At 43.7% G+C, this 71,842-nt stretch overlaps 4 protein-coding genes across 6 annotated transcripts in view; 2 read left to right on the forward strand and 2 right to left on the reverse strand.

Annotated features, from left to right (window-relative positions):
• Window positions 1-549, forward strand: part of copg2 (COPI coat complex subunit gamma 2) — a 14,629-nt gene extending 14,080 nt beyond the window's left edge. The window contains exon 24 of the mRNA XM_080021994.1: window positions 291-549. Within this exon, the coding sequence (XP_079878120.1) occupies window positions 291-421 (131 nt within the window). The 3' untranslated portion in view covers window positions 422-549. The remainder of the gene's footprint in view (window positions 1-290) is intronic.
• Window positions 550-622: 73 nt separating this feature from the next.
• Window positions 623-7,910, reverse strand: mest (mesoderm specific transcript). Of its 2 annotated transcripts, XM_080022259.1 has the most exons (12): window positions 7,795-7,910; window positions 6,774-6,945; window positions 6,552-6,631; window positions 4,137-4,214; window positions 3,360-3,496; window positions 3,196-3,254; window positions 2,942-2,982; window positions 2,774-2,844; window positions 2,547-2,648; window positions 2,378-2,454; window positions 1,826-1,889; window positions 624-1,090 (listed from the first exon to the last, which is right to left on the reverse strand). In XM_080022259.1, the coding sequence occupies exons 2-12, from the start codon at window positions 6,925-6,927 to the stop codon at window positions 973-975; spliced, it is 981 nt and encodes a 326-aa protein (XP_079878385.1). In that variant the 5' UTR covers window positions 6,928-6,945; window positions 7,795-7,910; the 3' UTR covers window positions 624-972. The 2 variants fall into 2 exon arrangements, with proteins under 2 accessions (XP_079878386.1, XP_079878385.1); XM_080022260.1 differs by lacking the exon at window positions 4,137-4,214 and having other exon boundaries at window positions 623-1,090.
• Window positions 7,911-9,908: 1,998 nt separating this feature from the next.
• On the forward strand, window positions 9,909-13,447 carry LOC307246770 (uncharacterized protein). Of its 2 annotated transcripts, XM_080022784.1 has the most exons (9): window positions 9,909-10,314; window positions 10,590-10,780; window positions 11,076-11,218; window positions 12,129-12,199; window positions 12,315-12,488; window positions 12,593-12,654; window positions 12,750-12,806; window positions 13,201-13,326; window positions 13,399-13,447. In XM_080022784.1, the coding sequence occupies exons 1-9, from the start codon at window positions 10,182-10,184 to the stop codon at window positions 13,438-13,440; spliced, it is 999 nt and encodes a 332-aa protein (XP_079878910.1). In that variant the 5' UTR covers window positions 9,909-10,181; the 3' UTR covers window positions 13,441-13,447. The 2 variants fall into 2 exon arrangements, 1 of the variants encoding a protein (XP_079878910.1); XR_013844714.1 differs by lacking the exon at window positions 13,399-13,447 and having other exon boundaries at window positions 12,750-13,110; window positions 13,201-13,305.
• Window positions 13,448-20,746: 7,299 nt separating this feature from the next.
• Window positions 20,747-54,052, reverse strand: atp2b1a (ATPase plasma membrane Ca2+ transporting 1a). Its single transcript, XM_080022440.1, has 22 exons — window positions 53,987-54,052; window positions 48,820-49,299; window positions 40,539-40,736; window positions 39,819-40,076; window positions 39,159-39,284; window positions 37,945-38,106; window positions 37,271-37,309; window positions 35,094-35,249; window positions 34,685-34,899; window positions 33,649-33,891; window positions 32,747-32,988; window positions 31,475-31,712; window positions 30,814-30,993; window positions 29,934-30,021; window positions 29,743-29,849; window positions 29,397-29,588; window positions 27,705-27,918; window positions 26,085-26,296; window positions 25,540-25,647; window positions 24,684-24,872; window positions 24,025-24,114; window positions 20,747-21,284 (listed from the first exon to the last, which is right to left on the reverse strand). The coding sequence occupies exons 2-22, from the start codon at window positions 49,010-49,012 to the stop codon at window positions 20,871-20,873; spliced, it is 3,864 nt and encodes a 1,287-aa protein (XP_079878566.1). The 5' UTR covers window positions 49,013-49,299; window positions 53,987-54,052; the 3' UTR covers window positions 20,747-20,870.
• Between the last annotated feature and the right edge of the window lie 17,790 nt (window positions 54,053-71,842).

Here is a 71,842-nt window from a genome sequence, read left to right on the forward strand (position 1 = left end):
ACGCCACGCTGCTTCTACTCGTGTGTCGGGTCGTTGATGAACAGCTCAACTTTTGGTCTCCTACTGTTTTGTTGCATCATAACAATTCCCTTTTCTGACGTGTAATACCAGCATTTCTCCTCGCAATAGGAAAGGTGTCAGGCAACTTTCTTTAGCGGGTTAAGAACAAAACAGATTAACCTATCAATTATAACAGTGACTGGAAACCTTCACTATCTAGATGTTTTCCTCAACTTGCCTCGTTTGTACCAGTTTGGTCTTGGGCGCTCTAACCGCAGCTTCCTCCTCAGGTGTGTTTCGAGGAGGGCACGACTTGCTGGTTCGCGCTCGTCTGGCTCTGGCCGATGGCGTCACCATGCAGGTGACTGTGCGCAGCGGGGACGAGACGGCCGTCGACGTCATCCTGGCCTCCGTAGGCTGACCGACCAAACCCTCCATATTGTTTGTTAAATGTCCACAAATAACATTTTTGTGAGCTACTCTAATGCACGTAATGAACATTCTACTCCTACCTTTGTAAAACTGTCAAATCTATCAATAAAAACAGACTTCTGGAAAACAAGGTTTGGATAAAAAAAAATGTTTTTTGTAGAAAACTAGTTTTATTTGCACACAATCACATTTTTAATGTTTAGAAATTAGAGCACCTATCAAAATGAATACTGTCCCACATCATTCTATAAAGGACCATACTGGTGTATGCTATTACAAACTAAAGAAAAATGACCAATTTTAAGAAATAGACCTTTTAAAAAAAATGTGAGCACTAACTAGTAAATGAACAAAACCAATTTACACCAGTATGGTCCTTTGACAAAAGCACATTTGAGATTAAAAACAAATTCATGTATCTACCTTTGGTAACTTGCCATCATTCAGAGAATTAAATGCAACTCGCATTAGGAAATGAAAAGCCCAAATGGGTGTGAAGTCCAGGTTTTACCCCACGGTACTGTAGCTGATGCTCTATCCTCAGAAGGAGTTGATGAAGTTGAAATAGGCGTTGAGGAAGCCGGTGGGGTCCTCCAGCTGCGGGTAGTGGCTGATGTGTTCATCCAAAACGGCCACCGTCGACCTCTGCACCAGTTTCCTGGTGCGGTGAGACACAGCTGTTAACTTGCTTGTACAAAAACTGCTTCCCCACTTGGGGAATCTTTCATATCCAGCCTCTAAATGTTATGTTGAATCTGGGTCGGACCACATTATGTCAAGTCAAACTATTCTTGCTGTATAATTTGATTACAGACATTACCTGATCTTGGTCGCTCGACACAATCTGCATTACTTGAAACTAGGCTTGGGCTGATTTGCCATTAAATAGTCTTATTGGCATTGAAACGGTCTAAGTGGAGTTCACCGTGTTCTGAAACTCGGGAGGGAGGGGGCGGGAGGCTCTTCCCCACTCTACAGTCAGACTTGGTGGGGGACAGGTGATCAAAAACAAGAAAAGGTACATGAACCTGACTAAAAGGTTTGTACATATGGTGCACCTGCAGCTCTAGATGCGTCTTGTGATTATAATATGATCTCATGGAGAGTGATTAATTGTATTTCCTTAGTTTCTGGAAAATGAAAAACATAACCTGAACTAAGGAACCAGAGAGTAGTTCTCTCCTCCAGACATGTATGTACATGTATGAAACATTTTTAAACACAACTGAGTTAGGGGACTGTCCCGCTCTGTACTGTTTATAAAAAAAAATAAAAAATGCATCCCACTGTTGGGACACGTCTCCCTGTCGCCTTGGGACTTAATTCAGTAAAAACTGGATGTTTTTGTGCATATACTTTTACTTGCAAATAATACTTAATAAACTGCACTCACTGGTAGAGACGGATGAACTGGGGGTGAGGGTTGACTGGGTCCAGGGGCCCGTAGATCATGTGCACTGAAACACAAGGAGGGAGGGGAAGGGTCAGACTACTGTGTGACTTGCTGTCTTCCAAATGCACTCCCCGTTTTTAATTTTCCCCGAATCCGATATTTTTTATTGATAACGTTAAGATGGCCAGGGAAAAGTACCACCTTCCAGGAGGAAACACACACCCAACCTGACTGCGTGTTTTTATTTATTCCGTGCAAAATTAGAGCTAAAATACATACTTAACATTATGTCGCGAAAGCATTTGTTAGGAGATTGGACGCTTACTTTTCACCCCGATAGGTCTCAGCCATCTCAATTTATAATAATAATTAAATTATTTACAGTTAAATTCATAAAAAATTTAATCTGACCTATATGGGTTCAGCGACAGAATATTCATTGACCTGTTTAGACACACACGACCAGGGAGGACGGCAGACGGGCTGAGCTCAGTTGAAACGCCGACGCAACACGAGAGCCACGGAGAGAGAACCGACAGACAGCGCACTCACGTGGAACGAAGGTGGAGGTGAGGGTGCCCACCCATCTCTCTCTGTGTTGCAGTCTCTGGTTGATGTACTGCAGTATGCTGTCGACAAGAGACACCACACCGTTCATAAACAAAGCACCTCAGATCCGATAATTGCTGACACACACACACACACACACACACACACACACCTGTCCAAGACCAGGTTCCCGTCATTGAAGCGCAAGCCCGTCCACATGTCCCAGAACTCGGCCTCTGTGGGCTGGGTGTACGGGCCGAACACCTCCCCAATCCTGAAACACACAAGACATGAACGCGACGGCTCCGGGCCTTTCCACGTCACTTTCAACTCTCGCGTGAGGGGAAGCACGCCAAGCGACAGTTTGTCCCAATTCCACAAGAGTACACATCCTCGCACCCTTTTGAGAAGACCATGTAGTTGGTGAGTCGGGTGAGGAGCGGGGCCAGAAAACTGGAATCCTTGAGGAGCTGTCGGAGAGAAGAAGACAACGACAACGACATTGAGGGGGGGGGGATTAAAATAAAATAAATGAAGAGAAACATGGCGTGAAGATGGAAGAGGTACCTTCTGCAGCAGCCTGGGGTGGTGAGTTTCTGGGAACAATCCTAATGAGCAAAAATAAAAATTAAAAAAAGAGGACCAAGTGTGAGAAGTGGCTTCTAACCTTATGAAGAGAGGCGTCAGGCCACGGCACTGATAGCCAAGCCGACAATTTTGCGTTGAAAAGACGAAAAGTAGTAGACACCTGGTGCTCACGAAAACAGACTAACACATAATGTGACCGACGGTAAGACGCGGTGGGAGCCGTGGGACGGTACCTCCGTTGGACAGACAGAGGCTGCTGATGGTCAGATGACCCGTCCGGTTCTGGTCACTCCTGTTGGGTGGGAGTAAAAAGAACCCAGAATTAATTTGGGATCTCACACACACACACACACACACACACACACACACACACACACACCCACACACACCCACACACCTGTAGAGCAGCTCCAGGGCGACGGTGTCTCCGTAGTCGTGGGACAGCAGGTTGAGCCTCTGCTCCTGGAGCCCCAGGTGGGACACCAGCGCCTCCACGATGGACGCCTGCTCAAAGATGGAGTACCTGTGGGGACGCTGGGACACGGGGGACAGAGCCGCTAGACACACAAACCGAAGGTAGATTGAAGCAAAAAAAAAAAAAAAAAAAGTGGATTTATTTACCAAAAAAAAAAAAAATGGAATCGACTTAGGAGGGTTGCAAAAACCATAAACCTACGTGTCACTATTATGGGTTTAAACCGTGTATATGAATTATGAATGTAGTGCGTAAAAAGATAATTATCAAAATAAGGAAACTATGATGAGGGTTAAAACTAAATTTGTGTGGTTGCGTTGGCGTCAGAGGCATTTCAGTATGTATTCATGTTTTATTTATTTATTTATTTATTTATTTATTTCCATCAGAAACAAACTAATATCTGGAAAAAAAATAACTTGAATAATATAAATTCAGGCCTCTAAAGAACACTAAGAATCTGTAGTGAGTAAACAACCATAAATTGCAAGTTTTCCGTACGCAGAGGTAAAACGATACTTCAAATGAATAGTGATAAATAAGGAAAATTGTCCAACTACATTTTGGACCCAAGCTGTTGTAATTGTTGTAATTTGAGCCGAGTAAAGAGACTCCCTGGACGCGGAGCGGAGCACCGCAGCAACGTGACTTTTCTGCTCCGACTCCGCTCAAGAAACACTCTCGCACTGGGACACTCACGGGTTTGTCGCTGAAGCCGAATCCCAGGAAATCCAGAGCAATGACTCTGTGGAAGCGTCGCGTGAGTGGTTCCCAGATCTGTCAAAACCGCACAGTCAAAGGAGAGAGAAAAAAAAAAAAAAAAAAAAAAAAGAAGAAAATCCTGGATGGATTAGGGCTGAGCGATATGATGTGAGGCTGGACATCATCTGAGATTTTGCTTATCGTAATTTTGTGATATAGTTAATTGTCCTTAATAATAATACATTTGATTTGTATCGCGCTTTTCAAGGTACTCAAAGACACAGACACGTACTGTGTATATTTCTTCGGTGTAAATATCTCACGTGCCCCATACTGTGCAAACATTTCCTTTATTGTTTAACAGCTGTCTCTCTCATCCGGGCATCTAAATGTTCTTGTGTTTGACGTACATGGGCCAGACGTGACCGTCAAACAGCCCGGGCGGGTCTGGCGCAGTGTAGTTCCTTGAGCACCTCCTCTTTTTGCATTCTTCATATGGGATGGAAATAAAATAGCGTTGGTTCAGTACGTCGATCAAAGGTCCGTAGGTGTAAAGCAGAAAGCCCTCCACGATGAGGATGTGGGCGTCTTCCAGCTTGAGGTCGGACGGAGGGAGAATCTCAGTGTCCAAAAACAAAAACACTCATGTAGTCCAGCAATTCAGGATCCAATAATTAAATCACAACGCTGCATAGAAACGGGCAGAAGTTTAACTTGACGACTTAAGAAATAACAATGGACAAATCTAAATCCGATCCAGCTTCTCGCTTAGGAACTCCTCTACGCTGTCCGTGTTCCACTTGAGGATGCTGAGCTCTTCAGTGATGTTCCCACCGTCACTCTGTTTGGAGAGACCAGTTAAGGATAAGAACGGCTCCTTTCTCCCAAGCACCCTGGACACAGAGTTTTTCTCCCTGATTATGGACATTACAAACAGACTCTAGTGAAAAAGGCGAGACACTCGTGGCCGGGTGGGGCATCTGGCCGGTTGCGGTACGGCGGGCCCGCCTTTGCGCGAGGCATTGGTGGGCATTGGGTTCCGACGGGGAGGGTGTCGGTCTGTCGACCTGGGACCAGGCTCCAGGCCTGTGGTTCGCGTTTGGCGCCCGCACGTGGGGCTAAGGGGGTGCATGGTCTCCTTGCGCTCTCTGGGACTGGGTTACGCTCCTCGGGGCTGTGCGTGGGTGCTGCTTCTGTAGGCTCCCACCTTCTCTGTGGGCTGGGGGGGGGGGGTCTTCTGTGGCTGCAGGGCGGGGCGCTCGGGCCGTTCCTGCGGTGTCTGTACGGCTGTGGGACTCAGGGGTGGCTTCGGGGCCCTTTCCTCTGCTTGGAGGCGCCACTATATAATACTGACCTCATGCACAAGAACTAATTCGGACAAGACACACACACACACACACACACACACACACACACACACACACACACACACACACACACACACACACACACACACACACACACACACACACACACACACACACACACACACACACACCTCCCTCATTTACTGCCATAACTATGACAGGAAGAGGCCATGTGCCAAATTGCTGTTCCAGTTTTCCTGGACTTAATTAACTCTGTTTTGTCGACACATGTCATCTGATGTTTCTATGTTTGTTTTTTCCATGCACATGTCCCTCTTGGAGTATTTATTATTTGTTTAAAGACCAAAACACAGTAAAATAGTTCTCCAAAGCGGGCGGTTGGGGGTGGTTCTGTGTAACAAAAATCTGTGCTCTTGTCATTCTACAGGTCGTCCACAGGACAGAGTTACTGCAGCGGCAGTTCTTGACGGTTTAAGAATGAATAAAGAGTTGCATTGCAGGTTGAGAACTTGAACTCCACTTGCAGACTAACTCTGTCCTACATCTAATGGAACAAATACTGCTGCATGCATGCTGAGAGCACAGGTTCAAAATAAATTCGTAAATAAATAAATAATAAATAAATACTTTGTCCACGTCATTGCTGTCATACTTGTACACATTTTATTTTATATTCCTCTATATTATATGATATTATTCTTGGTTTGTAAACATTGCACAATGTGCATAGTTTCTGTTTTATCTTGGAAATCTGTACAGTATTCCATGGTATTCCTTGATATTCACTTTCTCAGTTCTCAAACATTGCACATCAAACATTGCACAATGTACACAAACAAACACATATACATACTTTATGTGGTTGATTATTAGTATATTTTAAATGCTGTAAATAGATTTTTTAATTGTATGTTACTGCTACTTTTTATTTTTTATTCCCATTTTTATTTACATTTTTTCCCTATTTTGTAATACTCTGCCCTGCACAGTCTCTGGAGTTCGCCTAAAAACATCTCACTAGATGCTGTACACTGTCTATGTGACAAATACAACCTTTTGAACTAAAAACCCTGTTTGCACGAACCTTGTTCCAGTCGTAGCTGGAGGTGGGGAAGCCGTGGAGCAGGATGACCACATCAGAGCTGCCCAAGGCACCGTGGGAATCTGGCGATTGACAACGAAAGGAGCCATGCGTTGAAGAAGGTCGCGGAGAACCCCTCCCACCACCACCACCCCGAAACGACAGCAGGTCATTAATAAAAAAATAAAATAAATAAATACAAATTTTAAAAACTCGGCCTCTTGCCTCTGTAAAATATCCGGCTCCCTCTGAAGTTGAAGTGGCCGCCAGCGCCATGCCACTTCTGCAGGGCGGGGGCTGGCTGCGGGGGAGGGATGTGCAGGTAGACGGCCACCAGCGGAATGCAGATCAGACCCACGTGGACCCACCATTCCCTCATTTTGACGCACGGCTGGTCCTGATAACAACACAGATAACAACACAGGATCAAAGTCTGCTGCGTTTCGTAACTGGAGCGATACACACACACACACACACACACACACACACACACACACAGGGTGTCGGCATGTATGAGGGAGTTAAGGGAGGGAGTTTAACACTTTTGAAGATGCACTGTAGTGTTCTTGGGACAAGTCTTCTCCTCCCTGTCGAGAATTGCAGGAAGGCATTCGGGAGAAAGGGGGAGAAAAACTAGTTGATCGCATAAATACATCAAATCCTCCAACCAGAGGATCTAAGCAAGACGGACACATAAAATAACAATGTTTGTGTTGAAATTACGACCTATCCAATGTCTTTTATGGCCCTTGTGTTTGTAAAAATGGATTTTTAGGACATTTTTTAGGAACCTGCACACACACACACACACCCCGGTCACGCCGACACCAGCACAGAACCACGCGGGTTGTCTTTTTAAATTGTAGTTCGACCCGAAAAGTTTATTTTACAGCTTTCACAACGCGGGGGCTCCGGCAGCAAAACGGTGCAGGCGGTGGTTTTTACTCTGCTAGCGTTTCAGTTTGGTAACAGTACATCTGAAAGCAACAGGGAAAATATGTGAAGAAGAAATGTCAAAAATACAATATACACCTGGGAAAAAGTACCTAAAAAACCCCCAACAACAAACAAGTGAGCTCTGTATCAGCTCCTCCCTGTGACATACGCACAGATAATGAAACCTGTGCATCTGGCGCCCAACAAATGGTCCCGTCAATACAATAAACACAGCACTCCATCCGCTGCGTGTTTCGACGCGCCCCGCTCTTGGGTTGAGTCGCGCCACGAACTGTAGTGAGCGACTCACGGACTCCTCATTCCTCTGCGTCGGGTCGCGCCCGTCACTCGGCGGCCCGCAGCGCTCCGCGTCCCGGAGCCATCGAGCAGCTTCCCCCTCGAAGCACTAAAGCTGGGGGAGACGGGGGGGTGGGGGGTTGCCAGGTTTGAGAGGCGGAAGTCCGCCGAGCCGCGCAGAGACGCGCTGCCATCCGGTGGCGTGAGGGCGGAATTACACCCCAGTGGCGGCTGAAGTACTCAAGAGATTTTACTTCATTAAAGTACAAATACCACAAACGCACTTTATGCAGTAAAAGTGAAGGTATTTGTCATTGTCAGTGCCCTGATATAACTGAGGCTACAATACTGTATTTTTCCCAGTGCTTATGCCTTCTCGATCATGAACAATTTTGAAAAAAATGGCATCGATGGAAGCTCGGTCATTTAAAAACATAAATCCAGATTTTGATAAAATAATAATAATAATAATAATAATAATAATAATAATAATGATAATGTGACTGTTAGAAAGGGTCAAGATATTTGCTTTGAAATAAAATTCTAAAATCCTCTGGGACTGAAAGCTTTCTAAAACGGAGGTTCCCAAACTATTTCACGGTAATCTGTCACATTTTACAGATTACCCGTAGCCGTGTTGTTGCGAAGCAGAGGGTTTTTTTTTCTCTCATAACCAACTACTGATATAAAACCTTTGTTATTTCATCACTGAAGAAGAAAAAAAAAAATAATCACGTATGTAAATCAGTATACTGCAGGTTTATCCATCGAGGGCGCATCATAAATATTCAAATGGTTACACAGTATTTTGGTACAATAATAATACTGCAGGTTTTGCTGACTTATGGTGATATTTACTTGACTCCTACAACAATATCGAATCCCAAATATGAGCCAGTACAGTTTACATGGACACGAGGCAGCACATGTTGTGGCGCTTTGTGAACAGGCCTCTGTGAATATGTTTCAAATTCTCTAAACAAGGCACCAAACCTTTTCAGGGCTTTTACTCGGAGCTGAGATACTGAGCCACATTGATGCGAAAAGCTCAAAAATGTGGTTTTTACAGCTACGACCCAGATGTACATTTATTTAGCTGCACAGACAACAACAACAACAAAAAAAAAAAACCCGGCCCCGGCCTCTTGGGTGGTGGAACGAGCAGGTGTCGCGCCGAACTCTGCCCCGCGATGCCAACGACGACATCCGCTGACGAAAGCGCCTCGGCGCAGACAAAATGGCGGACCTCCGCAAGCGGCACCTCCGCGGGTTGACAGGAAACCACGTGACCGCAGAAGGTGGTCTTCTTTATGTCGCCCCCCCCCCCCCCCGTGAAGCAGCGCACAAATAACAAATAAAAAAAAAACAATACATCCATCACAAATCGACTTTAAAAGTCAGTTGACGCTCTTAAAGGCTTTATACGATATTTAAAAAGTGAGAAGTTTTCAATTAGCACCCGAGTTAAAAAAAAAAAAAAAAAACGTGGCAATATAAAGTTTTGTGCAATGTTTAAATCAAACGCACAGTATTGGTGAAACGATGTATTATAGACAAACATGGCGAAAGGAGAGAGGGGCGCTGCTGTTGTCTGCTGCGGGTCAGGTGGAACGAGGACACCGGAGAAAAGGTTCGGGGGCGGGGAGCGTGGGGACCCGCGGGGGGCGACGAGCGCCTACGTGTCGGTGTGTAATCTCACTCCCGAATGGGAGGAGGAAGCTGGCGACGTCGAAAGAGACGTTGTGATACGGACCCTCTGCTGATCAGAAAGGTTCTCTTGACAGTGTTAACATCCCCCCACAACCCTACGCGCGGAGGTGGTCTCCCACGTACGACTGTTCCCAAACGAACTCAATTCATTCGAATATTTAATTATGAATAAATTAACTCAATTGAATGATGATAATAATAATGGCAAAGCCTTTGAGAGAGTCCGTTGACTTTGAAGTGTATTTCTAATAAGTCTTTGTATTATTATTATTATTATTATTATTATTATTATTATTTTTATTTTTTAATAACGTTTGTGTTTTCCGGTCGGGAACAACCCTCCGCTGCTTTAGGGCACGTCATTTCCTGTCAACCCGCGGACGGCCGCCATTTTGTCTGCATCTCGGTGCGCTTGGCCAGATCTGCTCGGGGGTCCTGCGTTCGCGGATGGCGTCGCACACGACGATTGGCTGTGCGTCGGCAAGTGACCGGATGCCGTGGCGGGCACCGGATCTGCTCGGGTTGCCCGGTCCGCGCTTGTCCGGTAACGTCAGCCTACGTTAACCGGCTAACTGTTGGCGAACTAATCTAACTTTGAGGGGTTGTTGTCCTTTACCAATCCAAATGCTCAACGGTTTGAAATCAGCGTGACGAGCGCTTCCCGCAAGAGGGCCATTTGTCAAGAAAAGGATGGAGAACTTCTACACCGAATTAAAGAACTACATGGTGAACGGTGTGTACCACAGCCTCACCACCACCTCCGCAAATCCCGAGAGCAGGAAGGCGGCCATTCGCAAGGCGTCCAAGAAGTACCTGGTGAAAGGTAAGCCACGGTGGGAATGACGCCTTCGTTCAGATTGAGATGCCGGGAGCGTTGGAAGCTGTCTGTTTATTATGGGCTGTTGTGTCTCACCCCACCTCCCCCCCCCCCCTTCCAAGTACCACCCCTGATATGAGCTGTCCTGTCTGACCCATGCTTGCAACTTGTCGAGATCACTTGGGTTTCCAGGAACTGCGGTTCGGGTCCCAATTCCACCTCCCCGGTGGTTGTACATACACGCTTCCGACGGTGTCTTGTTCTCCTCCCCGCTGCGCCAGGCGACGACTTGTATTACAAGTTCCAGGACAAACGTCGCCTGGTGGTGTGCAGCAAGGATCGGGCGCGCGATGTGCTGAAGGAGTGCCACGACCACCTTGGCGACGGGGTTCATCCGGGGAGACGGCGAACGGTGGAGAGGGTATTGGCGTCCTACCACTGGTCGACCTTGCGGGAGGACGTCAACAAATGGGTGAGAGTTTTCCGCCGAGTGAGTTACTAGTGCATCTGACAGAAATGTAGCATCTGATTTTAAGTTCTACATAAACTGTGATGCATTCCATTAAAAATGTCGCATGCTATTATTCTGCAGAGCTATTTTGATAGGTAAAACTAAAGTCTCCTGTAACCCAGCTTTACATTGCACCACATATACAGTATACTTCTCAAGAAACGGACCAGTGTTTTTATTTTTGACTTCGTCATACTCTACAATACTCTTAATACCAGTGCGTCTTCGATGGAATTTTATTTCGCTGTTTTTAAAGGTCGACGAGTGTCCCCGATGTCAGCGGAATGAAACAGTCAAGACTGCGGCACCCGTCCTTCATCCCATCCATGTCAGCGAGGCATGGAGTGTCCTCGGGGTAGATCTAATTGGTCCACTTCCCACCACTGCAAAGGACAAAAGGTAGCATTTTGTTGGGCTGAAGTATGTAAACCCTCTTCGAAGGCGGTAGATGCAAACGTTTTGGATGAATGGGGGGAAAAGTCACAGGGTCGCTACTTATATTTACAACAATCTGCATTTTATGTTACAGATTCATTCTGACAGCCACGGAGCTTTTCATTAAGTGGGTTGTGGCAAAATCCCTCTACACTAAAACAGCCACTGAGGCATCCAGGATAATAGTCTACATTCTACTTGCGTTTGGTAGAGAGGATTATTACTGACCAAGATGTGAATTTGTAAACAAGGTACAGTTATGTATATAAAAAACACAGTATGTGTTACATAGAATATTTGTAATTGAATCATATCTTTCAAGGTAATTTGCAGAGACGAATACATCTGCAGGTCAACCGTGGTGTTTTTGAGGCGAAGTAAGTTCAACATACCCAGGATATATTTTGTTAGCGGGCTTCTTTAAGCCTAACAACTGCAATCACGCGTAAGCCGTGTCATGACGGTGTTATCAACTCGTTAAGTCAACCCAGGTTTTCCCCAATCTAGCTATGAGTGCATTCATGTAAAAGGGGCGGTGTTGGCACCATATGACCAATCGCAAACATGGACAAGACTACCAGAGCCTCATATTTAACGCAAGATGAGCAAACTCTAATATTAAACAAATATGAAGTATCAAGAAATATAATCCAGACTAAAAGCAACACAGCTGCTGCTGCCAAAGGCAGGAAAGGAAGCTGGAAAAAAACTGCAGAGTGTGAATGCAAAAGTCAATAGGCTTATCAATATCACTTCCCCATCATTAAGGCACGAGTAGATCTGACTGTAATAACAATTGTGTATTCTATTAAATGAATGTGTTGCTCAATATATTCTTGTGGCGTGTAAGACAATTTTAGCCTTATTCTTTCAGCTGCAACCCCGGCAGTGTTAAACGGTCTTGGGAGCAAATAAAGAACAAACATAAAAATGTAAATAAAACCGGTAAGTAGGCTTAAATGCAAATCCTATAAAGGTCAACAAGTAGGCTTTAGTGCTTTAAACCAGTCTCTGTTTTATGATTATATCGGTATACAAATGGCTTTGAAATTGCTTGCAGCCAACAGGAAAAAACATGAAGCAAGGAAGACCGGAGCGGGCCCTCCTCCACAGGACCACACTCCTACTGAGGAGCTGGCCCTCTCCAATAATCAGGGTCACCCCTTGATGGAAAGGGGTCTATCATCAGACCCTGATGGAACTGGCAGCTCCCAACAAGGAACATTTGTACATCGTACGTTTCAATGAGTCAATGTTAAAATACCGGGTTGCTAATTAAACAATTATATAATAATTATTGTGGGAGTAATAAGTAAAATGCATTTACTTTCTCTACAGTAGGTGGGGAGACATTGCTGTTGCTGCCACCACCCACTTACATACCACTGTCCCATACAGAGGTAACAGTGAAGGCAACCTGTCATATACACTGGCATGTCATCTGTGGTTGCTGATCATGGATTAAATGGACCATTTACATTTCTTATTTTCTCAGGTGGAAGCCCTAGATGACCAGGAGACAGTGTCTATATGCTCAGAGAGAGCTTTGGTGGTACACTTTAGTCCATTGTTAACAAATTTTATCCAGCTTTCAATTTGCCCATCTTAACACAGATACTGAGAGGTTGGACACTTGGCTGTAATTTATTTCTCTTCAATGACTTGCTAATGGCGGTGGTCTGCACGATGGACAAATAACTGCTTCAAGTGTTCTCATCCAAAAATGAATCGATTGCTTCCATTGCTATGATGTAATTTGTGGGAAGAGGGAACTCTTCCTTCCCCTCAGCCTATGGCCTCCACTTCTAGGCCAAGAGGATCACAAGTGGTAAAGAATTAACCTTCATTTAAACAGGGTAGTCAAAGTGACATTTGCATCTGCCTTCAAATGAGCCTTGCAAAGGGACAATGCTTGAATATTGAAGCAACTGTATAATTTGTTTCAGGTTGGAGACCAGTCAGACAACGTGAGGTCGCTATACAAGAGGACATTAGAACTCGAGATTGAGTACAAAACAATTCTCATCAAAAAAGTGATGCTCGAGGTGGACAAACTAGAGTACGAAAAGAAGGTATTTCAGTAACTAAATTTATTTTCATGCATGCGTAACAATTCAACTAAAATGTATTTTCTTTGTTCCTAGGAACGGGAGAACAAAAAATTATTCAAAAATAAAGACTTGTAAATGGGGAAAAAAAGGGGCCTGTTGTTTTTTAAAAATTATTATTATTATTATTTTTTTTTTTAGACAAAACATTGCTGTGTGATAGCCTCTCTCACAGCCCTGCCAATAGGGTCCCTCTGCTGAGAATCTATCTTTCACATAGATATGTCCAGAAAGCCAGGGGCTTCTGTCAGTCTCTGAAAACTCTTGCCTTCCTAATAGACCCTCTCACTATTTGTGCACCGAGGTCCATGGGATCTTCTAGGAAACCCAAACGTAACCTGCTCCACCTGCCGGTCAGGTGTGCAGCATAAGTTACCATGGGGATGCACCGCGGTCAAAAGTGAACCACAGTCCAGACACTGAAAACCGAGGGTTCAATCTGAACTTACCTCGCTAGCCCCAAATCCTGCTTCGCAGTCCAGGCCTCAGGTGTCATCAAGGTTGCACAGAGTGACGGGTGTGACAACTCTTATCGTGACTACTGATGAGGTGAACGCTTGTAAGCCAGGGCTGCAGAAATCACAGATCTTCATGCAAAGCTGACGGTAAAACGGCAAGATATACACGCATCTTAATTACTCCTGAAAATATAGGAATGTTTTGTAAGGACAATTAAATTATATGCATTTGGCATGAGACACCAAAAGAAGGAATGTGAAACCATTCCACATTGAGGTTGGTCATGAGGTCCTGAAAGCGAAGAGACAGTTGGTATGAGATCTGAACGCTGGAGACAACTGAGGTTTCCTCTGTCAAGACAGGGCCAACTATTGATTTGTCACAGTTTTGCAGCATTTTTGCCTGACTGATTTCCAACTGTGGGTCGTGCATGGAATTTGTTATATATTTTTTCTAATAAGCCATGTCCCGGACTGCAACAGTACATTTATGCCCAGTACAGAATTAAATATTCTTACACACATATTTAAAGATAGCGTGATGAAGGACTGAAAGACTTGAAAACAGTTTAAAAAAAACAATTTATAATGAAGATTTCTTTGTTTCCCTGGCACGAAGAGGGGACTAAATAACAACAAAAACAATGATAAAACAAAAAAACATCAGGATTGGTGTCGGCTCTCGGCCAAATTGTTATGTCAAACGTCGGTATCATATCGGCCCAGAATTTCACAATCGGTGCATCCCTAATCACATTATGACCAAAATCATGTATACTGACAAAGTGCGGCGGAAAACAATAGCAAGGGTCCTAAACCGTCTGGATTGATGGTTGATAAGGAAATTAGAATCACTGAGAATTAAGTCTGGAGTCCCTCTGGTTTTTGAATAATATCCATGGAACAATTAAGCACGCAGCATGCACAGAAGTTATCAACCGTTGTACAATTATACAAAAGGACGATCCAAAGGCAACGCACGAATGCCCTGTACAAGAAACGACGCCCGGTGTTACCGGTGACGCCTGATCGCATCACCAGCGACTCATGATGGAGCGGTCGGCACATTCCAAAGATCGAAACGAGCCGAATGAAGTCAAACCAGCTGCAGGGGAAACGATCACAAAGATATCCGCGAGCCGGGGTGTTGTGTTCTGGAACATCACGGTGAATCATCCCGGTGCTATTTCTGGGTCCTTACCTAGTGGGAACGGGGACGCTTTCACACTCTGAACTTCCCTCCCGCGCACCTCTCGTGTGTATTTTCAAGTGCGTTCTTTCCAAAACTTCCCGGTTCCAACGTCTTTGTTGGATGCGCCACGATAGTGCATTCTCGAATGATCGCCTCAAACTCGGAAGGGAATGAATGATGGCGAGGAGAGTTTTGTGTCGGCAGCAACACACGCCTACAAATTGCCCTGTAGGACAAAAACTATTCAATGGCAACACCCCATTACCTGGAAAGGATCTTTTTCGGATACATTACGTAATGGTTGAGGGTCAGTACGTTATGTCGCATCCACGCTGGACGTTCGCATCCCCGCCCCCCCGTGTGATCACTTTCAACCTGTCCTCCACTCTCTGCCTCCGAAGAAAGGAACGTTCTCCACCTGTTCTGCCTCTCGATGGCCGCCCGTTCCGTGCTGCGGCGCAGCCGGCGGGCAAGGGTCGGTTTTTCCTCAATCCACAACATTCCTGCCATGTTTTGTGGAGAATGACCTCTGAGAACTGACGGAAGAAAGGATCAGGGTGAAACTATGAAATGTTTTTTCGAAGTCAGCTTAGGGGAAAAAAAAATAGACCTACTGTCAATTGAGATTATGATCAAAAGAATACTTACCATCGTACAAATATACTCCCTGCTGTTGTGCAGTCTTACACCACCTACAGACGACACTGAACATGGAGTCTTTTAGTCCCCAAAAACAGGGGAAATCTTTATTTCACACTATTTTTGAATTTACAGAAGTGCCGAAATGATCAAAAGAAAAAAAAAAACAATCTTTCCCCCAAAACGGGTACAGGCGCACTCAAAAATGTAGTATTAAAGCTTGCTTACCGATGACATCAATTGTTTTTTCGGGGGCACAGTCAGACTGGCCGGTCCGACTATGAAGTACCGGTGGGGCGGTCGCCCTGTGGGCGGCCCGAGCGGCCCCTTCTGCAAAAACAAGAGCGAGGGCGGTCGGAGAGATCTGCGTCGCCGCTCCACGTCGATTATGCACCAGCCCTCATAATCAAGGGAACCGAAGACGCGCATCTCTCTCACCATCCATTATGCTTACAAGTGGGTAATAAGTAACATTATACAAGTCACAACGTTTTACTTGTTGGCAGAGGTGAATTGTACGCAGCCGTTGTTATAAACTGTACACGCATGTCACATGTCAATCTCTGCACATCTCATGGGCTGTTATCATTGTCACATCAATTTTGCCTTAACTGAGAGCACCCCCCCCCCCCCCACACACACACACACACTCCCACTTGCTCTCAAATTGTTATCTTAAAAAACATTATAATCTACCTCGCCACATGCACATTTTCACATACAAAGCAATAACAACAATATAATAATAATAAACTTTGCAAACTTAATCAGCTTAAAGTGTGCCGCAGGTTTTGCCATCACATCTGCTCCCATCTGGTCCGCTGGCACAACCTTGAGCGCATTTTCGTCACTTCACTGGCAGCAATGAGCAAGTCGCCTCGTCATTCTGTTTTCGGTTTCCCTCGCGTAAACACAATGATCAGCCGGGTTTTGCACAAAGCTGTTTTCGCCCGGATACTCGTGCAGCATCTTGTTCAAATTTCTGCCTGATTGTTTTAGCCCATATAGTGACTTTTCTAGCTTGTACACCAACTTTCCATTTGTGCTGTATTTCTCCTCATAATCCTCTGGTTGTTCCACATAAATCTCGCAATCAATTGGTGCATGTCGGTGGGCAGTTCTGACATTCCATCTGATGTAAAATCAAGTTCTCCTGTGCTGCTTTTTGCATCAACACCCTGATACTCGTCAGGTTAGCAGGAGGAGAAAATGTCTCCTCATAGTCTTCATCCACCTTTTGACTGTGTACTTTGGCTTCATATGCCCTTTATTTGTCAGATCATCAGCGTTGTTCAAAAATTGCACATACCCATCAACCCCCCACTGCTTTCTTGCCCTCAGGCAAGTTGGTTAGGTCGGAAAGGCTGCGGGTGGTGCGCGGGTTGACCAGGCAAGCCTCAACAGATGCCGGGTCCCGACAGAATCCTAACCAGGTGCGGGTCTACTGTCCGGAGAGAAACAAGGGCCTCTCGCCCAAGCTGTCGAGCCAGTAGGTTGGGCTGGAACAGCTGTCGGACGTGGTGTACAGGGTGTGGCTGGTCAAGCCGAACCGGGTGGTGGCCCCCCACCGTGACTAGCTCGCTCCCTACTGGCCCCCGGCTCCAACCGAGGAGGTATCAGGAGTTGAGGACCAGCTCCGAGCAACCGCTCTATTCACTCTGTTGCATAGGAGAGCGCCAACAGCACATAAAAAAATGTGACTGTGATTATTTATTGAACTATATTTACTCATTTATATATTTATATTTACATGTATTTATATTATTTCAGGATTGATTTCATAGACATAATGTATTTATGTATTAATAATGACTCAAATGGCGTCGTCGGCCCCGCTCCTCCTCCTTTGGTAAATTAGAAGTTGCAGGTTTGCCCTAAAAGCACGAGAGGGTACAACAGGATAAACAAATACACAAACAGTGGAACAAATAAGTTGTTCATATGGTGCCTCCTAGTTGTCGATTAAATTTAGTAATAATTGGTTCATTGACAAGTAAATGAAAAATTAAACGACCTCAAACAAATATATATTTTAATTGATGTCTCTTTAATAAACTTATCAACCCATGAACTAAAATTAAAATCGGGTAGTTGCTTTAAATGTGTGTCCCATACTTCCCATTATCTAACTTCATATTCAAATGGGGGGGGGGGGGGGGGGGGGTGTTTCCATCACACGGTTTTGTTCCATACCTCATCCCCAGCACCATTTGTATTTATTTTTATTTATAGATAATAATCCTGTAATACGCATGCAAAATAGGTCTCCCCAACCAGCAGACAACAAATGAAACCAGCGGACAACAAATTCAAAAGTAGCCCCATTCCGTTGGAAAACTGCGGACCTGGCAACACTGCGAGAAACGAAGCTTGGACTTGATGTCACAAAGGGGCCGCTCCTCAAACAATTCAAATCGCCTCAACGTTCTTTTACTTTAAATTTTTTTTTACTAATTTCTGCTCCAAAAGTCAATTGATTTTGATCAAACTTGAACGACAAGATGTCTGAAGCGTCCCGGTTCTAACGAGATCTGACCATGTCTGTGCGTACTGCGGTTGTCATGTTTCAGATACTTTTAGTCCGAAAGAAAATATAAAAAAAAAATAAGCCTGAGCAATAGCCCTGGGCTGGACCCCTAATTATTATAATACTATAATAATGTACTATACAATAATACTACTACTCACATTTTTAAGCAAAAATACATTCCAGCCACTATTTGATAAATAAAAAGCATGTCCCTGCATTTAGGCTAAATACATTTTTTATTTTTAAAAACCATACACATTACTTGACAAGTTTCAAATGTAAATCCAATCACAATAGCCATTTAAATTGCTCAAGATAAACAGACATGAAGTACTTTATTTCCAAATGTTAAAAGATAAAAAAAAAATCCATAAAACAGATGTATAAACATTCATTCCCATTACAGGAAGAAGCTACAGAACAAACTCCTTTTTATGGATTCCACTTTTCTGTCCCCATTCCTCAGTTTGTATGCAATCTCAAGCTGCTTTTTTTCCCATCTGTAAAAACACAAGAAAAAAACAAACAAAAAAAAAAAAAAACTATTTCCAGAAAAGTATTATTGTGATTGAACCTTTCCACGTCCCTTACACCCCTGTAACGATGGGCGGAGCAGACGGGGAGCAGTAAGAATCTGCACCCGCCCGCAGCATCCCCAACGGCGGACAAGGAACTTCCCCCCGATCATGTTATAATGCTTTAATATTTTGACCACAAACTCATAGAAGCCTGTTTCTCTTTCAAAACATTTGAACCCTGAGTAGAAATATTCCTATCAGAATCCAATTTAAACCCCGCCCTCCCCAAGTCATGTGATCTGCGCCGAGCCCTTTAATCGGCTTCAATCGGAGGAAAGGTATCGGTTGTGTTGTAGTAAAAATACAAAGGTACAATTTTTTTTGTATCATCTGTATCAAAAATGTTTTCCCCCGAGGGACGCTAAGAAATAAAGTACCCTGTGCAGATACCAGTGTACGCCGAGCATTTCTTTTTGGAAAAAAAAAAAGTAAATTAAATAAAATGTTTTGTGTCCAAATCCTTTTTTTTTTTTTTTTTTTTTGCTTTTTTTAGGTTTCCAGTACGTCAGGTGTCAAAAATATTTTACAAACAAATTAGATGCAGCAACATTTGATGGCGGAAAGGATTTGTGTGGACAAAGATGAAGAGAGATACAAACTTTTTTTTCTAGGTTTCTTTGGGGGATTTTTTAAATGTTTGAAACTAGAAACCGGAGGCGGCGGGCAGGGGGGGGCGAGGGGGGGGTCACGTTTGTTAAAAAAAAAAAAAAAAAAAAAAAAAAAAACAGAACAAAAACAAAAAATTCTAATTCTTAAAAGTTTGAATGAAATATGAAAATAATCCACTTGCTTTGACCAAGACAACATTTCGCTACCTACAGACGAAGTTTTAAGTTAAAAGGTTCCGTCTTAATTAATATTCCTTTTTTTTTTGTTATTAATTCCTTTTCTATGCCTGAGTAAACAAATGTGAGTATTGTACATTGGCAGAGATTTGACAGGGAAGGCTGAGGAGGAAAAAAAAAAAAAATACAAATAAAAAGTAAAATGCTATGTGATGACCAGAAGTGTTGACTAGTGAACCTAACGTGTTAAAACAGAATGGAACCAGTGCTCGTGAACCCAATGAACGGATGAATTAATAAATTAACGAATGAATGAATGGATGCATGAATGAATGGACAAATGAGAATTCACAAACTGAACTGAGTTTCTTGTGAACATTAAGAAAACGTTGAGGAAATGTAGAACCTTAATATAGATTTGTGAATGGACAGAGGCCGGGGTGTGTTCTGTCCCCCCCCCCCCCCCCCCAAAAAAATGGACCTCTTCACTATACAAGCCTTAGTGTTTATCTGTTTGGCTAGGTTTTATATTTATCTACAAATATATAACAAATAAAACGTGCAGGCAAAAATAGTTAGGTTTCAATAGAAACACCCTTTTTTTTCCTGAAAATACAGCAGTATCTGAAAGTGTCTCATCCAAATTAGCATTTCTTTCTTTTTTACCGTCCCCTGTTTTCTGCATCACGCGTCAGGAAGCTCTTTGCCTACAAACAGAAAAAAAGTATCTACAAACTTTGTAAACAGACCTGTGTTATCCAAAAAAAACAAAAAAAAACAAACATAAATAATTCCAAATATTAACAGCCGATGGAGCAGAAATAAGCCTTGAATGAGCGAGGGCCAGAGAGATAAATATACATCATTCAGATAAAAAGAGAAAGCTAAAGGGTCTTTGAAATTCTCAGAGCCAATCTTCAAGCCAGAAGGAGCAATTCGATCCTCGATTAAAACAACAACAGTAATAATAATTAAAAACAGGTCACTTTCAATCCGAGTTTGTAATCGCCCCCTCGGGTTCGCCGAGGAACGCAGGGTTTACCATGGGGGGGAGGAGAGGTTAGGAATAAATGAAAATAAAGAGACAAATGCATCCACACCAAACCCTACATTCTCATGAATGTTTTGCTGTTGTCCAAGTCCGGTCCGAGACCCCCCCCCCCGCCCCCCCTCCCCACCCCAAACCCCCCGTTTTTCCCGACCCTGCCTCTCTCGAGCTCCTCCGTCGGGTGGTGGTGGTGGAGGCGAGGAGAGTGAGGCGGCAGGGCGGGGTTTAGAAAAGTGTTGGTATGTGCTGGGGTGGGGGCGGTGGGCGGGGCGGTCAGATCAGAGGGAGGTCTCCAGGCTGTGCAGCGGGCTGCTGGGGGTGGAGGGGCTTCCCGGCTTGTTGCCGTCGGGGAGGTGGAGGTGGTTGCCGCTCTCCACGGCGTTATTGTTCTGGTTGGGGGAGGGAGATGGGGAGGGCGACGCCGGCGCGGGGCTGGGGGTCGGGGACGGGGTGGGCGTGGCGGTGGCGGGCGAGGGCGGCGCGGGCGAGGCGTTGCGGGGGCTGGCCGAGTTGCGCTTGGTGGGGGCGTCGTCCTCGGCATCCGTGTCGTCGATGAGCGGGATGTGCGGCTCCGAGTCCTCTATCCTGAACTCCGGGTGAGTCATGAAGTTGTGGATGGACGAGCGCGACTCGGGCTTCTCCATCCCCTCATAGAGGGAGATGGAGCTGCGGAATGCATTCACCACACGGATCTAGGGGGAGTGAGGGGAGGGTGGGGGGGGGGGGAGGAGAGAGAGAGGGGAGTGGGGTGAGGTTGGGTACATAGTCAGTGTCATTTCCACCACAACAAGTTGCACATGTTTCACCCTTACGCGTCTGGTAACACCACACTGTGCCATGTGGTAACGCCACACTGGACATGTTGGGGCGCGGGGGAGGGAGGGGATGGGGGGGGGCTCTCACGGTCGTGCAGGTGTGCAGTGATGTTTAGTAGGAAACTACAAAGTCCACCCTGATGCTGGCTGTTAAACGACCGGTGTAAACGGCTGCCAGGCGGGGGATCCCGGAGGATCCAAGTCCGGCAATCGTAAAGGCACTGAGAGTTCTCCGCCACGAGGTGAACGGCGGCGTTTTTGGCATCAATCTCAAAAACCGACATTGGGACATGGGACCGTCCGTGATGAGACTGACAATTTGTACGCGTTGATTCCAATGAACGTGCCAAATGGCCTCGATGTGCGGCGATACTACCTCCTTCCTCCGTCCGCTATCTTGTTTGGAAGCCTCTCTGCGCCCCTCACGCTTCCTTCTCTCGGATACAAGCGCACGCCGGCCGGCGACTCAAACTACTCCCAGTGCCTTTAGCCGCCCACAGCGACCGGTCTCCACCGTCGGGCTGAATTCTACACTCCGTGGATGCCTCGGGGAGGTTACATTTTTTTTTGACTTTTAAACCACTGACAAAACAAATGCAGTACGTGGTTTCAGGTAAGTCAGAGGACGTTGGGGAAAAAAAAAAAAAAAAAAAAAAAAGAAAAATTAAGAGTGGAGTTAACCTGCGTCCAATTAATGAATCAAAATGCAAAATAAAGGAGGAGGGGCGGGGTCGGGGGCGGGGCTGAGGAACGACAGAGTTGATGTTCTTGGAAAGCAGGACAGATCCAGAGAGAAAGAGGACAGAGTCTGGAGACGAGAGAGGCTGCTGCCATCGGACATGCTCAGAGGACGGAAAGGAAAAGAAGGAGACAGGGTGGAAGGGGGAGACAGATCGGAGACGGAGAGGAAGCAAACAGAGCTGGATAGATCCAGAGACAGAGAGACAGACAGAGAGCGAGAGAGAGAGAGAGAGAGAGGGAGAGAGAGAGAGAGCGCGTGGGGGTGGCCACTCAGGGATTATGTTTGTGGAGAGAAAACAAAGAAGTTGCAGCAGCCAAGCGTCTACAAGCCGGTGTAACGTGTCAAAAACAGCACAAAGAGAACTCACAAACGAGGCTTTGAACCCATGCAGAGCGCTACCTTGTGTTCAAGAGCGGTAAACCTTTGAGTATAGCCCATGACACATTTCACAGAATCTAAAGAGGAATATGTTGGGAGTCAGTTGGGATTCATCATGTTTTTCGGGGGGGTCGGTGGACAAATGAGCATTTCACACAGTTATTCAAACGCTGGAATTGAACTTGCAAACAAGTTTTTCCCCCGCTCCCGAGCTGTCTTCCCCACGGGGAAGCACCTGGAAAGAAATGCAGAGTTTAGTGGGAAGGTCGCCGCTGCCCAGGGGGGGGGGGAACCTCAGGACCCAAACAGTTTCAGAAAAAGGCAACCTATCAGAGAAAGGCGGGTACACAGGATGGCACGTGTCGCTCGCTGTCACTCGGTGTCACTCCAGGAACATTCCACATTTACACTCTGAGCACGTCCCAGCGTCTGGTCTACATTTAAACCCACGGGCGGTCTAGGAAGCTCGGAACAGCTTGGCTCATTGGCTCGCCGGGGCAGAGTCGGGAGGAAGCGCTCGGCCTCGGACGTGCGGATTTACTTCAAAGCTCCCTCGCTGCGGCGACGTCCCAGGCCGAATGCGGGCATCGCCGTTTTGTTTGGGGAGCGCGGGACATTCGGAAACCCCAGCGCATCCCTGGCAAACAAAAGGCAGCCGATTGACAATTACAGGGTGCTAGAGGCAGCCGGAACGGGCGGGATTTCACGGCTCTCCCGCCGCTCGCCGAACACACCGCCGGCGAGCCCCTGGAGAGAGACAACAGCCGCAGCTGGAGAGGAAAAGGTCATTATTGCAGCGCTAATGGGGTGCAAGACATCCACTGACATTTTGCCTGGTTGCTCCCACAAATTGACTGTTTTTGGGCCGTGAACATGGGCGTATACTCAAAACATTTACCCCGCTGGGGACTAGAGTGCCGCGACACCGATGAGCGCTAGAGGTGCACAGTGCAGACAAACCTGCTGATTGTCAGTCCAATAAAGGTAGAAGCAAAGACAGTTATACACATCATCCCGCCACCCCCAGGGAACAGCTCCAACTTTGCAAGTTGTTTGTTTTTTGTTTGTCCAGAGACCAGAAGCAGAAGCGGAACAGAAGACAAGATGACACAGAGAGGAAAAAAAAACCTTGACGCTATGTAATAGCGACCCGGTTACAGATTACATAGATATACAGCAGTGTTTTCCAAGCAATATGGAAGATGTGGTACTTTTGGCGGCTTTTTTTTTTTTTTTTTTTTTGAGAGAGAGAGAAAAAAGGGGAAACATTAGGAGAAGCATGAGAGAGTACGAGTCTCAACATTAGGCAAGAAGAAGAGCGGAACGAGGAAGATATTAGAGAGAACAGTGTGTGGAGGAGGAGCAGTAGAAGTCTCATGCACAAGAGGAGAACACGCACTCACACCCCACAGTGGCAGAAGCGGAGTTGGCGGCAGCGGCAGTAGTGGTGGTAGTAGTGGAAAAGGCTACATGTGTAGGGCTAGAAACATTGGTTACATCGTGCTGCGGCTGGCTGGAGTTGGACGCCTGCCGCCTCAGAGCCCCCTGAAAGGAAGCTCCGCTCTGGAACGCACTCACTACATCCATCTGCAAAGAATCAGACAGCGTGACAGGAGAAAAGAAAAAAAGCCCAGAGGAAATATAAAAACAACAGAGAACGAGAGAGATAGAGAGAGAGAAAGAGAGAGAAAACCGAAAAAAGGCACCAATAATCATAGAAAAAAACGTCACTTAAAGAGATGTTTTCGAGCAAAGTAGTTTTAAAGAAAGAAAAAGGAACACGGGGAGGATTTAAAGGCACTGATCAGAAGGTGCTCTGACCCGCAGGTGGTTCCAAACTCACGACGAAGGCCTTTTCCAAAATATTTTTAGCAGATAGGTTCAGATTCAGTCAGAGGAGGGCCAGAGAAGACCCGCTTTAGCTCAAAAGCAACAATAGAAAAGTTTGAGAAAGGGTTTTTGTTTTTTTTGGGGGCACATGCCATTGTTTAAAGTTTGCCCAAGATTACCAGAAGTAAGAGACAGAGAAAACGTGGCTGGAGGAGCAATAGAGAGAGTTAAAGGCTTTATGGCTTTTGATTCCCTTGCTGCTGGGGGACGCTGGGGGACGCTAGTGGCGGCGGTGAGGGGGTGGGGGGGGTTCCGGGGGACGTTACCTGAGTCTGGATGCGATTGAGGCCTCGGAACCAGAGGATTTGGCCGCGGCGGAGCTCGCGCTCGGCGTGGTCGATCTCTTCCATGTCCTCCATGTCCTCCAGCTCCTCGTCGGGGATCTCCTCCTTCTGCGTGCCGTGGCCGGCGGTCTTCAGGAACTTCAGGCGGCTGGTTGGGACGGAGGCGATGACCTGGAGGACGGAGCGAGCGGGGGTTAGATGCACAGGAGTGTTTGAAGCAATTTCAAATATTTAATTTCTGTATTAAGCTGAATTTGCTGTGAAATATTTTTGTAATGCAAAGGGTATACTGGAAATATGGCAGGAATTATGTATAAAATGTCAATATATTGATATAGTTTTGTATGTTTGTGAGGGGATGGTAGCTCAGGAGGTAGAGCTGGTCGTCTAGTAATCTAAAGGTTGCTGGTTGGATCCCAGGCTCCTCCTGCTAGCATGCTGTAGTGTCCTTGTGCAAGACACTTAACCCCTAATGGCTCCTGATGGCTGCGTCCGTCGGTGTTTGAATAATTGTAAGTCGCTTTGGATAAAAGCGTCTGCTAAATGCAATGTAATGTAATGTAATGTATCATAAGCCATCTTATCAATATCGGATTGAATTGTGAGATCCTGCCCAATAGCCAGTCAATTTACAGACCAACACATTTTAGAATAACCATCAAAAATAATAGTGAATGAATCAGGGTATCACTTAATCTTCTCACCATCAGTCAAATCGATCACATTATGACAAATTGACGTGACCTAATATTGGAACAACTTCCCCTTCGGGCCACCACATGGGGGCAGTGTTTCACCAAGGGGGAGCTGCTGAAGAAGAGCAAATGTAGCGTCTTACCTGTCCCCACAGCAGCGAGCCGAAGCCCAGAAAGGTGCACCACAGCCACTGGTCGATGGTTAGGGCCACGCAGCTGAACGGCTTTCCTCCAAACTGCACAATGACGAACTAGCGAAGCGAGTAGGAGAAGAGAGCTAGCTAATGAGGGAGCGAACCATACAGATTTCAATTTGCCAAGGTCTGATAGCATGGATTCACTCACACTGCTTTGAAAATGAAATGCGGCAAAGCGCCACAACAATGTATGAGTGCACAAGGCTTGTTTTTGTAGGCTCAATGAGATGAGCCACAGTTGATAAATAACATCACGACCGGCTTGGAAGGTCACAGTGTGTTGCAAATAGACGGCAAACACAGTTGGGGCAAATTGCCTTTTCGCCTCTGAGCAGGGTAAGTGAAAGCCGCAATAACACACAACATCATTCAATTAGTCATCTGAATCCAGTTCTAATTAAAATGCTTCCTCTCTCTGCAACGACCTCGCGAACCACAGCACATTTCCTAGAATCCACTCTGATGCCGTGCTAAAAGGTGGCCGGCCCCACCTGGATGATGAAGGTGCCGAATACGATGGAGCAGAAGATGAGGTTGTTGAAGATGCCGTCGAAGACGTTCCTCTCGCCGTGGATCTTGCGGGCGTTGATCTCGTTGAAGAGCTGCATCAGGACGAAGGTGTTGAAGACGATGGTGTAGTGTTCAGAGGGAGGGGCTTGAAGGGGCGCTTTCCTCCCGTTGTCGATGTCGAACATTCTCTCACCTGTGGGGAGGCGTCACCATCTGCCTTTTAGATTGCGGCTTTCAATAAGTTCGGAAACCCTGAGGGCCACCAGCTGTTACATACATATGCAAGCTTTTGCTGAATGACTTATTAAGGTAACAATAATCTCAATTTGGTCAAATTACTGCAAAACGTGATGAAGGCAGATGAATGGAGTTCCACTTGGTTAATGATGGAAAACTAATGATCTAAATCAACCCTGACATAAGATCATGTTCTTCTGTAAAGAGGTTATCCGTAAGATACATTAACCCTATTTGATGTTTTATTTAGCTTGCACTTTATGAGAAACAGCCATTCATTCTATTTGCCTTATGCATGTGTCTCTATATGCTGTTTCCATTGTTGGGGGTGGGGTCCGCCTTTGCTAGCAAGAATGCACTAATTCTGAAATTCTGGAAAGGCAGCCATCACCTGATAAATAAATCACCAGGCTGCTGAGAAAAAATATATTTTGGATGAAATTCTGGGACTTTTTGTGTAATCTACCCAACACCGTGATCTTGTGGATTTACACTTTAAATAAATGTGATATTGCAAAACTCTGCAGTCGGCGTCATTAATGATCTCTCACTGAGTTACAAATATTTATAATACCATCATGAATCCATTCTTTTCTAATAATATTTAGAAACATTTGTAAACATCCATCAGCAGCAGTTAAACTAGTGTTTAGGCAGAATGTAATGGTTTTTTTTGTTTGTTTTGTTTTTCTTTCACGTCACCAGCATTTATTTTTCGGCCCATACGTTGTTCTGTATTCGATTAAGCAGTTTAGACTGCGCACAGGTTCACCCAGAGGCAAAAATACAGCCCAATCCCACCGCGAAAATTTACAGTGATTGGACTTGGCTTATCAGTTGGTGCCGAGTGTGATTTTCTATTTATTTATTTGTTTTGGACATGGATTTGTTTGTTTAACATGTATTAAGCATGCAATAATTATTTTCAGTTGGGTTTTTTGCAGGAGATGTTGTTCGAGTTAAATAAAGCGGCAAAATCGTGATCGCCAGCATTTTACAGTTACTGCATCCCCCCCCCCCCACCCCCAAATGACTGACGCAGATCCTTGAGCCAAACAGTCGTTGGAAGTTAAATTAGAATCGTCAGGAGTCGTCATCGCAACAGTATGTGTAGCACAGCCTTGATAATCTTATCGAGTCTCCGGCGAACACAATAGCACGCATAGCCCTGAGGTGTCACTTCCGTGGAGATCTCCCTTCTCTGATGGCTGGTATTAGACAGGGGAAACGCAGGCAGGAAGGTGGGAGGAAGTTTTTAGACGGTGCTTAAAAATAATTCTGGGGGGGGGGGGGGGGGGGGCAGTCAGCAGCAGCCCACCGCACACAAGTCACAACAAACAGGAGAGCATGTGTTTTCTCCTTACCGGCGAAAAGCAGCGTGAAGATAATGATGAGCTGGTACACTCCCTGTCCCAGGATGTTCTTCATCATGGTGCGAGAGATGAGCGGCTTGTTGCGGCCGTAGGGCTTCCTGAGCAGCAGGGCTTCTGTGGGGGGCTCGGTGGCCAGGGCCAGGGAAGCAAAGGTGTCCATGATGAGGTTTACCCACAACATCTGGACCGCTTTCAGCGGAGAGTCCTGGAGGGTAGAGGGAGCGGGAGAAAAGGGAGTTAGGAGTAACGGAAAATAATCCCAAAATAATGTGACAGGGAAAAAGGCTTAAGTCTCTGCTCTTTGAACTGTTGTGAAAAGTTGGCGCCATGTGGACAAATGCTTTTGTTGGCTACCCATTCAAAATGACGAGGCGGCTTTGATGGTGCACGGGCAGCAGAGGGTTTGACTGGCTACTGCATCTCGTGTCTAGAGCTGGCAGAAACCAACACCATACATCCATGTTCCACCCATGCGTATGGGATGTGCATGGATTCTGGACTGCGAACTCGCAGTCGATGCTCATCCACTTGACGCTTGCTACGCCATAATTATAGCCACATTTATTACACAGAGAGACACTGTAAATAGCCATTTGTTCTTGTTTGTGCAACCACAATTTTTAATTATTTCTTGGCTGGATGAGCAGTAATTTAGTAGCTGTCACAGTGACCGGGGGGAGGGATCAGATAGAGGCGGCTGATTGCTACTTCCGAAAGAGAGAGAACAGAGAAGAAAAGCGTTAAAACCAAGGGGCCTGTCTGTCTTGTATCACAGTGAGGAAGCGAACAGTTAGAGGAAGCCCTACCCAGCATGGTTAAAATCTTACATTATGGTCTCTCAGTCATATACATTAACCATGGGCAGATATGTCACTGGAAATGCCTCCAACATGTCATACCTCCAAAATAAAAGAATAACAACAGATGTCTTTATACATTTTCTCTCTCTCCATGAACATGCAATGGACCGTGACCCCAAAACAGAGGTAGTGCGGAACAAATTGTATAGTGTACTGTTACAGTCCTAATCTTTAAGGCGACGTCCAGCCATTTTCATGTCCTGCTCTCACCCTAAATTTTTCGACAAGCAGGGAAATGGTCGTGTGACGTTCAGAATTTTACATCATGCATTAGCATCACCATGGCAACCGGTGATAAGCAAAGCACATTCTCATCAACACAACGAGCTAAGTAAGGGTCGTCCCCTGTAACAAAAGTTGTGAAAGGGAGGATTTTTCCGATGCCGATTAATGACTCATTCGTCGGACTTATTGTCGAAAGGCTGTAGTCACAAAGAGGTAAAACGACTGAAGAAACAGTTTGATGACAGTGAGTAGGCATGCCAGCTCTGATAATCACTTTTTGTCAAGTACCATTTTAACAAGAGCTATTGAATAAATCTATCCCAACTGGGAGCTCAAAAATGCAAAAACAAATAGTGGAGGTGTGTTTAAGTCCGCAACCCATGGTTATCACAAAAAAATGCATAAATTCTAAACTGTACCTGAAATCAAAGCTCTCTCAAAAATGTTTATATACTCCTTGTAAACCTTGGGCCGTGGGCTATCAGGAAACAAGTGGCTCAAAGAGCGGTAGTTGTTTGGCTTCAGGCCACTTTCGATAAACAAACTCAGATGAAGCAAACAGTCTCACAGAGATGACGGCTACGACGTGAGAGCTCACCTGGGTGATGCAGGCTCCGGAGAAGGCCACGATCACAGCCACCACGTTGACGGTGAGCTGAAACTGGAGGAACTTGGAAATGCTGTCGTAGACGTTGCGTCCCCACATGACGGCCTTGACGATGCTGGAGAAGTTGTCGTCGGTCAGGATGATGTCGGATGCCTCCTTGGCCACATCCGTCCCGGCGATACCCTGGAGGCGTTAAAGTGAAGGTCCGCGGTGTTAAGGCAGGATTGTGACGTTACCACTGTATTTAAGGTTGTTATGTAACATAATGTGGCATGTTCATGAACAGAGCGATACAAATAAAGATTTAAGAGGGGAAAAAAAGAAGGAGGGGACATACCATAGCAAATCCAACATCTGCTTTCTTCAGGGCAGGGCCATCATTCGTACCATCTCCCGTCACTGCTACCACTTGTCTTTGCTCCACTACTGTGCTGTCAATAATACCTGGATGGAGAGATCAGCCATATTGTATGACATAAATAAAATAATAATTAAAACAAATTGTAATAAGATGTTTTGACGAGGTACCTTTGACTAATGTGTGCTTGTCTGTGGGCGAAGAGCGAGCCAGTACTCGGAGCTTGGGCCAGATTTTGTCTATGCGGTCTTGTTCAATCTGAAAATATCGAACAAAATCATATTCAGAAACAAGAGTAACAAAAAGAAAAATTCATAAAAAACAACTACTGAGGCGTATTGGCACGCTTTTGAAATGGGCAACAATCTCAGGGATGGGTTGAGGTTTAAAGTGGAGGACCAAAAAGACATCTTCAGAACGAGATAAGAACAAATTGAGACACTGATCTGGGTTCTTGCGGTGTTCACTGCCCCTGCGCGAGCACCTTGTGTCGGTTACGCACATTTTAGTATTTTTGGTATTTTTAGAGCTAATTGTGCGTAATCACCGGGTGTCATGACATTTCACTGCATATATGTATGACTGTATGTATATGTACAGTATGTGACAAATAACCTCTTGAATAAGATGTATTTATTTTGAGAAGCACCGAGCAACCAGACGGCACAGTTGAGATAAATAAAAGCCCCGGTCACTATTTGAGGAAATACGGTTACTGTCAATAAATGACAGTGAGTTTGATATCACTATTTTTTATTATATTGTTTTCATCTTCACGTAAAGCAAAGCCACTGCCACCTCCTCTCGCTGTGGAGCTCATGCTTGTTTCACCGCAAGTTCTTATTGAGTGTCCTGCTGACAGTGTTCTGGGACATGTTGTCCAGTGGTTCTAACGTCTATTGTTCAAGTGTACCTCCTGCTTTAGAGCTGTCACAACTATTACATACTGATCACATCATTGCCTGATTTCCCAATTGAAATCATGTTTCCACCCTCATTTAAGGGGAATTTGAGAAAGGCAATGTGAGAAATTGTTGCAACAAATCCCACCTCTCCTTTCTCGTTCCGTATTCTCCGGTTGAACTCTTTGCCCTCCATGCAGAGGAAGTCGTCTCCGGGCTGCAGGATGCCACACTTGGTGGCGATGGCTCGGGCTGTGTTGATGTTGTCCCCGGTGACCATCCGTACCGTGATGCCGGCACGCTGACACTTTCTGATGGCATCCGGGACCTGAGGGGGAGACAAAACAGGAGGAAAAAAGGAGTTGCTTAGAGCTGAAGCGTAAAGAGAACATTGCCTTGGTTGATGAGACGATTAAAATTGACTCTTTAGTTGATTTAGAACCATTAGTTTTGTGAACAGCCATTTGACAACTATTCCACTGAGGAAGTTTCGACGACAAATCACCAGTTGTGATTTATGGCCTTTGTTGGAAGTCATTAATTCTCTCTCTCTCCCCCCTTTTCCACTACTTACTGCTACGAATGTGGATCGATATGGATGAAACTTGAACAACCAGATGTCTGTGATGTCACGGTTCTTACAAGACCTCAACTGTGTCCGTAGCTCCAGCGGTTGTCGTGTTCCAGACACTTTTAGCCAGAAAAATGCCAAGAAGAGGCTGCAGACCGCTTTTCTTCATGGACTTCCTGGAGGACCGCGAACCCCAGCTTGGGAACACACACACACACACACACACACACTCACTCACCTCTGCTCGGACGGGGTCTTCTATGCCCACCACGCAGAGGCAGGTGAGTCTGGTGAGGATGTCGTTCTCGTTGTCCCAGTCAGGCTCGCCCTCCGAGAGGGGGAAGTCTCTGTAGGCCAGGCAGATGGTCCGCAGGCCCTCCGAGGCCATGGGCTCGATCACCTTCCTCACCATGTCGTCTCGGTCGCGTGGCCGAAACACCTTGCTCTCGCCACTGGCGGTGAGAATCTTATAGCATCTGGGGGGCGGGGCGGGGACGTTATTAGGGCTGTGTATTGGGCAGGATCTCAGGATTGAATTTCAATACAAAAAGGACCACAGTTCAATTCCATATCAATTCTATCTGATAGGGATGAGATGGCTCACAATATGATTCCGTATTAATATATACATTTTACACATAGAGAGAATTCCCAACCTTTCAGTATACCGCCAAGTATAATGATAAAGTGAAATGACAAAGATATTTCACAGAACAAATTCGGTCCAATACAGAAATTGAATTTTACAATTAATTTGTGACTATGGTGGTAAGAATATAATTTAAGCGAATTGTTGAGAATTGTTTGCGGAACTTCCAAACAAAGAACACATTTCTTCAAATCAATTCAGCCATTGAAACAATCGGACTGAACTGTTTTGTACATTGTACAGAAGAATTAAAGAAGAGCTGAAAGAGCAGAAACGTTGAGAAACAGAGTTCTAATCAAGCCATAATCAAGCCAATGGGAATCGAAAGCGAACAGCAAAAAAGGGATCAGGGATAGAAAAAGAGAAAATTCAGGGCAGAAATATATGTAAAAAGAGAGAGGAGGCTGGGAGGGAGGACAAAGCAGTTGCAGAAGCCAGGAGATGCCCTGTGTGGGTTAAAAGGAAGCCTGCTTGGCTAAGAGGCTTAGGGAGCTGTTACCGGCTCATTTTCTCAGCGCCCGTTTTTAAGAAGCAAACTAAGGGGCTTGGGTGGGATGGACTTGAACTACTTAGCTGCATAAGCCGTTACACACATCATTTACTGCAAAGCCTGGCAAACTGGAGCAATTACTAAGGGGACAATTTATTTCCTCTGAGTGGAATAATTTTCTTCTTAAGTGTCCAGTCATACGGCACAAAGTGATACCTTGCGTGTTCACAATGTTTGATTTAAAGCAAACGGTAGTTGATATGAAAGAGCTAAATCATTGCATGCCAGCATTTGTTGAGCTCAAACGGGCGAAAAACACAGGAGAGTTGAACGCAAACAAGAAATGATAACCCGTGCTGACGGTTTCTCACTTTTTGAGGAGGATCTCGGAGGCCCCTTTGCTGAACATGCGGTAGCTTCCGTCGGCGTTCTTCAGCACGGTGCTCATGGATTTGCGGACGGAGTTGAAGGTGTAGACCTTGTGGAGCTTCTCCTCAGGGATCTCGTTGCGAATGGCCTGGTAGTCACGCTTCAGGTCAGTGGCGAAGCCTAGCAAGGCACATTCTGTTTTGTTGCCCACCTGGCGGGGGAAGCCGCCTTCCTTCTCTGGAGACTGAGGAAGAAAGTGGAAAAGTGAATGTTGGAGGAGGAGGAGGAGGAGAGACGACGAGACATGACAAATGCAGGGAGTTCTCAAGCCGAACTTCTCAGGGATTACTCAGCAACAGTTTTACTGCAGCATTGGGCATAATTAGAATGTCACAACAAAGATTAACATAAGATGACAATACCAAATGATAATTTTGTATGAATATTACAAAATACTAGAACATGGACATATTCCAGTATTTAACATTGGTATTTAACATGGTTTGTGTTTTGCATTAAGTTATCAACAGCTACAGTAACTTTGAAATAGTTAATATGATGTAAATTATGTAATACTCAACCCACAATTGTTCAAGTAAGCAACATAGTTTGATTGTATATATTATAGAAAAAAACACAAACACAAAAAGCCCTCTACATAGTCCAAGTATAAGGATTAGAGAAGATTTATTGACATGACAGATCATTAATCTGGAAACATTTATTTAAAAGGCTAACGTTATATTTTGATGAGTCTTCTCAGAGCAGTTACTGTTGGTATTTGCTGAAACCATGGAAACAGCTTGTATAAACCCTGATATTGCACATGTTTTTGTAGTTTTGTTTGATAGTATTTCTTAAAATGGATAGTGAACAAGCATAAATTGTTAGACATCGTCGTTACCATGATCTTGGTGGTGTAGGCACAGTTCACTCCAATGCCCAGAACCAGAATGTCTAAGATGGCAGAGGGAATGTTCTCGGGTTCGGGGACTTTTCTGTGGTGCTTGTCAGCGATGAAGGCCTGCACCACGGTCATGCGGTTCATGGTGAGGGTGCCCGTCTTGTCGGAGCAGATGGCGGTGGCGTTGCCCATGGTCTCGCAGGCATCGAGGTGACGTACAAGATTGTTGTCCTTCATCATTTTCTGGAGAACACAGAGAAAGAGGAGGGCATCCGTTAGGGGAGATGGGAAGTGAAAACTAGTGTCGGGAAACCTCAAACTTAGGGCTGGGTGGGATTTTGATACAAAGGGTCACGACTCAATTCAATATCAATAAGATATTGATGGGATGGCTCAAAATACGATTCTAGATTGATGTATTGACATTTTACATGTAATCACTTTTTCTGACATGCGTTACAAAAATATTTCACAGAACAAATTCAGCTTGATGCTGTAATTAAATATCTAAATCCATTTGTCGCTATGGTGTTTTGACAGAAGATGGTCGCATAACTTCCAAAGTACTGCTTTTACAATTTTCAAATAGATTCAGAAATTGAAACAGTAGAAATGTATCAGAGAAGTGATTTTTTTTTTAAGCCCTCCCTAAGCAGAGTGTGAGAGTAACTGACAGTGACAGTAAGTGTGCCCGACAAGCACGGTGCTTCTTTTGTTTCGTTCAATAAGGAAACAAAGTAAAAAACAATCCATCGAAATCAAAAACACAGTTATTCTTTTTTGAGAAATGGGGCACGGGTAGACGATCGCTCCCTCCACTCAAACACCAGTTATTTCACAAACCAGCCCAAATTTTAAGTACCCACCCAAAGCTATTTTTCCAGCCCGATGTGATCAAAAGTAGCCCAATCTGGCAACACTGTTTGCAGCAGGGGAAATCATGACCTCGATTTAGTGTATCCTTTCAGTCAAGTCTTAATAGACTGAACTGTAAGCTGGTTTGTAGTTTTGAGGGTCATCCGATGTCAGATTTTACCTTAACGGAGTAAGCCAGGGAGATGGTGACTGCCAACGGCAGGCCTTCAGGCACCGCCACCACCAAGACGGTGACGCCGATGATGAAGAATTTGACAAAGAATTGGACGTAGATGGGTGTGCACTCCTTTACCCAAGGCAGGTTTTGAATCCAGAAGGTGTCCACGACAAACAGCACCACCAGGATGATGACAGTGACTGCTGACATGACCAGGCCTTTTGGGAAGGGAAGGGAAGAAAGGGCCGCCGTTAATTTTCCTAAAGAACAATCCTGAATGGAAGACCTTGGTGTGATGACAGTAGGAGTGAGAGAGAGGGGAAATCAAAAAGGTATCTAAACATTGCTAAGATGCCACAGAGGGACTGCAGTATTTGGCAGTGTGAGTATCCATTACTTTTAGTCTACCAACCTGCTTTGCCAATCTGGACAGCTAGTTTGGTTAGCTTGCCCTGGAGAACGGACTTCTCCTTTTTTGGCAGGTTGGCCTTCTTCTTCTCCTCAGCGTCAGCTCCTTCATCGCTGTTCAGAGGCTGCATCTCCATGGCAGCTCCATCCTGCGCTTTAGCTAGCACAACAAAGAAGGGATATAACAAGGATTTGATAATAAGTTATTGATCTTGTCATTTGGCGACGATGACAAAAAAGGAATGCAGTGGTTGAAGTAACATTGGTAAAATAGAACAAGGGGGATTGGCCCTGGTTGCTGATTTTCCTCGTTCGATTCTGAATAGAAAAAAAAAAAGAGCTTCACCAACGAAAGGACCAAAAGAGGGGGCAGTGTTTACATCTGTGAAACACTTACCAAACCCATATTGTAAAGGTTCTGTAGCTACACAAGCACAAAAATGGAATATCACAGTCCCAACGTTCAGGGAGTAAACTAGTATTTGAGGTGTTTCCCAGTCTGCATATGCAGTTAAAAACAGCGACTGTTTAGCTCCAATTGTGTTTGGGCGGATGGGAGACAGTAGAGAAAGAACAGGTTTGATTAGTTTGGCCGAAAGCTATCACCTCACAGTGATTTTGAAGTCTCTGCAGAACAATTACACCTCATTACATAACTTAAGGCAGTATTTAAAACACCTGTAAATGGGACTTGTTGACATATGTCAACCTCAGCATCAGGTTTTATGTTTGATGAACACGGCTTTTCTGTTAGATTTTTCTACAGGAAACAAAAGTCTGACGATGGTCAATGCAATTACATGACACCAACTGTGGAGAAGAGGTGGTAAGAATTTGAGGTAGCAGCTTTGGAATCAGAGTAATCAGTTTCGGCCTTAACTGTCATCGCCATTTTAAATCCTTTAAAACATCTCCGTCGCCGTTTTCCGACACACAATTTTGCAGCCCAAGTTAATGATTACAACACCATACGAGTTCTGAAGTGATGGAAGGAAGGAGATTAATTTGAAAGACTGGAGTTTCCACCCGAGGGCATAGTTAGCGTTACTGCCCACTATGTAATAAACCTCAGTTGGATTTTTTTAACATGGGATATGAAATTAACAAGCAGACATCCTGACATACATGGATTTTGTGTAGAATACTAAGATAATCATTGCAATACATTCTTTCACACAGGCCATGTGACCTAGGAGACAGAGAATATGATGGCATCAAGAGCAAAGGAAAGGATTTGGCTGGCCAGCGGGAGCTGCTCTCTGACGTGTCTCACCCTGTGATAAAATCATTAGCTCAGCGGCCCGTCTGCGCTGGGTTTTGTTATTCACACCGTGAATCGCTGAGGGAGTCTTGTCTCCGTTTCCCTGGTATTCTTTAATTAATGCACAGGCCTCGTCTATTACTCGACTATTAAGCTGCGTTTACAACCGCACGGGTCCAAACACAATAGTGTGTGTGCGGCAGGAAGAGCAGGCTTCGATACTCAGACTCCAATGGCCGCTGTGGCTTGTTCTGCACTTACATGGCCTGTGTAATCTCAGTCTAAAGGATTACTGTTCATTCCTGGCAGGCAGAGGGAATCTGTGCACGAGGGACTACGGCCAGAGTTGTGGTCTGAGTCCCTGCACCACTGATCAGAGTCCCAGCAGGATGCTGAAACACGCAACTTGCTTACTGGCTGGCATATTAAAAAAAAAAAAAAAAAAAAAGGAGGCAAAAAAAGAAGCCTCATTATCGCTGCTGTCCGTCTGAAATATCTCCTGTCCCGGGTCTTACAGAGGAGTCTCTGGGTTGCTTTGATCAGGACACGTCTAGAAAACGACGGTTGACGGAGAGACGGTAGACGGAGGGGGGGGGGGGGGGGTTAGAGGGTGGGAAAGCAGATGTTCTGGCCCCCGAATTGTTGCATGGGTTTAATCTCCTCATCCCTAATCGCCATAACTGGATTCAGCAGCACCTGCCATTCAAAGCTGGATGTGCCAAGGCACATGCAGTGCAGCGGATAACACACTACAATACAGAGACGAAGAACGCCAGTACGAGACACCAAGCCACTGACCGACTCACAATTCTATTAACATTAATTGTGAGCAAAACGCCATTCTCACACACACACACACACACACACACACACACACACACACACACACACACACACACACACACACACACACACCTCACCTTTCTTGCGGTTTTCCACTGATCCATCCTGCTTCTTGTCTGTGGAGACAAGGCAGCACAGAGAGAGAGAACATCAGTATCAGCAGGGAATCTCCTTTGGCTGTTCTCCTAACGGCCATGGTAAAATATTTCTCAATCATTAAAATCCTCTCGTTCATTTGATAAAAGGCAGAAAGAGGCCTCACAAAGGCAATCTTTTATTTTATTTTTTTTACCTCTTTCATTTATCTACCACTGTATCTAGCTCCCAATCCGTTAGTTACACAAAACAGTTCTAAAATACATTTGTAGTCAGTGTTCAGCTCCTTTTGCTTCCAGAAATAACTACGGTGGCCAGAGTACGGCCCTGACCCCAGACCCTGTTGCTCAGATGGACGCCTGTGTTCCTCCTTTGCTTAGCTCTCGGTAGTCTAACCAAGGGGTTCCAACACTGAGATCTGTAGCCCCTTAGGGGCCCTCAAACTAGGCTCCGGCAGATTTACGATTAAATCGTCAATTGGCGACCCAACTCTATTGATCTTTGATAAGGCCTTGCCATAGAACAGTTTGGGAACCCCTGATCTAACCTTCTCAGGAGATGTAAGGTTGCAGAATGAACATGTTTATGACTGTGTGCACTCATGCTGAATCAGTAAATACAAATTGAATGCTAGGGGGAAGAGGGGAGGGCACACTTTTTTTCTGCTTTTTCTTCTCCTCCTTCCCCTTTTTCTTCTCCTCTTCGTCTTCTTCATCATCCTCGCTGCTGCCGAGTAAAGTGTAGATGATTCCAGTTTGAGAGTTGACGCCCACAGCGGTGACCAGCATTTTCCCCGAGCCCTCCATTACATGGGTGCCTGCAGACAGAGAAAGGAGGTATAAAAACATGGACGCCTGGCCTAATGCTATTAATATGTTCTGGGTGTTACTACTTAGCTAATGCACTCCACATTCCCCTCAATGTTTATCTTAAGCCTTTAACCACTGCAGAGATTACTTATACCATGTTCCTCTTAAAATTTACTTAAGCAGTGGATTGAACCCCGCCCAAATGTTTATTTTCCAACTTGTAGGCTGCCATTTAAGTCTTTTCCGACGCAAAACATTTTAGCACAGGCTCAAATGTTGAACTTGATTCCTTTACTTGCCTAAAACATTACAGAAGGCTCTCACGAGTACATACTGAGCTATAAGCAAGAAAGCTTTAATATAAATAGTGGCTTTGAAAAAGGAATACAAAACGACGACACCTTAGAGTGTCAAACATACGGAGAAGCACTCATCTTTGATGATTCAAACACACTCGGAACCTTTAAACAGCCGCTTTGAATCAAAGGCCAGTTGTCAGTCTGAATGATGCATGGAGACTCAGACAGCAGGTACAGGTTTGCTCAAGGAAAGCGCAGGCAGCTTTTTTTTTGTGGACCGATGAGTACTGAGACTGAGATCCCCAATTTTTAAGACCACGTTTGGTAGGAACATGGAATGCGAACTACCTTATGTCATGTTTTGATAGCATTTAGGCGGTGGGGCATTTTTATGAATACAAGTACATGTGCACAGAGTCACCAAATGCTACTCCATTCCTTGGGTAGTCAGTCTCTCTCTCTCTCTCTCTCTCTCTCTCTCTCTCTCTCTCTCTCTCTCTCTCTCTCTCTCTCTCTCTCTCTCTCTCTCTCTCAAAAATGGGGACGCAAAACAAGGAGTGCTCCTTCTAAAGCCCTCTGCGGTTCCCCTGGGGAATTGAGGTGCACAGACAAGACAAAAGCCATTTGATCAAAGGATCAGCTGGCTTTCATAAAATGGGATTAGGAACAAAACAAACCGTGGCCTTCCTCTCTCAAGACAGCAGGAAAAATAATTTGGTTTTTAAAAAGGGTCAAGTCTCTAAACTAGGACTGAAAGTTACCTGACAACAGCATGGGATCTTTTTGCTGTGTTTTCTTGACGTGATCCGACTCCCCTGTGAGGGAGCTCTCATCGATCTTTAGATCATTGCCTTGGATGAGGACGCCGTCTGTGGGCAATAGGTCGCCTGGAACACACAGAGACAACACCGACCAAGTTAATGCAGAATATTAAAACATTAAAATATCCCCCCAGAACATTCAAATTATTTCCACTTTGATATGAGATTACTGACTGTATTCATCTTTGCCCGTGCATTACTGCAAAATTAAGAAAAGATAAAAGTCTAACTCTTTGTTAATATCCATGGGAAAATTCAAGTGTTAAAGCATCAACAGCAAGTTCACAGAACATTGTAGTCAAAAAAAGGAAATGAAACAAACTATATGCACAAATCTATAAACGGATGTTAAGAGGAAGCAGCATGATGGTAACTAGTGAGCCATAAACCATAATATTCACAGCAATATAAAATAATAGTAGTAGTAATAATAATAATAATAATAATAATAATAACAGTAGCAGTAGTACTAATCCTAATAATGATATTGGTTGTACCACTATTAATAATAGTGATTTATATTTATAACAGAAAAGATTTCAGATTAAAAATAAAATTGGGACTAAACTGAATGAGAATGCTGTCAATGCTACCATTTACCATATTTTATTTGTGCGACGTCGCCGACCACTATCTCAGCCACGGGAATCTGGATGACTTGTCCGCCGCGGACCACAGTAAACTTCTGCTCCTGCTCGATGCGGCTCTGGAGGCCCCTGAACTGCTTCTCTTTACTCCAGTCGTTAAACGCCGTCACTAGCACCACGCAGATAACAGACAGAAGGATGGCGGCGCCCTCGATCCAGCCCGCATCCGCCTCCCCCTCGTCCTCCACACCCCCAGCCGCCTTCCCACAGTCTGTGGGGGGGGAACAAGGAATCAGTGTCACCAAAAGGACATTTGCCACAAGATGGCAACACCATCTTAGCTCCTATTGAACACATGCAGGCTTTGCAAGCCTAAATGGAACATGAACAGCGTATACAAGGGGGGGTCCAATCCAGGTTGAGTTTAGTTTTTTTTAATTTTATATCCAAGTCTAACTGTTTACTGTGTGAAATTCTCACATTACTTTTCCTCTACAAGGGCAGATAAACAAAACCTGTCTAGCAACCTAAAATGAGTATGACACTTCCTGATATTCTCTTCATTTCATTTTGAAGAGCTGTTTAGATACAGGTTTAAGTGGTGCAGGATACAGATAAGACACAGATTGATTAAAGAAAGTAAAAAATCTTGAACAAGTGCAAGTAAGCAGCAGCACAACAAATAAAATGATCATCAGCGAGGAGAAGAAGAGGGGATTTCGGCGGTGCTTACTTTCTCTTTCGGCATCTGGAGGTTTGTAAAAAGAAAGGCCTAATGAAACTATGGCTGCCACCTCGAGGATAATAAGCGTTACATCTTGTAACGCTTCCCACACTAACTGAAGAAACGTTTTTGGCTTTTTTGGAGGTATAAAATTCTGCCCGTATGCCGTTTTCCGCTTCTCAATGTCCGCAGGCTGCCCGCTAAGACCTGAGGAGAGACAGAAAGAGAGAGAGGAAGAGAGAGAAGTTAAATTTCAAGAATAACCGTCCACATTTTTTGTTTTTAACATTACATAACTTCACGACTTGCAAATCAAATTGATACGAAGCCCTCCCTCGATTCTGCCCTTTATCCATTATAACGTTATGTGTAGAATTTCTTTTGACCATAAGAGAGAGCTTGTCTCCCAAAATCACCTCCAACTCAAAAGGTCAGCGGGCTGTTGTATTCCACTGGGCTAACAAAAACCCTTATCCCAAAATGGCATCAGCATTTCTGACAGACCTGCTTTTAGGCAACAATTCCAGGCAGCCAGAATACACATTCAGTCGGCACGTCAAACAATTTGACCCTTCCAGAATCCTGCTTGTAACACATTGTGAGGACATAGGGTAATAAAGACACTATAATGTACATTTTCCAGAGGAAGATATTGTCAGTTAACGGGAGAAGCTGTGTCAATTTCCCCTCACATAGCTCCGTGTATACTAGTATATTTTAGAGAGAAGTATTTTTCATGCTTTACTCATCTGACATGGGAGGGACCCATTCAACCATGTGCACAGATAAGCATTTCACGGCAACCCATTCAAAGGCCTCCGCATTCAAGGCAGAGTCAAATATTCAAAAGGGCCTTCGCACATTTGATGATCCGTGACAGCTTTTCAGCTCTATTCATGCCAACTGTGTGTGGGTGGTTGCGCAGACTGGACTGAACTGGACTTGCACACGTGCGTTGTGTGTGTGTGTGGATTGCAGAGGCAGGAGGCAGAAGGGGAGATGGAGCAGAAATGGGGGCTAGCAGAGAGTGACTTTGTGAAACTGCTGCTGACAGGCATATGGGCGGCGGAGGGGGACGAAAACTAATGAAGAGTGGAGCTGTAGAAGACCGGAGGGGATCTGCGCTCAGGATGACATCGTCTTAATGGGGAAAAGGTTTAGGAGGGCACAGGCATAGCCCTGTGCACACACGCAAATACACACGGTCTGCAGCCAGTAGCGGCAATGAGGATCATACCACCACATGTGGGTATTAAGTCTGACCGCCGAGCCTTGGGGTGACATAAACACCAGGGAGGGAGGTGCACCCACACCCTGCCTAATCCACCGCTCTGTCAGAAAAATTATCTTCTGATGATGGAGCAGCTTCGCGTAGACAATTTAATTATTGATATGCAGCACTAAAATCAGACATTTGTCGAGAGAGGGGTAGTTAAATAAGCGTTAGTTTGATCATCCCTGCATAATGTGATGTGAAAATAAATGAATATCTCAACATATACTACCATTGTTCTTAAAGCCTTCTTCTATCTTGTTTTCCATAAGTGTTTAAACATGCACGTGCGGATAATCCATTCACTTCACTGCATGTCAGGTCAGAGCCAGCCTGTGCCTTTTGACAAGAATTCACCATAAGCAAATCTTGAATAAGCCCATTTGTCTCAATTTTCTGCACTCCATAAGAAAACTATGGCAGGCTTATCAATGCCTTCTGTCTTCAATTATAAAGAATATTATAAAAAGTGTCTAACAACTGGCATACTCATTTATCAAAGGCAAAATTAGGTCTGTGCAACTAATAAGTACCCCTTAAATTATGTTTTTTTTCCCATTTCTGAATAACCTAAAATTATTGTTTCTGGTAATGCAAAAAACCTCTAAAACTCAAGATGAAACATACGTCCAAGTAGAACGGAAGCACCCGTGTAAAAGAAAAGTCACAACACAGACACCAATGATGAAGACAGCTAGTCCTTATAACAAGATATGTTTGTGCTAGAAGCACACATATTTACAGATTTCATTTCATAATATTTTGCTATGAATGTTCAAAAGTTTAATGTATTCATTTTGGTTAAACGTTGGCTAGACCTGCAAATAAGTACGTTCCAATACTCCAACTATGTTCAATCTGAAAATAATGCAAAGTACTACAGAATTACGAACCACAGAGAACCTAGCAAATAATTAATAATAACCTTGGGATTAAAAAGAAAAGAGAAGATTCCTGAAATGCAATCTTCATGGGCACTGTAGGCACTCACGGTTATCACAGGAGAGTGGACAATAAGCCTTCATTGACATGGCTGTATTGGTTTAAAAATCTAAACCTGTTTCGACCAAAATTGGCCAAAATTTGGTCTTTGTCAAGGTGTGTCAATGGATTTTGGTTGAAACATATTGGCCTCTACTCATTCAACCTCAATTACAGATTAGTTTCGTTCCAAAGCCTTTGACTCATTTTAAACCAGGTTCTATTGAAGTTATGAGGAAAAAAAAATGGATCCATGAAAATGTGTTATTCGTTACCCTAAACATATTTCAAACTATATTGGAATCAATTTTAGGCCAAACTGTTGAGTGCTAGTATATAAAAAAAAATAAAGAAACAATAATTGTAGAGAAATTTGTTTTCCCACAACCAAATTTAAATTGTTAAATTATTAATATATATGTTGGAAACTTTGACTAAATCAGGTTAGAATGCGTTGACAATGATTTTTCCTTTTGCAGGAATCAAATTTAATTCAAGTGACATGGACCCGGCCATTTTCACACTCTTAGTTAACATCTAATGTCTTTTGCTCAATAATAAGGTCATGTGAAGAAGAAAACAAACTTTGCTTGAGCCTTATACCATATTAAACAAATATTAAAACATGTAATCTACAGTTTAATAGGTCAAGGTGAGTCGTTCGTATGAAGAAATGGTGCAGGGAAATAACCTCCCTCTGTAGCCTTATTAGCTGGAATAACAAAGAGGATAACAGGCCTTCATCGCTCTCATTGAGCCCATCCCATCATTCGTCACGACGTAATAACCGGTGGGGTAAACTTAAAATACGGTGTTACCCAAACACAAACTTTTCTCTCCGAGTGTGAGCGGTGGGATGATGACTCACTGGGGCCCGGATCAAACGTGGCCCCAGTTTCCGTGCTCCTCGCCTGTCTCTCTTCGTCGGCTTTGATTCACTCTGCTTCTAATGAAAACACGCTGACAGCTAATACCCGATTACATTTTCCACGGCGTCCTCCCTTTGTATCAGTGCAATAAATATAAATGACCAGAGACGATTAACAAAGGCTTCCCACCGGTGGACACACCAACCCCCCCCGCCACATTATTTTTGCATCGCGAGTCTATCTCGAGTCAAACTTCTAATCATTAACCGTTTAAATTGGATGCGTGTCCCCAGCTGGCCCCTCAGAATGCTGTCATTTCAGCCACCAGTGGATGGGGGAGGTTACAAGGCAAGCATTTAGTCCTGGATCCAGACTTTATCACTGTGAAATGATTTACACCCTCTTTAACCAGAGACTGAGGTGCAGACGCCCCCATTCTGGACACTCGGAGAAAACCCTTAAGATGAACACCACCTTTACAAACACATGGAAGGCACCACGTCTACATGCACATAATGCCTTAGTTTGGACTTATTCACTAGGCTAATTTTGTTTAAAATAATTTAACTGGGGTGCATGTTTGATTTAAGCATTTCTCCATTACAACTAACATAGATGAAACATACACTGATCAGCAACAACATTAAAACCACTGACAGAGAAGTGAATAACATTGATCATCTCGTTCCAATGGCGCTTGTCAAGGGGTGGGATATATTAGGCAGCAAGTGAACAGTCAGTTCTTGAGGTTGATGTGTTGGAAGCAGGATGTATTGGAAGTTGGAAGCAGGGAAAAAGTGTTCCGAGGATGGACAACCGGTGAACCGGTGACAGGGTCATGGACGCACAAAGCTTATTGATGCGCATGGGGAGCTACTGGAGCATAAGTTGCTAAAAAAGTTAATGCTGGCTATGATAGAAAGGTGTCAGAACACACAGTGCATCGCAGCTTGTTGCGTATGGCGCTGCGTAGCCAAAGACCGGTCAGTGCCCATGCTGACCCCTGTCCAACGTTCAGGCTAATTGGTCTTTATGTAAGCATATTTTCCGTTAACACATTTCTTTGAAATTTCCCCTCATTGAAAATGAAATCAATGCATTATCACTCAGACTAATTATCACTACTTTTTTTCTTTCTTTTAACAATTTGTTTTGGCAGCACACACACACAGACAGACACACACAGACACACACACACACACACACACACACACAGACACAGACACAGACAGAGTTGAATTTAGTTTTGGGTGAATCCAATTGCTCTTGCCAGAATATTTTACTACCACATAAACTGCGTGCAAGAAGCTGATCCCGCCCAACCCCATTTTCCCGGTGTTTTGAGTCAGTCACGTTCGTTTTTGCTTCAAAAGAGCTACACTGTTCTGGTCTACCGATAGCAAGTCAATACATACCCACACAATAAAGCGCAAAAGGTATCATGGGACTTTTCACAAATCCAATCTGCAAAAGGTACAATGTAAACTCACTGGGCCAAATTACAGCTTGGAAAAGGACATTTCTGAATAGTTTTTAAGTGATAAATCCGACAAATATTACTATGTTTTAGAATGGCAACTGATTTTCTATGGGGCCACTGCAATACATCTAGCTGATGCATGTATTGCAAGTGTATGGGCACCTGACACAAGTAAGAGCAAATCTCCTTGTCTTAAAAAAGACTTGACATTTTGTGCATCCCTGATGTACCGCCACCCCTTTAAGTACTTTGTAAGTACTTTATAGAGGTCTACACATCACATCTGTTGTCTCCATCCATTGTAATCTTTAATCTGTATGGACTGCTACAATGCAATAATGATTTATGGAAATAGCTATACACTTTCCTTGTTAACTGATACCCTACTCACATACATATGTTGTTACAAATCTGGAGTAGCAATTGACAACAGGAGAGACACATTCCATTCACCCTTGGAAGTGGAGGAACATATCCTTTATGAAACAACAAGGGACACATCATCAATACAGAAACCAATACAAAAAGGAAATGTAAATTAATTCAGTTTGGAAGAAAGGTTCTGCTACACGGAAAGCACTAAACCACTCAGCCCTAGAAATCATGGTTTTAAAACCGAGAGATTACAACAGGTAAATCAAGAGACAGTGCCAGCTCCACCGGAGGCCTGCGACAAGCGGAGTCCAGCCATCTGCTATCGCCACTCACTGAGAGCCTTCTAACCTCATCATTTTGAATTCAGACATGAAGCCAAACTGAGCCAGCCAAGTAAATTATGAGGCGAAAACTATCATTTAACAGTCTCAACCTTCGGAGTGTAATAGTCGGGATGATGGATGCTGAGAGTCTGTCAGCTTTGTGAATGGCTGTATAGGCTTGGGCGATATAGGATTACCAATATACGATTTTATCGGGGGGGGGGGGGGGGGCCTTCACGTGCGTGCAGGCATAGAATGTCATTTTATGTGGCAAATCCGTTCCAGAAGTGCAGAATTTATCATTTACAAGTAAAGTCTTTACACATAAACATCCAGTTCCATAGTCCCAAGTACCATAGTGACGGAAAGCAACTGTCGGGACAGTGGAGACGCACTGTTCCGACAGCTGCTTTCCTTGCTATGGACGCACAGGTTTTCTTGGAACAGGACAGTCCCTTAACTCAGTTGTGTGATGTGATACTGAAATGTATGAAATTTCATGCATGTAGGAAACAAACAAAAATAAAGACATCTAAAATAGAACACAGGCGGGCACTGTGCACTGCTGTCTGGAGGAGAAATAAAAAATGATCGGAGTTCGGTTTATGATTTTCATTTATCATACAAGTAAGAAACTAAGGAAGCAAATAAATTGAAATTTTTCTCTATGAGATTATATGATATATTGCGATATTATAATGACAAAATTGGCATATTATTGAGCGACAGTCCCGTGGGGAGGGGGGGTTGGGGGTCCATTTCAGAACACTGTAAACTGCACTTAAAAATAAATAAAGATATCGATATCGCGATCAATTGAGTCATCACCGATAGACGATTTAATCGTAAATCTGCCCAAGCCTATTGCAGTACAACTGCGGAAGCGTCTAGGCCCACAACTGATAAGATCAAAAGGCTGGAACCCAAATATTTGACCACACTAAAATAACAATCAATAGGGAATAAGTAGTAGAGAGAAAATGGTCAAAGATTGGCAAAAACATTGATGCAATTTGTTTGTTTTAAAAGCCCCTCATTGTGTTGTAGAAACAGAAGATACATTTCATAGTGGTATAGAATAGGATTGAGGTTGGTGAAGTTATGTGGGACAATAATCCTATTGGAATAAGCACTTCTTGGACTATCTTGGACTAAAATTAGCTCAAAAATAGAACCGTAAAATGTAACCATTCAGCTTGACTGTTGAAATGGAGCAAAACTTTGGGAGGGAGGGAAAAAAAAAAAAACTTGGAAATGCACGAGGATTAGCAAAGGATTGGCTTAGGGGGTTAGAGAAATGACGAACCAACTAATTTCAAATCCCTTTTCAATTGTCAAGCTCCTGTAATCTTAAATGATGGCTTAATTTCCCAGGCCGATTGTGAGTGAGCCGATTGAAACTGCAAGTGTCAAGAAACTCTGTGGCCACATACCGACTGGAAGGGCACCCACTGAGATGAGAAACAAAAGCAGACCTCCTCCAGCTTATCTATGCATTGCACTTGCTAATAACTATGTGGGACTTCTGGAAACTGATGACCAGCAACTTGCAGCAGCTGCAGTCCAACTTTGGAAGTCATGGAATTTAATGTGTCCTAGGTAGCATTGTATGGGTATGAAACAATACATATTTGAATGACATTTGTATAATTGAAAAGAGCTTCTAGAAGTGCTTTATTAAAACGTCTAATCAAGAAATCCCAGACCATTATCGTTTAAAGGGGCTGTTTATATTAAGCTTAGTGGCAATGCAATAGTCAAATGGAGACGCAATTATTCCTGCTAGAACAAGAGCTTTGAGTGGTCCGATCGCCAGACCTTTTGCACTGTATTTCAAGTTTTACGAAAACCAGGCATTTTACTTGCTACGAGACAGTGCACGCAGGACTGTTGCTTCTACAGTGGATATGCGGTGCCATTTTAATCTGGGATCAAACTGAAAATCCCCTCCCCCAAGGGTTCAATCAAGGTCACACCAGCGATTAGGCAGACCATCCATAGAGATAGAGAGAGAGACAGACAGAGTGCAACAGAGTGATGGAGGGAGAAAAGAGACAGAGTCTGAGCTGCTGGAAAGCACCGCTGCCCAGATGAGGCCCTGATGTGACTTTTTGGCAGTTTTCTAACACGTTTGGACTGATCACATCTGCTGAGTTGTGACAAGTTTCTCCAAATGTATATATAGCAATTGTATGAAGGTTAGGGCGGATAAGTATTGACGGTTTTATCTCCAAACAGGAGAGCAAGCTTTGTCAATAGTTAATATGTAGTAGCTGCTTCTGCCATTTCAAAATGTCCTGTTATGAGGAGAACACTGGAGATTCATAGGCCGACAGGCTCTCAGTGTCATCTCTAGGGCATAGCGGAAGGGAAGTAAGTGTGCTTTAATACAGCTAGCATGGCGTGGAAGAGCAATTTGGTAAGCTGAGCGCACGTCTTACTGAACCACCTTCAGGTTGCTGCTATTCATTCCTACACCCTCTGGTTTTATACCCCACATGTGGAACATTGACCTGCGTACGGCCTGGTCCGGTGCCCAGCCAGACAGCTGGTCTGTCTGAAGCGCTCACGGATTCACACACACACACACACACACACACACACACACACACACACACACACACACACACACACACACACACACACACACACACACACACACACACACACACACACACACACACACACACAGAGGTGAAACAGGAGGGAGGGAGGACGCAAGGGAAATATCCATAGACCTAGAAATAGAGCAGGACTGGCCCAAGTCACTGCCAGCCTGCCTGGCCACCTGTCTGGCATATGAGTTTTCCAAGGAAGTGATGTCAAGGTAATCTGGATGACACGGCCAATGACAAACCTCCTAAACTATGTGTGGACAACATTTGCACTCCATAAACACTCACAACTCGCAGCATGTGACAAACATCCTACATTTTCTCCCCATTTAAAATCAAATGTCATATTCAATAAGGTGGATGCTCTACTCTACCATCTATAGGTGATGTTTTCAACCGGTTGCAGAGTCCTTGAACATCCCCATAAGTCTCCCCGATTTTGTTAAGCGCCTCTGCGCCGCGCAGTTCCATTAGAGAGCGCAGCTCTTTGAGCGTGCAGCCAAAGTCTCCATCGTGGTTGGCTTCCACGATGGAGTTCTTCACACCGCTGTAGGAGTTGTTCGCCATCGTCTCAGCGCCTCGCCGCTCTTACTGCGCAGCGCCGCTCGCTGCCTCGGCTCAACGGTGGGGTAAAAGAAATGGCGTCCTGGAAAAGCTTAAATCCCAAAGAGAGCGAGCGCAGTGGTAGTTCCCATAAACAGCAGACAAGAGCTTCAGAGGCAGCTGGAGCTGGAAGCCAGGTAGCGGGACTGGGATAGATCAAAAAAAGCCATTCCCCCTGGAGAGCCGAGTTCCTATTCTTTCATGTTGACTGAGGATCATCCGCAGAGCCCGAGAACGCCACACAGGAGGATCTGAAAGGAGAAATGGAAAAAAAGACATTGTGAACAATCATAAAGTATTACTTGAAAATAATACACTTGACACTGGGAAACATATGCCTAAAACAGAGAACCTTAAATGTGGCGGACAAGCAAGCACAAGCGGATTACAGGCTGCATCCCTTTCTAAAAACAGAACAGTGGAACCCCAGGTCACTGGCTAGGGTTCAGGGCTCAACATAATACGTTACGCTTCTGAGAGCAAATGTTATCAACCCTTGTTTGCAGATCACCGTGGGAAAAATGATCTTTTTTGCTTTAAATCAGAAACAGGCAAAGGAGAACAAATTCATTTGAAGTGACATATTTCAGGTTTGATTAGTAAACCCAAATTTGAATCCAAGGCTGGACAGAAATGGAAAAAGATACTGATAAACGTGAGGCTTTAACTCCGCAAGTGGGATTTCCACTAAATAGGGATTTCACACCTACATGAACCACAATCATGACCGAGATCTCCTGGCATGACTGTCCAATTCTTTTGGTTTCAGAACGGTCACAACTTGTTTAAGAGCAAAATAATGATTACTTGAATGCATAGTTTACTTTTCAAGACCCCTAAGTGATTATGATCATAACGTCCAAACTACAACAGGTGCATTGGCAGAGATTAAGGGCGCAGGGTGGAGCATGGTTCTTTACTGGCTAGGTGGTTAAGCGTCCTAGAGAGAGAGAATATTGAAAACAGCGATTTAAATATTTTTAATAATAAGTTTTATGTCTGAAATACCACCAATTCATTAGTTATTGTGTGAAAAATGAAACAATCTTTGTGTTTCTGCTTATTAATCCCCTCACGGTTCGGCTCGCATGTGAACAGCGGATCAAAATTTAACCGTCATAGTGAAATACAGTTTTACTGCTGCTTTTCACTGCTACAGAATTGCAGTGAAAAGAAGATAGACAAGACAGATGCGTGCTGTGTTTTACGTCACGCTATGTTGCTGCTACTTTACGACATGTGGTGAATGAGCTGCTGTATGTCGCCACTATGCGCCCGCTCGTCCACCATATTGGAGCAGTCAAGACCCGCTAGTAAACAAATACGATGTGTATTGAGAGATGCAGACGTCTCTTCAAAATCGACTGTAACTTGCTTAATTTTGAAATGAAGAAATTTAACATGATACTCTTTCGCCAGACCTAATCATATTTCTTCATTCACTACCATGTTTAAAGGACAACAGTATCATGTGTGCTTCATACTGCACTTTAACAATTGAGTATTGAATATTTTATATATTTTAAGATTTTATTTAAACATTGCACATTTTAAATGTTTTCATTCAAGGCCATGGGCAAAGATTCCTTGCTTTCAGTGTTTTACAGAATAAATGGAAAGCAAAGTTATGTCTCCCTTTTATTTTTTGCTGATTAAATAAAGATCCAATCCATGACTCAAGACTGTGATACCATCCGAAACTGTGAGTTTTGTGATTCGTTACACCCCTATCCAGAAGTGCAGTATTTAAATCTGTTATCACACCACCACAATACTATAAAAAACACAGATGTCTGATGGTGGCAAAACCACCATCTTCCCTGCAGGTTCCCTCGTGGTGTTACGTGGTGAGCTCAGGCTGGCTGACTGATTACCCCAGGAAAAGCCTCCTATTTAATCTAATTAAGACTATCTGTGGCATCAGGGAGATCCACAGTGCTCTACATGGGAGAGTCCATTCTAAGAGACTGCTCTCTGTATAGCTTTAATCAGCCTAACACAATAAGACTGATTCATTCAAAAGCGCAGGCTAAAGCGCAGTAGTTGTCATCCTGTTTTAAGGGGGATTTAACCTAATGAATTTCTAGGGAGAGAGGAGGGCTAGAGAATAGTAGCACTAGGCCCCATCAACTTGGACAAAACAGCGAATGTTTTGATTTCCAGCCTAAATTTATTTTTTAGGGACTAAGGTAAATCCTGTGTGCATTTGAAAGCTAAATCAAAGCTACAATCAACTGCCACAGAGGGCAAAATAGAACCTGAAAGCAGAAAAACCAACTCACACTAGGAATATGAGAAATTACTACACGGGGCTTCGTGCGTCTCCTGATGTGCAATTTTTTTGTCATCATTTCTAATTGTGGGAACCAGCTGGAGAGTGCTTTACCCACTGCATTAGTGTCTGACTAGAACACAATGAACTAAAACAACCAGTGAGAACAGCATTTATCTGTCAAACACTGCCTTTCCAAAAGCATCCAAAGAATATTTTATTTTTTATTTTTTATTTATTTTTTTAAAATCATGTAAAAAAAATCAAAATATATCAAAACATTTTTAACTGGGACACCCGCCACGGGAGGGAAAGTGTAGCCTTTACATCACTAGCTTCACAAATGAATGCTTGCAGCTTATTCCATTGAGATTCTTGGAAACTATTCAGTCACATGTTGAAATTCTATTTGGAGCCATCTGCCATGGAAAAGGGGACAGGATTTATTATTCATTACGCTGCATAATTGCAGGGTTGGGTACATTTCTGATGTGGCAGAGGTGGCAGAACGCTTCATATTTTGGAGGGGAAATACCTTGGGCCTCGGCCACAACTTTAGGGCGAGGTATAAGCACATGCTCAGCTTTCTGTTTTCTTATGGTTATCAGATGTGTGAGGACACAAAAAACACAAGTGAATCTTTTACTAGTGCCTAAATTAAACTAACTGCAAGGTTTGGTTTCTCATATGAGTTGGGCTGCACTTCCTCTTATGAGCTGTTTTTCCTAAGTAAAGAGTCGACATGAACGTTGTTTCCAAAACAACTAACTAAATTTTGTGTATTTCCACCATGACCAGGCGACTTCGAACACAATGCAGTGCATGGCTGGACATTTTTTTTCCCAGCACTGACAGCCATGCCATTTTCAAGACTTGATTTGTAAATAAAAACACTTGTTTCTCAATAAGTAACTTTTATTTGAATATTAAAAATGATAGATAATATTTAAACAACACACCTAAACAGTTAACAGCTTTAGCCAAACTAAACTTTTGAATAATAAACAATAAATTACTTATTACACTACTTTTAAGTTACTCACCAAAATAAGCGCAGAAAATGGATGCTATTTTTGCCAGAGGGGAATGCTGATAGTTAAAGGCAAATTACTACCTGCAGTGCTGCAGCTCCAATCAGAGTGATCTTTCTCCAAACAAAGAAAATAAAAACTCTAGATGTATTTAATTAATCACCAGGTGTCGCGACATTTCACTGCATATACTGTATGTAAGACCGTATAATAATATGTATGTGACAAATAATCTCTTGAACTTACTCCGTTTCCGGCTGCTGCTCTGCTGTGGAAAAAAAAATCCCGCCATATTCTTACAGCCCAGTGGGCAAATGCCCCGTGCCGAACCGGTAGTTAGGAACCTCTGCACTAGAGGACATTCCCTCGGTGAAGGTCGGGTTCATCTCCCACTTTCATTGCCACATCTGTGGAATTACTACACATTCTGGTCAAAGGTGCACTCTCCCTTTTACACACATGGAAACGCAGGGGAAAGAGACACTGTATGAAGTGATATTGAACTTTTTTTTGTAATATTCAAATTCTATACAAATTTTGTTCCCGCAGCCCTGGCGCCAGGTGGGTGGTGCAATGTGCGTTGAGGGATGCGCGCAGCCCACCCCCCATGGAGCCAACCACAGCTCTCCCAAGTCCGAACCAAACTTCATGAAAGTTGGTTCGGAGCCGGGCGAGCTGCAGTCGCCACTCCCCAGCGCACACGCTGCATTTGTTTACCAGCGGATCTTGATCCTCTCCTATATGGCGACCATGTCGGACAATATTACCAACAAAAATATGGGCAGAATCGCAAACCTGCTTGTGATTTCGAAGTTCAAAATCGACTGCTCATTTCAATCGATTTTCCATTTTGAATCTGAATCAGGACACCCCTAATATTCATATACAATGACAATACTTGCTTATAAATGAATAAAACAATTAAAATAATTGAAAGAAAACTCTCTGTGGTTCATAACATTTAACTTTAGAGTATTGCAAGACAGGAACCTGACCAAGAATGTAGTGAAAAAAATGTTAGACCTCATATAATGAGAAATATTTAATTTTATACGTATCTTCTTATAGTTTAAATGTTATCTTAATTACGTTACGATACAAGAGACAATAATAGACTATAGATGATAATATTAAATTATCTCCCATTCCCATGACTCAATACTGTTGTGACTTTTTTCTAAATGGCTACTCGAGAACAGTTCGTATATATTAGTTGGCCTGAGCATTACCAGCACAAAGCCTATTATTTGACTTACTGAAAGCAGAGCTATACCTTCTCAATTGCCCTGCCCTCACATCTCATGCTCTGAGCCCCCCCCCATGCATCAACAAAGCCAAGATGAAGGAAGTGCCAACATTTGCTGTGCTGTGACAGTTTCGGGTTGCGAAACAGGTCACATGTCACAACAGTGGAAAATCATTGCGATTGGATCTCCAAGCAAACAGCTGGCATGGTATGGTCAAACATCGAAAGTGGTGGGGTAAACCCCTCTCCCAGTGGCAGCAACGCTAAGTAGGAATACAGATGTGATTTTTTTTTACCCAAGAACAAGAAAGTGTTTGTGAGTCAACAGTCTGCCCTACATCCAAATGATTCAAGCCTACAAACCCTTCGGCCGGACAGCTGGAACCTACCACTTAGAAGGCAGAGGGAAGTGGGGAAGATAGGTCCTTATGTCTTGATTATGTACCAATCTAAGGAAACCCTCTGGCAGCTTGTACACCTCTACGTGCCAACAACTTGATGGAAGAGAAGGATAGCGAATCCAGGGATCCCTCTGCAATGGAGCTGCCGACAGGAAGGGCGGTATTTTTAACCCACCTCCACCACTACCGGCTGTGGATGAACTGGGTCAGGCAATGTAAATGTGGAGGGCACAAAGCAGAAGCACCCAGCCCTCCTTGTGTTGCATGGCTGACAGATCTGAGAGCTACTTCACACCAATGACTGGGAAGCTCTAAATAGCCCTCAAACATTGTCACCCCGCCACTTCGGACAGAAAGTCAGGGGTACCGCCCTCAACACACGCCTCCTCTCATGCTTTTATCAACTTTTTGTTTCATATATTAACCTCAAATTCTCTCAAATAAACTATCAGTAAAAACCGCAGATTTTCTTTTCTTTTTTCTGTAATTTCAGGGGTTTTTGTGATTATCTTTCCAATGAAAAAATACTGGATACCTTTGTCCAGAGATGACAATAACACGAGGTACAGTAGAAATATTCCAGCATGAATCATCTATTATTGATCCTCTTAGAAGCCCTCTGTTCTTTGTTAGCTACAAGTCTATATAGAATGGCCGATTGACCTTTGGATCTGCTGTCCTACCGCCATCCTAATTCATTATGGTGTGTTGGTGGCGTACTGGAGAACAACTTACACATGCCATTGACTACCCGTCCAGTTAACTGACATGCTTTGCTAAAACAGCATATTAACCGAAACAGTTAGCATAGGAGAGAGCACTCTATGGTTTATAAATGGGAAAAGCGGTAATGCGAAAGATCAACCGTCTAAAGACATGGTGACCGTGAAATTGGCCAATCACACCTTTGTATTGACATCATGAAGAAAATGCACCAATTACGGATGTTAATAATTAAGTGTTTAACTATTAACAGAAAAAAATAATTTTGATCAATTAATACTATCAGTTAAACAGCTATAAAAATATTATTTAAAAAAGTAATAAAAAAAAAAAACATTTGTTGAGCTTGAACACATGTTGCAAAAGAAAAATAGGCTATACTATCTATTTCTTAAATACAACCCATGGGGGTGACACATGCACCCACACGTGCCTTTTAGTTCAGGCATATAAGAGGACAGCTTAGACAGCCCCTGGATATCCTCCCCAAAAGTCTCCGGAAGTGCCAACCACGATAAGCTATGGTTTTTACAAAAGAAACGAGTAATGAAATGAAAATGTTATATTTATAATAAACTTTAAATTTAATTAACAGTGTGACTGGATTATATATTATTTCAAGTAATGCGATAGTTTTTCCCCATCCTAATTGTGTGCACCCTCTAGTAAAAATGCAATTACTCTATACGTTGAACAAATACTAACGTCCAAATCGCATACTCATGCCAATCCCCTAACACCGTCAATAAGTCTGAATATTGCCAATATCACAATATACTTTTTTTTTTTTACATTTGTCCATTCTAAATAGTTCATTTTAACTCTTGTCTGCCAGTGGTTAATGATTACATTACATTACATTGCATTTAGCAGACGCTTTTATCCAAAGCGACTTACAATTATTCAAACACCGACGGACGCAGCCATCAGGAGCAATTAGGGGTTAAGTGTCTTGCTCAAGGACACTACAGCATGCTAGCAGGAGGAGCCTGGGATCGAACCAACCACCTTTAGATTACTAGACGACCAGCTCTACCTCCTGAGCTACCATCCCCATGATCAGTTAATGAGGGTCTGCATCCTTCCCCCAAGTTCGAGAGATAATTTGTCATACATATATGCAGTGAAATGTCATCTTGAATGTCTTGCACTCATAAAAGCGCTGTTATGTAGTAAACAACATCATTCTGAGACAGTAATCTGCTTTGGACAAACAGTTAACATGTTGTATTGTATAAACTTTTTTGTTGCATTTTGTAGCATCCAAATACGGTATGTATGTGTATGCCAGAATATGTTAGCCACAACCTTGCTGCCAATATGGAACCCAATTGAACAGATTTCTCTTAAAGTTACTTTAAAACTATCTTCTGACACAACTCGGGTGGCATAGCTTTTTAGACAACTTTTTCATCAATGTTACCGTACCGTGGGTACGGTGGCACAGTGCATTGCACTGCTGCCTCGAGGCAAGAAGGTCCTGGGTTTGACCTTCCTGGGGCGCTGTTGGCACCGCGCAGCAGTGGGTTATCTCCCAATTAGGGGCCTCTCTGTGTGGAGTTTGCATGTGCTCCCCATGCTCACATGGGTTTCCCTGCTTGTAACATCAGTAAGGAAAACATGCACCAAAAACATGCAAAAATATTGCGGTCTGACCAGCGATGGACATGTGAAATTGGTGCCCGGGCGTGTCGCTGTATGCTGCCCACTGCTCCTGGCTGCCCCCCAGAGAAAGGACAGGCCAGGATGGGTCAAAAACCGAGAATGAGTTTCACTGGCCACCATTTGAAAAAGCGTGTGTGTTGGTCGCTGTCGCCGCATGAGTGCATGTGTTGTGTGTGCCGTGTGACAAATAAAGAATCTTAATCTCTTAATCTCTCTTAAAACTGTATTAATGAACGGGCAAGACTCCTTGTTTTCAAACAGATGAGTAAACTAACATATACCTTCCAACTAACCCATGTTGGGGAAAGATTACAAAGCAAAACTCGATTATAAGTCAAGACATTATTGTGATGGGCAAAGCAGTACAACAGTACACTTTATATTTAGCTTTCCATGCTATTTTACATGAATTAAATGTCACCTTAGATTGACATCCGACAATGGCTTATCCCTTACATAAAACAATACTTCTAAAAGGAACTAGCTCAGTGACATTTTATATTGAAGGATACAAAAAATTTGGTGAAGTTTCAACTGTTTGTAGTATTTCACTGTTGCAAAGGATTGCGGTTTGTATAGTTTTGAAAACGATTTGAAGGGCCAAGAGATACCTAGAGAACTGAGAAATGCATTATATATCCGAGCAATTTCAAGAGCGCCCATGCATATATAGTTGGAGACACTGCTGATAAGCCTTCACTGTCACTTCAGGTGAAAGAATCATCCCATATCAAGAACCAGGATTTCTGCATACCATTTACAGTTCAGGAACAACACATTTCCATACAAAAAAAGACATCACATTAAAATGTGTTGAACAAATTGTGCAAATCCAATTTTGTTATATTAACAATGTTGTTGTTGTTTCATTACATTACATTACATTACGTCATTTAGCAGACGCTTTTATCCAAAGCGACTTACAATTGTTCAAAGACCGACGGACGCAGCCATCAGGAGCAATTAGGGGTTAAGTGTCTTGCTCAAGGACACTACAGCATGCTAGCAGAAGGAGCCTGGGATCGAACCAGCAACCTTTAGATCACTAGACCACCAGCTCTACCTCCTGAGCTACCATCCCCATATTTTCCAAAGAACAAGCTTGAACAAAAAATTAAATAAAATTCAACATAGAATTAAAGCACTATTTTCTTAAAAATAATTTATAGACACTGTTGAGTTTCAACAGTGAAGGCTCAAAGCTACATATAGTAAGTACAGTGAAGAAGGGATATTGCCATTGGCCACTAACTTGGTTTCATTTATTCCTGAGTGACATTAACAGCTTGAGCTCAAATGCCTTAGACACTACATCAGATTATGTTACTGATGGTTTAAGTCAATCATTAAATAAAGTCTAAATATCCTGTATGTTTGACTTAATACCCTCAAATTAAATACAATCCTCAAATATCACCAATGAAGAGAAATTGCAAAATCAAAAAAGAAATGGTCAAGGACTAGTATTTTTTAGCAGTACTTATATGTGCCATAATACTTTGCCTCGGATAGCCTACCCTCCGAAATTGGCAATGCTTAATGTCAACCATAATATAACTTTATGGTTGATCTTGGAGCTGAGAGTCCCAATACAATCAATACACACACACATATACGCGCGCACACACACACACACACACACACACACACACACACACACACACACACACACACACACACACACACACACACACACACACACACACACACACACACACACACACACACACACCTATTTATCGCTTACGGTTCTACACATTAACATCAAGTGTTAAGACAGTACTAATTCAATTGAAGCTCCAGGGTTTTTACAGAAGATAGAGGGAAGGCTGCTGGCACTCATCAAGCTGGGTGCTGTTTAATTGGATAAGGCTGATCCATTCTTCTAGACACCAAAAGGTGTTTAGTGACGGCACTTACACACCAGCACCCAACCTATGCATGTAATAGAGTCAGGGACAAGGGTAATATCTACCTACCATAGTATCCATCAAGATCTTATTCTAACTTAGAGATGTAGTTACAGGTTAGAAAATATTGCCAGGGAATCGCATTGAATCATGAGTTTGTAGACCTGCACGTTAACGTTTAACATTACTTATCAGCTGTACGGTATTGGTAATAATTAAGTGTGCTCGGAGCACTGCACAACTACTATTATTGCACAACTTATTATGGTTATTATTATAGCCAAATTTCACTGTACTATACCTCCCACAATTTACAAGCCACATACACTCGGAATACACCAAAACAACCAGCTTGAACCCGGCGGGTGTGCTATAAAAAAGAAAAGAAAGAAAAAGGTTGGGAAACACCGCCCTAGAATATCAGATCGACTAAGCAAGTGTTGGGATTTCAAAAGGTTGATTTGCTTCAAAGTGTTCAAAATAGTTCATTTTAAGGCTACAAAAACTGTGCCTAAGTGGCAGTAAGTATGCAGTTATTGACTGGATATAAATATCAATATAGTAAGGATAATTAAGTACATTGAATTATATGTATACATAGGATGGACATGGCAAATTATCATTTTACAACCTTTTGGTGCAAAATAGTACCCACACAATAATATACGCAAAGCAGAGTGGGGTCTCATGCGCAAAAGTAGTGAGAACAGTTAATGCAACAGTACAGAATGCACATCTATAAAATGCTATAATCTCATAATAACAACAATGTAAGAATAATCTATAATATAATACTATGATCTGCTAGATATACCAGTCTGATTGTGATATAATAAAATATATTATTGTTGTACTATAAGTCAGTTGAAGTGTTAAAGAGGACAGTAATGCAACGGTACATGATGTGAGCCGCCATTAAAAACCCAAGATGAAATGATCAGTATGAAGGTTTGGAAAATAGTGGAAAAAAAAAAAGTTTATTTATTTTTTTTTTTTAAGATTTGCCTCTTTACGCGGGACTCAGATTCTTTCAATTTCCGACTCTTCATTCATTCGCTTCAGTTGGGTGTTAACTGCGCACGCGTGACTCACAGAACGTAGCTCGCCATCAGGTTCAGGATTCAATGCCTCTGCTCGACTTCTGATTCCGAACCAGAGCTGGAGTTGTCGCTCACGGCTCTCGGATCTCGTTCGTGATCCGGCTCAGGAGTCATTCATTACCTCCGCTTGGGGGGGGGGGGGGCATTCGTGAGTCGGGGCTCCTGCGAGCGAACGACTCTCTTTGCAGGGTAAACCCACGAATCCTGAAGCCTTTCAAAGAGGCTCGCAATCACGACTCGAACGAGAGTGGGAGTTATCACCCGCGGTTCACGGATCGCGTTCAGGAGCCACTGCCTCTGCCTGGGGCGCACGGGACTCTTTTGCGGAGCGACTCGCGGACCCCGGAGTCTTGACCCACTCCTCGAAAGCAGCGTCTGGCGTTGTCGTACACGATTCGCGGATCTCGTCCCCGAGCCATCGCCTCTGCTCAGGGCGCACGCGTGACACGCGTGATTCAGGTCTCCCGTGCGCCACTCTTTTTCGGAGTGACTCACGAATCCCGAGTCATCTCAGAGCGTCGTCCGCGAGTCTTGAATCACTACGCAACACCGGAGTCGGGAGTTGTCACACACACACACACACACACACACACACACACACACACGAAACGCGGATCTCGTTCGCGGTCCAGTTCAGGAGTCGTTGCCTCTGGTTGAGGCGCATGCGTGAACTGCCGACTGACGGGTCTCGTTGGACAATCGGTCCGGGTGACATTACCTCTGCCCCGGGGCGCCTGTGAGACTCCGGGCACTCGGGTCTCTTCGCTCGAGAAACGAGACCCAGTTCACTGCAAGTCTCTGCTCAGCCTGTGTTGACTGGCTGCAGTTACCGAGTCGCAGACGGACCGACTCCTTTTGCCGGAGTGACGACCCCCCCCCCCCCCGCCCCGGGGTCATTTTAGAGATTCGTTCGCCACGAACGAATCGTTCGCGAGCCTTGCACCACTACTGTAAAAAGTGGATCCAGTAGATGCAGAAACGCTGTTTCTAGCCCCAACAGCAGGGCGAACATTAACCGGTTAGCCCAACTAGCTTAACCCCCCCTGACGGTTAGCCTGTTCGGGGAAAACCTACCATCAGACAAGTCAAAAAAAAAAAAAAACTTCTCCAGTAGTAAATTCGAACGGCTAAACCGAGCAAAGCTGAGCCGCCGCCACCATTTCAAACCGAGGAATCGCCGCCGGCGGAGCTCCGTCCGGGGGTGGAAAATTAGCTTGACCACGAGCTAAACACCCCTAAAGCGGCTAACGTGCATCGAGCGGCTGGCCCTCGTTTGGTATCCTGAGCCCAAAACCGCTCATTGCAGCGTACGCGAAGCCTCCTATTGTTGGGTCCCCGACGTGAGCAATTTGCAGGTGAGGCCCGGGTAATACAGCGACAAAGGCAACCAAAATGGAAAAAAAAATAAAAATAAAATAAGTACTTACTCGGTTCTCCGGATACGAGTACCCCCGGCTCCCCCTTCTCTCTCCCTCGGTCTCTCGGCAGCGACTGGACTCTCTCTCCCCCCCCCCCCCCCCGGAGGAGGGGAAAGCCCCGCCCACCACTAAAGCCTGACCCACCGCGCGTGCTGTCACAACACCGTGAGCGGCGTGGGCCCTGATTGGCTGGCGCCGGCGTATCAGTCGCCGGTGGAAACGGTGACGTCACCAACCGCTCGTTATTTTCTTTAATGTCGTTCAATGGTTTTTTTTTGGGGTTTTTTTTTTTGTTTGTTTTGTTGTTTTTTTTTTGTTGTTTTTTTTATTATTATTTCTATTGTTTTTTCGTGTTGATTTCATTTGCGTTTAAATCTTTCGCCCGGTTAGCTTTCGTACTCTATTTTATTTTCTCGGATTTATCATATATATGTATTTTTATTTATTTATTTATTTATTTATTTTTCTTACGCGTGAACTCATTGTACGTCCGTTTTTTTGTTTTTTTTTATTGTGCACAATAAAAAAAATAATATTCATAATATATTCACCTACTTTTATCCCCTGGACCTGAGCTGGGGCCCCGCCCACCTATAAAGCCCCGCCCACCGGCAAGGCGCCCCCTCCAGCCGCGTGGATCCCCATTGGCTCAGCGTGGCATGTCGGTCGCCTATGGAAACGATGACGTCTCCGACCCCTTGTCATTTTCTTTCTTACTTCTTGGATCGTGATGGGGAGGGCGTTACATTTTATGACATTTTTTTCCACAATCTTTAATTTAGACGTGAATTAATTGTATCGCAATTTGCATTGCACACCATTTGAAAATGTGTCGGTGTTGCGTGTGCGGACATACCGCAACAAGATTCACATTTACACGCGGTCAATACCTGACACTTGTCCTCTGTCAGACTCAAAACCATAATTATCCTCGGGTGCACATCTGTAAATTCTGTATATATACACCCCCATCTCAGTTTAAAATAACGGGATTATATAAAGAGCCGTTTCTTCCAATCATGTGATAAGCAGCCTTTGCAATTATGCGCGCTCCTTATTTCGGTGCCTGTGTATATCATCTCTTGTTGTTTGTTGTCTGCACTCCACCTACACGAGTCTTCCCTCGGCGACTAATCAAACCTGACGTCATTATTTCCATGACGTAGCGCTGCTTCCCCCCCCCTCTCTCTCTCCTCCGCATTCAATGGCTGTATTGTGTATTCTTTCTTACCCGGGAGTCCTAGAGGGAGAGAGAGAGCGAGACAGACATCGGTCAGACGCATTGCTGCAGCTGTCACTCACATGCAATGACTTGTGATTTATTGATGTTCATGAGGCATTGAATTAAAAAAGAGGGATACCATGTCCACCAAATCCTAATTTTGGCATTTTTTCTGCAAGAACACATTCCACGACTAAAATAGAGGTCCAAAGGTGCAGGGAATAGTAAGAACAACACATCAACACACTTAACTATCGCCTTTATGGTTTTAATAGACCTATAAAAACATTCAATGTGACGCTTTGGAAGTCAAACGCATTAAAAAAAAAAAAAAAAAAGATCAAGTGTTTCTATTCAAGCTGTATGTAGCAGGGCTATATTGGGTCATTCTTTTCCAAAAATTGTGAGTTTTTATCTTAAGTTTTATGGCCAGAGGGTGCATCCCACGTGGAAATAATAGATGTGCGTGGTGGTAGATGATAAACAGAAAACCGCCCAACTTGAAGTTTAACCTAACCACACTGTAATATACTTGCTCTCTTGACATAATGGGTTTTATCATTAACCATAACAGCTCAGGAGCAATTACTACTTGAGATTTGTAAACAGGGGAAAAGTTCAATGTGTTCATAGCCCTGTGTGTTTTTTTTTTTTTTTGTTTTTTTTCTTAGTTAAGAAGACAACATCAGAGCAGAATTTCTGAGTCACAGCTGAGTCAAGCAGGGAGGGAGAGAGAGAGAGCGAGAGAGAGAGAGAAAGATGTGGATGACAGCAGGGAGATGGAGGATGGAAAAAAAAAACGGATTTATGTCAGCTGACATTTGCCAAAATCTGATCTAATGTTCACATTCATTATTCTTCACTTCATGGGCCGTTTGATGTACTCAATTCGGCCATTGACAGAAAGACCGGATGGATGTATGGCGATAGATAGACAGACAGGATAGATAGACAGATATACAGACAGACAGGTTGGTTAGATTGACGGACAGACAGACAGACAAAGACAGTCAGACAGATTGGTTGGATAGATGGACAGACAGATATATATACAGAAAGTCAGTCATACAGATTGTTTAGATAGATGGACAGACAGATAGAGAGATATACAGACAGGCGGTCAATCAGATAGATTGGTTAGATAGATTGAAAGAAAGACAGATAGATAGATATACAGAAATTCAGTCAGACAGATTGGTTAGAAAGATGGACAGACAGATAGATGTACAGACAGTCAGTCAGACAGATTGGCTAGATAGATGGACAGACAAACAGATAGATATACAGAAAGACAGTCAGTCAGACAGTCAGATAGATGGACAGACAGACAGGTAGATAGACAATTACCCTATTACCCAATTAATTTTCCGACCCGCTCCTTCCAAAACAAGTGTGTGGAAATGCTGTGTTTTCAGGGCGCAGCGCTCATTGAGGAGGGTATGGTTGGGATATCCCGCACCGCCCTTCCCAACCTGGTGAAGAAATCAACTGATCCCTGGCTACCTAGTTATCTCTGAAGATGTTTATACTCATACTATTCATTACTGACCTGTGATTTGTCTCAATTTTTGTTGTTTTTTGGTTCCTTCATAATCAAGTTTCTGCTGTTGTGACATGACTTACCGAAAATAAAGGAGCCGTCAAAGTCTCTCTCGCTCCCTCTACATGGCTGCAACACATATTTCTCCTTCTGCTCGACTCCGTGTGTTTAATTTACGCTTATCTTGTGCTGGTCTGTGAAACCAACAGAGCAGTTCGGGGGACGCATGTTATTCTCCAGCCGTGGGTGGAGTTACTCAGATGGGGAGCTACTAATTCCACCGAGGCCCCATGTGACATAGGAAGGGGTCGCACATCTAAACGGCTTGTTTCATCACGTTTCATGACCGAGGCCAAAAAAACATTGAAAAGCAAAACAATAAACTGACTGGGTCGTCTTATGTCACAGTGTGTGTGTTAGTAGGTCCATCAGAAACCCAAATGTATGTGCACAAGCACTGAAAGCCTGAAAATTCCGTGATCCCGTTCTGAATGGGAGAGTAGTTTATATAAATCACGGAGGTGGATTTTCCCCTACATTGCCGTATTTGTTTTTCAAATATGATTGTTTTTCTTCTGTATTTTGCGATGTCTGTTATTCTCATTGATGGATGTCCATTTTTATTTCATGTTAAATTTTTTTATATATTTTTTTAAAATAAAGCTAATAAGCGGTTGTTCAAAAAACACAAACAAAAAAAGGGTCACAGGGCTGCAATGGGAAAACCGACCTAAATCACATTTTCCACCTGAAAATGAAGGGATGAGCCGATGGGATATCCATCGGTTCATGTGATTTTAGAGTTCAGGATCATACTATAGCGGTATTCATTTCTTCTCGTTTACGTTGTTACGTTGGCTCCAAATATGTGATCATGTTGTGTGTATTCCGCACCACTGCCTTGTGTTGACACCCACGCTGGAAATGAAGAGCGAGACAACGGCGTAATTAATTCAAAGTTTGATCTGTGTAATCAAATAATTCAACATGAAGAACCCCATCTGCGCTTTGCGCCTTCTGTTAACAGTTTCCTTCCCGTTACCTACAACAGAGACCAATGCCCCGGTCGTCTAGTCATTGGAAGTATATATATATAAAAAAAAAAAAAACCCCACATAATAATGTGAGAATTTCTCCTCCTGCTTCCATTGCCTGTTTGCTGGGTTGAGCTCACGTAATCTCATGGTTCAATCGATCCAAACACCGGGTACCGTGGGACGGGGTGCTGTTTAGCTGTATCCCAACACCAGCAATCTGCAGTCTGTCTGGCCGCGCCACTCGTCAGTGGAGGCAACACATTTAGTTTGAAATAAGTAAGTGTAGGAGCAGCTTCCAGCAAATGTAAATAAATAGTCTTCATATCTATATCTAACTCTAGTTAGTTCATAGTAATAATTCACATTTATCATTTATAACCTAAATACCCATAACAATCATTTAATCCTGTGCTTACTATCAGGTTTAGTATATATTCTGATATACTATTTCTGTATTGTAGTTTTTGGATCTCTGTATATATTTGACAATTTAATTAATTCATTTTATTTTTTAATTTACTTTTTATTCTTATTCGGTTTTTTATTATTTAATTATTTTATTCTATTATTTCACTCTTTCATTTTTTTTATTTTTATGCTAATGATTTGCAGTGTGGCATGCCAAAGCTCAGAAGTATTTCCTAGACAATATGTAAATGTAGCCGGCGAAATACACTGATTTCTGATTCCTATATTTGAGAAAGAAACTGCTAACTCATCAAAAAACAAAAATCTATTCATTATGCACCTTTATTCAAACCTTTACAGGTTTGAGGTTGTTTTTGTTAAAAAAAAATAATAATAATAAAAAAATAAATTAAAAAAGGAGTTAACATGTAGAAATCAGGGGAAACAAATCATCTCACCCTCACAGCTGCTGTCGAATTTTTAGCTGTTGACTCAGTTTGCTCAGTGGAAATTTGCCATATGCTCTGGAGCATCTTGTGAACTGCAGTAAATGTCAAGTGTCATTAGCCTTTGTACATGTTAATGTGTTGTTTATGCCGTCTGACTAGCCATTACCGACGAAGACACGCCAAAATACTCAGTGAAAAGGGGAAGTTCCCTCCAGGGCCACTTCTGTTCTGTGGCTTGTTGAAAATGCTCTGCAAAAAAGAAGGCACTTTGGAAGTTGTTAAAAAAAAAAAACCAACTCACTTAATATTGAATTGCATGGAAAACAGAAAGAAACGTGTTGAATATGAGTATAAATAGCAGTAGCAGGTTAACTTTTTCTCTGATTGGCGTGCGCGGGTGTGTGTGTATGTGTGTGTGTGCCTGTGTGTACTCGTGTCTGCATCTGTATGCTTTCAGCCCAACATAGAACTTTAATTACGGGGGTTCATCGCTAGACACACCGAGACGAGATAGCTTGACAAATAATTACAGGTTTGGTTGAGGAGTGTCTGCTGCTCTTACTCTGAGATTAACATAGACACAGTCTCAACTTCTTATCAAGATTTGCGATAGCGCCCGCGCGCCACCTATGATTTGCACAAGAAAGAAAAACAAAATAAAACCATAAACCCGGGCAAATTTAAACATTAGAAAAAATAAGGTTTTCTTATCGGTCAAAAAAGTTATTACTTATTTTAATGCGGGGTTGTTTGAGAAACACAGGACAGTGGCTGACAGCGTCCGTGGACCGGCCCCGGCATCATGTGACCCTTGAGCGATGTCGAGTAAGTGGAAAATGTGAACGTGGAAACGGCTTGTTAACTGGCTTGCACAAGAGGGGTCGCGTCGCTATCAGTATTAATAACACTTCCTTCGGTCGACCATTCTCCCTCCGCTGCTTTTCTCTCTCCAACGGACCTCGGAATTTCCACTGTCTCAGCACATTTGAAGGGAGCTGCACAGGGAGGTGGTGGTGGTTTGACCGTGCGCGTGTGTGTACGATAACAGTCCTTAGAAGAGGAACACAGCGTTGCTGGAGTACAGACACTCGTATTCTATGGAATTGTTGTCACATTGGGTGTGTATCAAAAAGGTACATCAGCGCAGGACAGCCGAGGGCCCTCATTAGGGAGGCAGCTGTCGCTTTATCAACCAGACAAAGTTCACATTATGTACGAGTCGTGTAAATGATGACAGCAGTGGCTCATTTCATCCAAGGTGTCATTAGTCACACTGCAATAACGGTAATCACACTTCTTATGATATCCGTGGCGCTCCTAACATTGATTAAGGCTCCAGATGACTGTTCAATTACCTCAACACAAAACACCATTTGGAGACACTTGGAGACACACACACACACACACACACACACACACACACACACACACACACACACACACACACACACACACACACACACACACACACACACACACACACACGCAAAAACTATTGGACTCCTCTCGTGAAAATATGATTGATCCATGCATTCTGTGCATAGTATCCCATATATATATATATATATATATATATATATATATATATATATATATATATATATATATATATATATATATATATACACACACACACACATTTTTTTTAATGCTACAGTAATGGTCTGCAGTGTAATGCACGAAACCTCACCAGAACCAATTCCTAGTTTATGTAAATGTACGTGGCTGAATAAACGGATTCTGATTTTTCGGATTCTGATTCCCTGCTTCATCTGGGGGTATTTACTGTGTTTTGCTTGTTCCACCGAGTTTTATTTCATAGAATTAGGGAATGCAGGACTCCTGTCTGAGGCGACATTGAAAATGTTGCTTCATGAAAAGCTGTTGCAAAGCATGTAAACATCTACATTGAAGTGGCGTACATAACACACGCACACACACTCAAGAGTGACCTTGTTCCGTGAGTCAACACACAAAGACCCCTCAGAGCTGTTTTAAAGGAGAACTAAAAAAATAAAAATAAAAAAAACACTGGATGGAGGTAAATGAGTGAGATAGATGGAGAGCGAGGGAAGGAGGAGGAGTTGATGTGTGAGCCGCCTGCCTGAGGACTGTGCATGTTTGTGTTTCCAACTAACCCCGGAATTTACTGCAGGCACCGGCAAGGACAGCCAGAGAGGTGAATGGCCTGCGGGATAAAGGCCAGAGTTGTTGGGAAGGGAGTGTGTGTGCGTGGGGGGAGGAGGGGATATAGAGAGAAAAATTGAGAGAGAGAGAGAGAGAGAGAGAGAGAGAGCGAGAGAGAGAGAGAGAGAGAGAGAGAGGAAGGGGACGATGGAAAAAGCAATGAGAAGTGGTAAAAAGTAAAATACAGAGAAATACAGAGGAAAGAGACAAGGAGGTAGTGTGTAATGCCAAGAGTCAGCAAAAGAGTGTGAACTGGAAATAAAATCAGTGAACAAAGGCCTTTTCGTGCGTATGCATGTGCGTGCGTGCGTGCATGCGTGCGTGTGTGTGAGCGCGCACGCTAAGGGAGACAGTGGTCTTACTCAGCCCTGAGCCAGCAGTGCTGAGATTATCTGGCCAAGTTTCCACTCACAAACTATAATTCAACTAAAGTGGCCATTCTGGGTAGACTGTCAGAAAAGCGACCCACCCAGTCCAGTGCGTTGGTGTCTGGGTGAGAGAACCAAACTGTGTGTGGGTACACGTCTACCATGTGTGTAACTGTGTGTGTGTGTGTGTGTGTGTGTGTATATGAAGAAGGAGAAGGACCATAAAAGGGTGGTGGAGCCAGGGCTACGGTCCCTGCCCTCTAGGACATGTTTTCCACGCTCTGTTTTCCATCAATATCTTCCGTATTTACATTTGGCCCTGCAAGCAGCGGGGCTGGAAAGTGTATTTCATTCAGGCCAGTGAACATTTACATGTCATAAAATGTAGGGCACATAAATACTCTCGACTCGATTACCGATGGGGGCAGCGGGAGAAACCACCTGAGATTCCACATTTAGCCCAGCACCGCCCGGCACGGGCGCTCATGGAAAACACTAACATTAGAATCCGGCGGGAGACGAGGTGGAAACCCATGGCGGCGGCACCGAAAACACAGCAGAATCAGACGCGGCGGGTTTATGCATGTTTACTATTCATGAGAATTTACTTTCGACAAAAAAATATGGATAGGCGAAGGAAGGACTCGCGTCGGGTATTTGCTAAACACTAAACTGAAAGGTAAGGGGGGTGGCAGCACGGGGAAGGCGGACGTGCACGTAAGGGCAGCTCGTCACCGAGGGCTGGCTTCAGATAAATGAGTGGTAACAGGCTTTAATTACGGATCGTTTTCAAGTCGTGGAGCCCATCAGCTCCACACACACACACACACACACACACACACACACACACACACACACACACACACACACACACACACACACACACACACACACACACACACACACACACACACACACAATAATTAAGGGCAAATTAATTACAGTGCCCAAAAGAAAAAAAAAAATCTGATCTTTAATTTCACTTCATTTAGAGGCTGTGACTTGACTTCAGACGTCTCCGCTGCTTGGAGCCATAGCAGAGACGTTGCGACGTTCGTTGTGGAGTGGAATAAATTGGGCACAGATGGGCACAGAGACCATGAGATTCAGTGGGAACTCGGCGGCCTTTACCCCATGTCTGTTCCCTCTGGGAGGGTTAGGGGGCACAGGGAGTCAGAGAGACATGGTGCTTCCTAGCACTGGAACGTGCACACACACGCACGCACACACACACGCCCTCTGGCAGGTAATGGCCTTGACCCTCTTACTACAGATGCAGACACCACCTCCCACTCCCAAATGAGTGTCCGTGAAAATAGGAAATAGCCTATTAACAGCAACCGATGGTCGTCAGACAGAGTAGTAAAAAGAGTAATAAGGGGACGGAAACTCAGGCATATTTACCTTTATTGATTTTTCATGAAATAATCATATTTCCATTACAAAAACTGTACTTACAAAAACCCACGGTCCACTATATTTGTTATTATATAGAAGGCATTGTGGGTTTGTATATACACAAAATAAAATGACTGCATGAGTATTGTAAAACAGGTCCCATAAAACCAATTATGCTGAATTAAACTAAGAGGCTGAGAGCCAGAGAAACTAATAAACAGGGAGGGTGGTGTGTATGTCTGTGGAGGGTGGCAAAAAACACAGTCTACAGTACAAAACACCAGACATCCTCAAGGGATTAAAGGATTTTGAAGAATTTCAACTGTCTTTTTTGATGTCATCACACAGAAACCAGAGGGGTATGACATGTTTTCCCAGGCAAAATACAAATTTGTCTAAATGATAGCTCTGCCTCGTTACCACGCTGTGACCAACCCTGTGATTACATGCCATCTCTATTATCAGTGCCACTGGCACGTCCCTTACTCAGAGAGAGAGAGAGAGGAAGAGGGCAAGAAGGAGAAACTTAAGAGTCAACAATCTGAGAGAGAGAGAGAGAAATCAGAGTCAGAAAAAGAGACAAGCAGATCCCACCATAGCAGATGGATATGTCAGATATGCCTAGTCAGACTTATTGAGATGCTTAGTGGTAAATGTAATGACCTCCATGTGCATGTGCGGGTGGGCGTGTGTGTTGGTGTGTGTCTGTGCGCGCGCGCCTGCCTGCCCCTCAATCCACTATTCCAATTACCCCCAATGTGCCTGGGGAAAACTCAGTCACTCTGCCATGGCAGCAATGCAGAGACCGACCGTTGTGACTTCATTTGGGCCTGTGAAATGAGAGGTAGGAAAGAACTGACATAAAAAAATATATAGAAAAAAAGAAAGACTGGCAGACAAGAAGGACCATCAGTGGTCGGAATTGAGGCTGAGGCCAGTGTGATGTGCCCAGTCAGGTCAGGGCACGTCACAAATTTCGCCTATAAAGATGGCTTGGCATTTGATTGTCTCTTAATGGGTATTTCAATGGACACGAGCAGGTCAGGAAAGAGCTGCCGCTCATTCAAAAGCGTTACTCATTTAAATAGAGCCAGTGGCATATTCACAAATGGCATTGTCTCACTGCTCAGACTGAGTTCCTCAAAGGAAAAGAACATTAAGACCTTTTCATGAAACTGCTGAGAGCAACATTTATTAAGGAATGGGAAGACAAGTCCCTCGGAAAACCTTAAGATTGTATGTAGTACAATGGGGCAACTGCAGCAATATATATTATAATGACAGGACAGGCATTTAAACATCTATTTAACCTGGATCCTAAAATACACTGAGCTCAAGTCTGAGTCAACCCGGAAGCTTTATCACTGACATAATGATGAAAACCTATATTGACTTCTCAAGGAGAAACCATTTGTCTGCTTTTTTCAGGCTTTGTTTGGGCAATAAATATGACCTCTGGTATGACATAGTATGTGTGTGTGTGTGTGTGTGTGTGTGTGTGTGTGTGTGTGTGTGTGTGTGTGTGTGTGTGTGTGTGTGTGTGTTTTTTCCCCCCAATTCTTTCCTGCCATATTTACTTTTGAGTACATACTGTAGTGTCAGCTGGAGCTTGTGCTCCTCTCCGTTGCCGTCACCACTTCGGAGCATTGGTGTGTATTTCAACTCATCAGATACAATGGCTCTCTCTCTCCCTCCCTCCCTAGTTGGCATCAGATTTTTGTGCAAACATTAAAGGCGAAAAGTTACGTATGACATAAAACCACTTCTTCTTGGCGTTGTTGCTCTGCATCTGTGCGACAGACTATTTGACAGTCTTTCAACATTTCAGGTGAGAGCGCAGGAGAATAATCCTCCAAGTTTTTGTTGTTGTGAGCGGGTCACCGTGTTCACTTACACTCCATTACGGATGCTAGTTAATAGCGTTGCTGAAAATCGCTCTGTTTATCACTGGTTGTCATGGTGTTGGTAATGTGCAGAGTTCACACCACATTTTCCATTTGGAGAAATAATAGAAGGGGGAACATTAATTTGGCTGCTGGTGGCCTGTAATGGTGGTTGGATAGTCCTATTGTTGTCTTTTGCCCATTAGCGATCATACCGATGTTAAACAAACATCTTTGCTAGATGTCCAGCATTAAATAAAATTATTTTATTTTCCAAGACCCTTTTATTTTTAGCACTCTTAAGGGAGAACTAAGGGTTTGACCGTAGAGGGGTGGGGGGTTTAATAAATCTATGAGTGTGTGTGTGTGTGTGTGTCTGTGTGTCGTGGGGTCTATGATTGTTGGAAGGCAGTTTTCCCCAGTGACACCTGTGATGTAATGGCTTCATTTCATTAAAGAGCAACACCGGGACATAAAAAAAAAAAAAAGATATCCACAGATGGATTACATTCCATAACACAGCAGCGAAGTTTCCC

The sequence above is a fragment of the Zeus faber genome, assembly GCF_960531495.2.
Source record: "Zeus faber genome assembly, chromosome: 21".
NCBI lineage: Eukaryota > Metazoa > Chordata > Actinopteri > Zeiformes > Zeidae > Zeus > Zeus faber.

Coding starts and splice junctions, on each gene's coding strand:
- mest (XM_080022259.1), bottom strand. CDS start 6,927: ATGAGGGAATGGTGGGTCCACGTGGGTCTGATCTGCATTCCGCTGGTG. Junction 2,845..2,941: donor ACCCCAGGCTGCTGCAGAAG/GTACCTCTTCCA, acceptor TCTCTCCGACAG/CTCCTCAAGGATTCCAGTTT. Junction 1,091..1,825: donor CAGTTCATCCGTCTCTACCA/GTGAGTGCAGTT, acceptor TCACCGCACCAG/GAAACTGGTGCAGAGGTCGA.
- LOC307246770 (XM_080022784.1), top strand. CDS start 10,182: ATGGAGAACTTCTACACCGAATTAAAGAACTACATGGTGAACGGTGTG. Junction 10,315..10,589: donor CAAGAAGTACCTGGTGAAAG/GTAAGCCACGGT, acceptor CCGCTGCGCCAG/GCGACGACTTGTATTACAAG. Junction 12,807..13,200: donor GCTCAGAGAGAGCTTTGGTG/GTACACTTTAGT, acceptor AATTTGTTTCAG/GTTGGAGACCAGTCAGACAA.
- atp2b1a (XM_080022440.1), bottom strand. CDS start 49,012: ATGGCGAACAACTCCTACAGCGGTGTGAAGAACTCCATCGTGGAAGCC. Junction 40,737..48,819: donor GAAAACATCACCTATAGATG/GTAGAGTAGAGC, acceptor GTCTCTCCTCAG/GTCTTAGCGGGCAGCCTGCG. Junction 30,022..30,813: donor TACGGAACGAGAAAGGAGAG/GTGGGATTTGTT, acceptor CGATATTTTCAG/ATTGAACAAGACCGCATAGA.